We start from the raw sequence: 72,089 nt of genomic DNA, 5'->3' as shown, positions 1-72,089 counted from the left end.
ATACCCACATGATACTAACGTGGCATTGATGTTAAAAATGAAAAATACCACATGGTCATGTTACCATGTCATATTAACATGTCATATAATCATCAATTATAATCTAGCAGTATGCCACGTCATCGTCAATTATAATATTTCAAAATTCTACATCAGCATCATGTGGCATAGATTGATAAGTGACATTTTGATTAAGTTAACTATTACTCATAAGGGCTAATTTGGTTAAAAATAAAAGTATAAAAGTTTATTTGATTCAAAATAAAAATATATGGATTTGATTGAACGTAATAAAAAAATAAAAGTTTATTTAAATTTTTTTAATAATTTAAAGATTTTTTTAAATATTATGCCAAATTTTTATTTAATTATCAAAATAATTCAGAAATAATTTATTTTATCTATTTCACTTACATCGATCAAAAGTCATAACGCTATGTTAAATATTTAATTTGAATAAAAATTATATAAAAATCATCAATCCAACATAGTTGTTTTTTGGTCTATAAGAGTAAAAAGTTAAAAACTTTTATGTATTACACTTTTGTTTTCTTAAGCAAATGAAACAAAATTAAATGAACAACAAAGAAATTAAATCTTGAAGCTCAATTCTATATACCAAGGATAATACCATTAGATCAAATTTACTTTGTTACATATTACAAAAATCGAGACATTATAAAGATCACTTACTGTAACAAATTTTGATTTTAATTACATTTTTTAAAATAACATATTTTTTATATAATAAAATTTACTTAAATTTTCAATTACCTTTTTTTCATATTTAGAAGTAATATTAAAAGTGTAAATCTTTATTTAGTTTATGTAATTTTCATAATTACATTTTATTTATATTATTGTTAAAACAGTTAAATTTATTTTAGTGATTATTTTTAAAATACTCTTATCAAAGAGGATTATTTATCACAATTTTTTTAAAAAAATTTATATAATACAATCAAATTTATTAAAATATTCTAAAAAATATATAAAAGTATCGCTACAAATATTTTATTAGAACATGACCTTTAAGTCTAATATGTTGTAATGATTCTGGTCAAATAAAGATGTAGCGAAATTTTTAATAATTTATTGAGATAGATGAGTAATTCCATGTTGAATTTTAGTATGACAAAAAACCCTAATAAATTGCCAATTGTTTTATTTTTTAAAGAGCAAGACGTGACATGCCCATGACCATGAGACCGGCTGCTGGGCAATGAGACATCAAAGTCTGTGCCTTAAAATAGACTATATAATATATATATATATATGTAGGGAGGAATCAAATGCAATATGCTGCATCAAGAAGTAAAATATAGGACACTAGCATTTCTTTCCACACACAATTCATTACCTCGTGCCTTTTCATTGACCCATCAATGCAATGATTGTCATTATACAATGCACCACTTCAACTATTATTATTTTTTTTTTTTTTTACAAACTTTACTTATATCCCTTATAATTTTAAATTTTTCATATACCATCTTATCTTTATTCTTTCAATTAATATTATTATTGTTTTCAAAAAGAGATTATATCACTAAAATTATGAACATACCCTCAATTTAAAATTTTATTTATTTATTTATTTATTTATACGTAATGATAAAACTCTTTTTTTGGAAACGGAACTTATCTATAAAAAACTAATTAAAAATATTATATAAAAAAAGTTGAAATTACAAAAAATATAAGTCAGAGATTACTTAATTTTTTTTAATTAATTCTTGCTACCTCTCTTCACCAGATTGGTAGGCATTCCCACTTGTAGCTTATTGCCCAAGGGGGGATAAGCATTTAAGAAAAGAAAGATTGCCACTGGACCACTTTGACATTGTCAAAATTTTGTTTTGTCTTTTCCCACTTTGGGTGTGGAATCATGGCCCATTGAAAGGCTCCTCTATACTTTCTTTTTTCCTCCCGTGATAAGCTTGAATGAGCCTTTATTATATTGACCATATTAGGATTCTACATGATAAGCATTAAAGAGTAATCATATAAAATTATTGATTAAGTTAATAATTTAATTTTAAAAAATTAATTATTTTTAAAGTAAAATTAAAAATTGATAATTCGTCACCATCTTCGATCCGCTCCTGACAATAAGTCAAGAATTCAATCTCTTCCTTTTTTTTTTTCTTAAAGTTGTGTGACTTTTCCTTTTGATCCTCTTATAAGTCATCCTTTCACTTGAATGGTTTTTCCAAGTAACGCAATTAGCAAATAAAGAGTTTTAAGTAAAGATTTAAAATGTGCTTTTGTTTAACCTAAAAGCACTAAAATTAACACCTTTTTTCTTATACGTAAATAGTTAAATGTTTATTAGATAAAGTAAAACCACAGTAACTTAGGCTTATCAAACATATATAATTTCATGGATTATATGCCAACGTATTTTTCATGTTACTAATTAATCAAATAACTCAATCGACAAGTTAATTAGCCGAAAAAAAGAAAAAGAAAAAGGGAAACATACCCCTACCAACAAGCTTTTTCATGATTGTGAAATTTTAACTAGTTCTTTATTCCTTGCTCAACTCTTGAAGCAAACCAAAAGATTTCACTAGATGAGGCAAAATAGAGCAATTTAGAATAGGTAGTATATTTTTCAAATGATTTAAGATAAGTTTGATTTTGGGGTAGGGTGAAGAAACAATAAAATTTGAGCAAAAATAAATAAATAAAATAAACTTTTTCACCATAATCTATCACATTAGAGCCTTTCTTATGAGCAAATTAATTGTAGTTTTTTCAATCACACATATTTTCTTCAACTCCAATGTCAAACTAGGTCCTAGTAAGTCTAATCTTTTAAATTTTCATAATATTGTCCATCTTATTATATTTTTTTTTTAGATTTGGAAATGAATAGAGTGCAAGAGGTAAATCTTATGAATCTCATAAATTTCACCTTCCTTTTTTACTCAAACCCTAAATTGAAATTATAAGTTCTAATTGAAAATCATAATTATTTTTGGTTAAATTTGAAAATGTAGTTTATTTTTATATGTCCAAAAACTACAATTTTCTCATTATTAAAATTAAAAGATAAATACAAAAGCCTCCTTACCCCATTTTTATATCCATTTTTTATTAAGGTGTCTCAAAATAAAGTTATTTTCTATTCTAAATCACTTAATAGATCATATTAATTAGTATTTTTACATTAAAAATCATTAAATATAAATATCACAAAAATTTAAAATTTAAAATGCACTAAACTCAATTTTTTTTCCCAAACTTTATTTTTCTATGACAAAATAATTTGAATCGCAGTAGATAATGGCAGCAAGACCACTCAATCACTTACAATATATTGTTGTGTATTTTTATCAAGCTTTGAACTAAAGAATTAGGACTGAGGGAGGGAGTAATAAAAAAAAAACTTAGGAGAATGCATTTAAACCAATTAAATAGATTTGGTACTCATACCAAATTTTTTAATTCTCCTCAATTCAAAGATTGGACAAGGCTAATGGTTGGGGTAAAAAGCTATGGACTGCTATTGGTTTTACCTTCAAAAGCAAAAACAAAAGATTAGACTTGTTTTTTAGTCAAATTTTGTTTGTCTTTAGCAATTGGAAGCTCTTTGAGCCTTGCAAAAGTTTAGAACATCAAACAAAACCCATTTAGTATTGGATTAATCAGTATTTGATATTTTAATCCTCCAAATTTTTTTATCATATATTACCATGATTTATATAATTAACAAAGGCAAATGCCTTCTTAGTCTATCCTTCTTGAGACTCCTTTTGTTTCAACTAAGCAAAATTCTTTCGTTATCTGTATTTGTTTGGACATTACGATCGGAATTGTGTTTGATCATAATCATTAAGTTTGATAGTTAAGATCATACAAATAAGATGATAATTGTGATTCAAAATTTTTATTTTGATGAATTTATTTTCAATCTTAGAAAAAATAAAAATCTATAATCCTAAAACTAAAATCAAGCAAAAGTAAGGAATATTAATTCTCTATTTTGCTAATCTTATTTAGTTATATACTTTTCTATTTTGTATTTATGTTATTTTTAATTAATAAAATGCAGTACTTATTAAAATGCTAATAAACAAGTTAATTTTAAATTAAAAATTAAATGATTAATTTTACGAGTGTGAAATATAAATTATTTATAAAGTACTAATTACGAAAAAAAATTCATATATGTTAATAAAAATTATAAGTGTCATTTTTAAAAAAATTAAAATTATTTTATTAAATTATTTGAAGAGGAGCCATTAGCCATTCATTAAAAAAAATTCTTTTATAAAAGGAAAAAAAACAGTGCGCATGCATGCATCAGACGGATGAGATATGCCATCAGGGGAATAAAGAAATAAAGGGAGATTGAAGATTGATGTGTCTCAGAATCCAAATCTCCGTCAGATTCTATTTGGCTGCAAATCCCAACAAACATATAATCATCCTAAAAATAATAATCAATCAAATCAGACGGCTAATACCGACTGATCTCACATGACATCATTCCCACTTGCTCACACCCTATCCTCCCTTCCTCTCACTCTTCCTCTCTTCTCTTTTCTATGAATACTCAACCCAATCCCCTTCCTTATCTCTCTTCTCCTCTCCCAAGAATCTCAACCCAGATTTGCTCTTTCCTCTATTGCTCTCAATTTCAACCAAAATCCTCTCTCCCTTTAAATCCTCCTTTGGAGGAGCTTAGGTTTGTCTGAAAGACCCTGATCTGTTTTTTTGTTTTCTGTTTGGTTGTGGTTTTTTCTTTTTCTTTTATTAGATCTCATTTTTTTTTTGTTGTTTTTCTGGACAGGCCGTGTTGGTGTTCTGATCTTTGATTTGTCGGAGAAAATAAAAAAAATAAATAAAAATGAACGCCAACGGCATGGGAAGGTTTGAGGAGAGAGGGTATAATTCAGTGGTTTGCCCTAAGCCTCGTCGGCTAGGCCTTTTCAATTCCTCAGCTCATGATCATATCAGAACCTTTAGATGGCCTACCAAGTAAGTACCCTTCTCCAATATCTCTGTTTTTTTTTTTAATTTTAATATTTCTGGAGTATAAATTTTCTTATTTAATTCTTATTTTGGAAATTTTCAGTAGCTGTTATCAGACTGAAATGGTTGATTCAAAAGATGGGACAGAACTTCTTGATATAATTCTCACCAAGGTAAATTCGATTTTCTCCCAAGGTTTATTATGGGTTCTCATGTGTCTTTTTGTTGGATTTATACCTTTTTCTGTTTTTGTTTTTTTATTAGTTTTAAACAGCCAAAATACTACTATGGAGTATAACTTTCATTTCACTTGGAAGAAGACAAGTTTTTATTTTTTTTTTTGAATATGGCTTTGTTTATTTAATTTTACTCTATGATTTCTCCTTTAGTTTTAATCATTCTCAGCATTTTTTTTCAGTCAAGGTTGTTTTAATGGAAGATAATTGTGAATTTAAGTCGGGTTTTTGTAATTTGACTACAGGGAGGCTATGGGGCTGAGAAACCCAGTAACCAGGTGGCGTCATCGCCACCATTTTTCTGCGGATCACCACCGAGCAGGGCTTCAAATCCTGTAGTACAAGATGCCCAATTCAACAAGGAGAAGCAGCTTCCTCCTCTATCATCCCCAGCGCCACCATCACCGTCCTCACGCATAGCAGGCGGAGGATGCGTGAGGATGAAATTCGGGCATAAACCAGCTGCTGTCCGGATTGAGGGTTTCGATTCCCTCAGCAGAGACCGCCGCAATTGCAGCATCTCTGCCGTGGCCTAACGCAATCAAGACCCTTAATTTGGCAAAAATAAAAAATAAAAAAAGGAATTATCAACCACTGGTAGCCGCAGAGCAAAAGGGGATTTTCATTTTGTAAGAAAATTTTGATATGAGAAAAAAAGTCAGGGAGATAAATTGAATTACAAGCAGTAGTGTGCTAGTGTTGTAAATACAGATCCAATGATGTCAATGGGTGTTCTTTGTTGTTCTTGAAGAGTTGGGTTTTGGATTTTCCTTGCAGAACTCTCAGAATGTGTACATTTTAATGAAAGGGTGAAGACTGATGAGAGGGTAGCTGTATGTTAATTTTTGAAGAAATAAAATTGTGAAGGAGAGAGGAGAGAAGAGGGAGCAAGCAACAGAGCATTTCTTTCTTTCTTTCTTTCTTTCTTTCTTCTCTTGTTAGGTTCTTCTTAGTTGTTGTTGATAAATGAGAGAAGGTTGTTATGTGATAGTTTTTGCTGTTTTGATTACTGTGATCCTTCAGTTGTAATTGTAATTTGAAGGAAAAGGAGGACTAATCCTATGAAAAGTTTCTGTTCATTGTTGGGTTACTTTCAATGTCTTTATCTCTAATCCTATTTATTAAAGTCTGCTTTGAGAATAAGAGGAAGCACGTGGTGTTTGGAATACCAATTCAGCGGTGCATTGCATGGTGTGTTGTTGAGGTGGCGTGATTATCCTTAAGCAAAGCTGGAAAGGGATGGGGATGGGGATGGATGGAAAGAGAGAGAGAGAGAGGAAAAAGAGAAAAGAATACGAAAGGCTGAAAACAAGGATTTGACAAGTAAAGCGTAGAATTAACAAAGGATTTGATGATGCGGGGAGTTGAAGAAAACAAGGGGCAAGAGGCAAATGGAAATTGGGTGGGGTTGCCTGGTTGGCCTTGTTGGGTGGGGTCTAGGCCTGAGGCTTTAGGCTTTAGGTTTGGTTAGTAGTTGGAAGGTGATAATGCTCAGGAATAGAGTGGGGATGACCCTCTTTTCCGTTGGGCGTGCTGTCAGAACGTGACAGCGACTTCTGCATCTGCCTGTATCTCTTTCTCTCTCTTCCCATCTGTGCGTGTGTATGCAGCGTTTGGCTTTACTTTGCACCAGTTTTTTTTAAATAAATAATTTTTTTTAAAAATATTTAAATATTGTAAATATTTTTTATTACATTTAATAAACTTTTTATATTTTTATTCAAAATAAAATAATTTTTTATAATTAATAATTATTAATTAAAATAATATTTATTATTTTATATTATATAATATTAATTATATTATTCATTATAATTAATAAAAATATGACATATTAATATAATATAATGAAATAATAATATTATAGTATTATTTTTTATTATAAGAAATTAACATTCAATTCAATTACATGGATATAAAAAGATAGACATCATTTTCATCATCATTTAAGTTAAGCAGGTAATTATAAAAATTAATTTTATTTAAAATAAAAAATAAAAATTAATTTAACATAATTAAAAATAAAATTTTATTTACATCTTTTTAAATACTTCGAAAACACCTTTTAAAGTATTATGTTTATTTTTAATTAGGTTTGGATTCTTTAATTTTCCTTCAGGAGATGCCCTTGTTTTTTCTGCTTTAGTTTCTCTCCTCGGGAAAATGAAATCCTATGTGGGGACACTTCCCACTTGCTTGTCGGATTTTGCCTACCTAACCCAAGGCATCCGCGTCAACGTGTCTTTGGTTTTTTTTTTTTTTACGTAAAAATAAAAATCTAATTATTTTTTTAAAGAAAAGAAAGCTTTTATTACCTAACCAAACAAGGTAAAATGTTCTCATTGATAGAGAAACCTTCCTTGGCCATATAATCAGCAACTCCACTGCCTTTCCTATAAACATGACGAACTTTGACATTCCTTTGCTATTGAAGGAGTCTGTCAATAACCTGAATTAAATCTGAGTTAAAACATAGATGATTCAATTGAGATGTAATAGCCTGAAATGCTAATTTGTTATCAACTTGAAGATCTGTTTGTCAAAAGCCTAACTCCCATGCATAGCTTAATCCACGATAAACTCCCTAAAGTTCAGCTCGATCAGCAATTCATTTCTTGAGTTTGACTGCAAAAGCTCTCTTCCACTGTCTAGCCGAGTTCCTTAGCACTCCTCCAGCCGTTACTTGTTCAGAAGAATTTCGATAAGCACCATCAGTGTTTAAAGCAATGTACCCTAAAGAAAGAGCAGCCCAACCAATTACTATCTCCTCACGATCATTAGAAGTAGCTCTTTCATTTCCAGGAGAAATTAAACAATTGCTATTTATTACAGTGACCAGACTATGAATCAAAGTCACTCGCCTTTCTGTAGCAATGATTTTGCCTTCGAAGATATAAGAATTCCTCCATTTCCAGAGGAATCAGCAAGTAACCCCAAAAATCTAATTATATTCGTATTAAATTCTGTAAGATGAGAGTTAATATAACGATTTTGAATGTATTATGTAAATATATTACTTTGTATACTAATTTTAAAAATACAAGTACTCCTTAACAATGTTGAAATATGACTAATCATAATCTTATTCATAATCCAATTCTAACTAATTAATTAAATAATGTATGTCATATAGGTGTATATATATATGACTAATCTTAATCTTATTCATGATCTAGCTCTAACTAACAATATTATAATAATACAAATAAGATATTGTAGTCAGACTAGATAATAGTATTGTATAATAACTTTAACGGATTAATTTGTGTAAATTAACTTAATAAACAAATTCGACACTCTTTTATGTTTAAAATATGAGTATTCTTTTTTCCTCATTCATGGTTCTTTTTCCCACAGGGTTTTGCCATGGATAGGTTTTTAACGAAGTTTTCCCTTTATGCATTTGGGTATTGTTGTTGGAATGAGCCCTGCAACCAATTAAGATTGGTTAAGACTTAGTTTTAGACATGCAACTATATTATTCACAAAAATTGGTTAGAGGTTTTTATTCATTAATAAGACATTAATTATAATGGTTATAAGTCTATTAGATAAAGTCCATGGGATTAATATGTCTTGTAAGGGAATTGCAATAGGTTACAATTATGAGATCTCTATGCATCAAAGTATAATTTCTAAATATTCTTGGTCGATGTATTAATGAGATTGGATATCAATGATGCTTAGAGACTAGTGCATTCTATGTTCCTTCATTTAGAAGTGGGACAGAGCAACAGTCGGTTGCAACCGAGCAATTGATCAGAATCGACGTTGGCTGTTACAATCGACTTGATTATTCGATGCTGATTATGCAATCGGTTGCAGCTAAAAGTTGCTCAACCACTATGGATCGATCACCGGGGACAATTCCTCCCCAATCGAACCGATCAAAAAATCGAACCTCAACCTCTTCCTTCCCTTCCACTCCTAATTGCTCTTTTTCTCATTAATCCTCACTCCTCCCTCATGACTGAATTGAAAGTTTGAAACCCTGTATTAAAAACCTTCACATACCCCTTTCTCATTAATTTTTCCTTCACTTGCTGTGTCCCACTTGCCATTGCTCTTGCACTTGTTGGCGTCTTCTTTATCCCCCATTTATCTTCAAGGTTTGGTTTGGTTTGTAAATTTTGATCTTGGTGTTAGCTGTTACGCCTTCTTCATTACCCATATGCTATTTTACTGTTATGTTTTTGGGTCATTTGCTGTTGTGCTTTTGGGTCATTTGATTAATATGTTTGTTGTGTTTATTTTTTAGTTGAGTTGTGGTCTTTGTGGATATGGGTGGGTGTTGGTTTGTCGGGTTTTTGGTTTGTTGTAGTTTATTTTCAGTGTTAGAATTCTAAAGTTTCCACAGAGACATAGTCCACTCAAATGGGAATATGATTTTTTCATTTGAACATTTGTCATTTTGGATATGATTATATTTATCATTTTGGATAAATTCAACTTATCTGTTGTTTGATAATTTGTCTTGCTTAATTTGGGATATGATGAAATTGGATTAATAATGATTTTGGAAGTGTTCGAGATTGTGGTGAACTCTTTCCTCCTTCATGTCGTTGAATATTTTACCTAATAACACAATTAAAAAACTAAACAAAATAATGTCTGCTTAAGCTTAAGAAAATAATTTTTACTAAAAATTAATTATGTAATTCTTATTTAAAAAGAAATCATATGGATTGGACTACTTATTTAAACAACATGGGCTTGATTTCAATTTAAAATATAGGTTTGACACAAATTTAAGCCCAAATCAACATAAATTTTTCATGGTTTTATTAGCTTTGGGCCATATAAGCCCAAGCCCAACATGAATTTCCAACTAACTGAATCGGTTTCGATTGATTGATTTTTCTTTATGATCAGTAGGCTTCGATCGGTTATAAAGGACCGCCAAAACCAACGATTTTTGTTTCTCTCAGAATCGAAACTGACCGCTGTACACCCCTATTAAGAAGTAAGCAACCGATCTCATAAGTTGAAGTATAGAGATATTTGAAACTAAAATATAAGTACTTGTTCATGAACAAGTTCATTGAACATGACCCAACATGAGAAATGCATTTGCTATCTCAATTTAGTATCTATGCAAATATTTCTCATGTGTTAGTCGTGTAAATACTCCTTAAACTTGAGACACCAAGTTATCTTATATGTGAAGTGCTATATATTTGATTATATCCCTACGATCCTACCAAAGATGCCAAAATAAGATATGGTTGGTTGTAACATGAAGCATGTAAAGGCAAATAAGTGGTCAAGAAATGAATTATCACCCCAAGTGATTTAAGAGACGTGTCCTAACAGTTTTAGGTTGATATTAACTTGTTGAAGTCTTTGGCCAAGGTAAGTTGAAGATTATGAAAAAAGTTTCATAAGTCTCTATAAAGCTAATGATCTAACTTTAAGAATGAATATAAAAACCAATAAGAGTAAACATTGTATCATACTTTTATTATTTCCAAGATATATGATGAGGAAATGAATTACATTGATAGGCTGTGAACTAAAAGATTGTTAAAAAACCTTTTGACTCTCCTAACAATTGGGTAACCATGATGCAGTGCTAGATGCAAATCTTGATTTATGGAATTGAATTAATTAATTTAATAAATATTATAATTCAATTCTATTGGTAACATGTTAGGAACCTAATGGGTCACACACAATAAGTTGCATTATGAATTAAATTGGGAGTGTGATGATTTAAGTTAGACTTAAATTATACACTAGGGTTTTAATCTCTAAAGACTTAATTAAAATAGTTTAATTAAGTGTAAGGTCAAAATTATAATTAGTTATAATATTAAAGCCTTAATTGCAAACAAATAAAATAAAAAAAATTGATTTTAATCTACAATGACTTAATTTAAAAGGTTTAATTTCGAAACCTGCAGCTTCCAAAAAAAATTTAAAAAGGTTTAATTAAGTGTTGAATCAATATTATAAAGGATTATGATATTAAGGTTTTATTTGCAATTTAAGAAATTAATTAACTTGAATATAAATATTATTTTTTAGCTACTCTTCGCTAGACAGAAAAAAAATACACAAGTTAGGTTTTTGAGTTGTCAAAAAACTAACAAGAAAAACCTAAACACATCATCTCTTGAGAAGTTTTAGAAAAATAGTTTTCCAACTTTGTGATTTGATTAATAGGAGTGTGATTGTGTGAAGAGGACAAGTGATTGTCTACCTTGCTAGCACAAAGGCATAGTTGAGAAACCTATATCCTTATGAAGAATCAAGTGCAATTGCGTGTGTAATTGTTGGAGGCCAAGCATTTGAGTGGCTGGAGTTCTTTGCTCTTTTTGTGGTGTTTACAGTTTAAAAAAGGAAGAGGTAGCATCGTGTTAACCACATCACTTTGCAAAGGTAATTTTATTTTTCTAATTACTCCTCTTTTCTTGTTTTGTTTGTTTTAAAATCACCAAAAAGATCCATGGGTGATGACATGGGATTTTGTTTATTTATTTTTTCGTTGCATAGAACATAATTACAATATATGATCTTTTTCGTGTTGTGTAATATCCAACAATTGTGACGTGGGTTGGCATGAGAGAGCTTACAAGGTATGATGTTGTGATCTCATAATGTAATTATCTATTAGTAATTCAATGAATTATTTTTCTTCAAAAAAAAATTCCTTTTGCATTCAATTTTGTGAATATGATATTTCAACACATTTAATAACCACATCACTTTCCATAATAATGTTATCAAGAATTTTTAAAAGATAGGAAGTTCATTAAGTTATCCAACATAATATCCTGTCATGTGTTAAAATGATTCACTTAACAATGTAAATTTTGACTATGTTTTAAAAAGTAAAATTTTGCTTTAAATATTTATCGTTTAGGTTTAACTTAATTGGTTTGACAGATTATTATTTTATACATAAATGATAAGAGTTTTTAAATTGCACAAACAAGTTAGAATGTTGTCACTTATTCATTTAATTATTATAAAAATTATTAATTTCTTAAACATATTCTAATGAAACATATATCAAGTTTCGATTATCTTGTGAATGCTGTTTCTTGCACAATATTTTCTACCTAGTCTTTTTTTTAAAGTTTAAAATATATTAAAATGATCTTAAAAAGTGATTTTTTAGGCACTCATTTAAATTATGACATATCATATTTTTTTAAAAAAAATCTCAATTATCAACCTACAATCTTCAACACTGAATTAATTTTTATAAACACTCCTAATCCTTAAATTTCTTTCCTACAATTTTTTTTAATGATACAGCCATAAATATTTTTGAGTTTTAGTTGAATATAATCCCCTTTTCAGATGATCTTAAGGATGTACTTTCTATATTAACTTGGTGCATTCGGGATTTTAATTTCAAAGTACTTTTCACAAAGATCGAACTCTGATCGACAATAAAAGGTAATTCTCTTCTTTCTACAAATTAACAAAAAAAAAAACTTATAATTTAATATTAGAGGGTGTATGATATTCACTGCAAAAAATCTTTGTATTTCCAACGAAAAATATTCCGTTGGAAATTTTCGTTGGAAATTTGCAACGGATTTGCAACGGAGTATAGTTAAAATTTTTAATTGATTGTTCCGACGGATTTTCAACAAACTTATACTGGAAATTTTTCAACGAAATTTTCCATTGGAAAATTAAATTTCCAACGAATTTTTAACGAAATTTTTCGTTGAAAATTTGACTTGTACAATATTTTCAACGGATTTCCAACGAAAATTTTCGTTGGAAATTTCCAATAGAATATTTCGTTGAAAATCGTTTGAACTGTAAACTAAAAAAAAAATGTGTAATATTTACAGTTTCCAACGAAAAATTCCGTTGGAACATATAAAGAGTCAATGATATATTAAAAATGTAACTTTCTAATGGAGTTTTCAACGGATTTTTTTGTTGAAAATAGCCTTTTTAGTGCATCAACGTGTTAATGATATTTGTAACTTTCCAACGGAATTTTCCGTTGGAAAATTACGTTGAAAATAATAATAATGTTAAAAAATTATATAATTTAAATTTCTTAAAAATTTAATTTTTTTTTAAATTTAGATATCTCTTTAAGCAAATACATAGTTATTGAAGTAAAATTTTGGGCTCTGTTTAAATATGTTTTCCTTTGAGTAATTTTGTATAATTTTTTTAACTTTAATGAATCATACAATATTGATTAATACTACCAAATTAGGGTAATGTTATATTATTCCAAAATTGAAAACAAAATTCTATGTAAAATTTTATATTTTATAAAAAACCATGATAAGATATAAAAATCATATTAAAAAGTATATATTACTTTATTTACGTTTTAATTGTAATTAGCTAATATATGTAAATTAAGATTGAAGTTTTATAATAAACTTATTAATATTTGTGCTTAAAAAATATCATTTTATTATATCTATGTATTCATGCAATTCTAACCAAGAGCTATAGAAAATAAATAAATATATATATATATATATAAACAATTATGATTTAAGAAAAAAATCGATAAATAATTGTATTAAAATTAAAGTACAAGTTATATTTTTAAATTGAAATATCTTTATAACTGAATATATATATATATATAAATATATATGAGATATATTAAATAAGGGTCTACATATATATATGTGAGGATATAATTTGTGTAAGATTATAGTAAATTTCATTTAGATGATTAATGTAATAGGATCCAAATCATACATATATATATATGCACGCACTTTATAGTTACTATAACTTGTAATGTCTTTTAACACACACACTTTCTAGTATATATTATGTTACTATAACTTGTAATTACTATTATATAAATGAGTTACTAAATAATATATACACCTTTGTTTATATAAATTTACAATATATGAAGTTAATTATCTAAAAAAAAGTTGTGAGATTATAATAGTTTTGAAACTGAACTATTTTTTTAAATTTCATGTAACTAAGAGCAAATTCATATAATTAATAAAATTATAATTATTAATTAAATTGTAATATCTTTTAATATCTATACTTTATATACATTGGGTTAATTTAAAAAGAATATAATTACGGCTTCGTATATACACTATAGTACTTATAATACATATACTTTATAATATAACACTTGTAATGTCTTTTAACACATACATTTTATATTATATATTATGTTTATTTATAAAAAATATAATTACTATTGTATTATAAAGTAATTACTAAATAATATATATACTTTTGTTTATATAAATTTATAATATATAAACTTAATAATTTAAAAAGAAGTTGTGAGATTAGAATAGTTTTTTAACTTAGCAATTTTTTTAAATTTCATGTAAATAAGGACAAATTAATTCATATAATCAATAAATTTATGATTATTAATTAAATTATAAGGTCTTTTGATAACTATGTTTTATATAAATTTGATTTATTTAAAAAAACATAAATACTATTTTTTAGATACACTATAAACATTTTAATATATATTTATTTTTTATTTGATATTAATATTATGAAAATGATAATTTTAATACTTATAAAATTTATATAGCAAAATATGTTTTTAGCACATTAATCCAAATGTTAAATATTTATGTAATAGTCTTTTATGTTAAAAAAATTAAAAAAGGAATAAAAATTAAAAACCCATCCCACCCCCACACCCCGACCCCGATCCCTCTTTTTACTTTTTTTTCTTCTTTTCTAATCGGTTGCCACTCCTTCCCTCCTTCAGCCGACTCTTTCATCTGTTGTTCTTCCCTGACCCGCAGCTCTCTCTCTCAAGGCCTTCCTTTTCCAGCCGACGACACAAGGCCGAAGCCCCATCTCTCTCTAGAACCGACAGCATAGGAACCCAGATCTGGTCAACTTTCGCTTCTTCCTTTTCCAGTCGGCGACACAAGCTCGAAGCCCCAACTCTCTCTAGAATCGGCGGCACAACAACCCAGATCTTCTCTCTCTCGCTTCTTCCTTTTATAGCCGACGACACAAGGCCGAAGCCCCAGCTCTCTCAAGAACCGACGGCACAGCAACCCAGATCTTCTCTCTCTCGCTTTTTCCTTTCGTCGGCGGCAAGCCCGATGCCCCAACACTCTCTCTAAAACTGGCAGCACAAACCCCAAACTCCCTTAACTCCCACCGACGGTTGGCAGCCCTTCACCTAAAGCTTTCTTTCTCTATGTATATATTTTTTTTATTCTTTTTTTTTGTATTATTTGGTATTTTTTGGTTTGTGGATTGAGGTTTCTGGTTGCTAGACTAGGGAATTGATTTTGGCTTTGTGTGTTTTTGGGTTGCTATGGATTATTAGGAATTTTGAATGATTGAGTTTTTGGCCCCCGGATCCCTTGTGCTACACTTGTACAATATTTTTGGTTGTGGTCTCTACAAGGCTTCGTTCCACTACTCTGCCAGACCCGAATTTTATGCGTCTGGCATTGTAGTGGTGATACTGGTACTGGTCAGTATTTTTTTATTGATTTTTTTATTAGTTAAGTATTATTGTTATTAAATTTTTTTAACATAAAAAATATGGTGTTTACAGCTAGCTGCCAGCCTACCACGCCAAGCTCGGATTTTTCATCGATTGATCTGCCTTTTCTCTCCAACAGCCCAGCCACAGCCAAGGTCTGTTGATTGCATGGGTGTCTCCCCAAGCTCCACGCCCTTGTTCTTCCCTAGTTGCCCACCTACCACGCCACGCTCGACTCCTTCATTGGTTCATCTGAATTTTCTCCCCAGCCGCCCAGCCACAGCCACTCCCTGCTGGCTGCCTCTGTGTCGCCCCACGCCATTGTTATTCCCCAGCTGAGATTTTGGTATAGGATTTTGTTAAACTAGGTTCATTCTTAATAATTGTTATGCAAACACTATTTGATGCTTCAATTAGGGCTGTATGTTTCTGAAAAATGATACCCTAAGAATTAATGGAACATGCCAATGTTGATGTTGTCATTAGTTTACGAGAGAGTTTTTCATTATCCCAGATTGCAATTACGAGAGAATTTGGTGATAATGTTGTTGTTTGGTTCCCCATATATTTATTTTTAGTTATTTAATTTTAAGTTTAAGATATTTGTTTTTGATTATTAAAATTTTAATTTTAATTTTTTTGTGAAAAAAAAATTAATGTGTAGTTAATTTTATGAAATACGTAGATAAATATTATTGTATATGTATACAGATTCGGGAATACATTGAGAAATTGTATAAAGAAGATTTTAATAATTTTTTAATATAATCAGATTTTTAAACGGGTTAGGGTAATTATAAGGTAGTAAAAATGTAATAGGGTTAGGGTTAGGGTATTAATTTTAAAATTATTCGGCTAGTTAATAGGGTTAGGGTAGTTGAGTTTTTACAGGGTTAGGGTTCGGGTTTAGGAAATTATAAGGTACATGAGTCGTTGACATTCCTAGCCCTTGGGGTTAATTTTGTATATCTTGTTTATTTGATGTTTATCAAGATTTGTTTATCAATTGATGCACCCTATGTATTTTTAATGATGTTATTGTGTTTTAATTATTTGATTTACGGTTACAAGCCTAAACGTTTCATTGCTTTAACTTCAGTCAAAGGCTAAGGTCAGCTCTTGAAGCATTAAACCTGTGTTCGGTCTGCTTCAAAACGAGATTGGGTTTTGGTCTAATTTTCGAGGTGAGTAAGATAAACACACATGCAATTAAATGTTGGTATTTGAGAACTGACCACCCCTGTTAAACTTCAATTTTATAAATAATGATACTAGCATTTCCAACGAATAATAGTACATATATTTTGACCTGTCCACAATACTCATGTTGTTCAATCTGATGCTATCCTAATAAATATAATTGTTAATAAATTCAGGCAATTGAGCTGAAACGAGATGTTATCTTTTTGAAAGTTTTCAACCGTACTCATAAGCGCTCAGGGGGTCATGGTGATTTTATTGATAACAAGTCCAAGCCTACGAGTGTAAGTAAAAATTCATTAATTTTGACTATTTCTTCTAAGTTGATGTTCTACTTCAATATTAATCATTAATGATGGTTTTTATGTAGGAAATGTATAATTTTGTACTATCGCAGAAGTATGGCGATGAGTCATCTTCTCAGCCGCAATTCGATCCATATGCTTGGATTGAAGCAATTAGAGGGAAGGAGACTACACGCACTCACGTGTATGGGTTTGGCACTCGTGTCCCTGTGACAGCTTTACTAACTGGAACACAATCCAATGTAGGAACATCTGAGTCTGCTTGTGGCCCTATCAACTCAAACTTTAACAGTCCCGCAAATGCATTAGAAGAAAAAGTGGAAAATCTTGCATAAAACTTAAATAAGATACGTGAGGAAATACGTGGGGAAATATGTGAAGAAATGAGAAATGTGATGGCGGAAGGCATGAGTGAATTTATGGCACGTATGAAAACCATGTTCATGAGTAATGAGCGTTCAACCATTGGCGATGCGGGACCTTCAAGACTTGACAAGTAAGAAAAAAAATTCCCTCACATGATGTATAATTTTCAGAGCAAACACTTGGATACTTTTTAAGGATGTTATGTTTAATATTCATATGTATCAAACTATATTATATATTGTGTGTTAAGGATAACTTATAATTAGATGTTAGGACTTGAATCTCAATTTTGTAATGTGTTTTTATTTTATATATTTTACAGTTGAATACGGAATTAAATTTAGTATCGGAAACAAAAATGGTAATTTTTTCTGAAAATTTATTATAAAAATAATATGTCAAAATATTACCAACGGAAATTTCGTTGGAAATTTCCAACAGAATTTCTTTCCAATGGAATTTCCATTGGAAATCTATTGAAAATTTCCAACGGATTTATAAAAGAAAGGGCAAAAATTCAAATTTTCAACGGATTTCCAATGGAATTTTTGTTGAAAATTTCCAACGGAATGTTTCCTGAGAAATTTTCAATGGATTTTCAACGGAAAGTATTACCCACAAGGCTTATACCAACGAAATTTTCAACGGACTTTTCCTTTGGAAATAAACATTTTTAACGGAAAAAGGCCTATTTCTAACGGAAATTTCCATTAGAAATAGCCAAATTTTTTTTAGTGATTATTAGAGATCTTTTAAAGAAATATCACGTGACATATTTTAGTAGATGTTTAAAAAATTTCTTTTTTAATCATCTTAATATAATTTAAACTCTTTTTATTATCAACCAAGAAATTAAGTTCAATTTAGCTCTAATAAAATACTTTTATCTCGAGAAATATAATTTTGTGGTGATTTTGATCATTTTTATGGAGTCATAAAAGTCATCTCCATGTGATATGAAAAAGATGCAATCCATGCTTTTCAACCCACTATTTTTGGTAAGACTAAGTGATCAAAAATGAAAAAGATGTAAAGCCCAAATGTCAAACCCCGTTCTATAAAATAATTATGACGTCATTTACATGCTCAATAGAATGTTTGCATATTTAGAAAATTTGAGGAATCATTAAAAGACGATATTGCCCATAATGGTACCATTGAGTCGATTAAGCCTCGAACTAGTTCAAATAAGAATTTTAAGGTGAAATTAAGAGTTTCACATTTCAGGGATGACTCAAAATGGTAATTCGGAGTTCAAGGATCAATTCGGAGTCAAACCGAAATTTTTACTATCCAAGGGCAAAATGGTCATTTGTCACTTGGGGACAAAATGAAAATTTTTAGAAAAGATTTTTTTTGGTCCCATTTGACTTATTGGAGTATGATTTGAGTATTGGAGTATGATTGGAATTTTAATTCCGGTATAATTTGGAGTATAGGGGTGAAATGGTAATTTTATCACCCCGAGGGCAAATCGATAAATTTTCACCTCGACATTTGTCCAGACCAAGGGATTTTATTCATCATGGAAATGGATAAACATGAGAAATGTGTGGTGGAGAATTAAAGAATTAAAAGTCAAATATTTAAAATTTGAACCAATAAGGAAATGCCATGTGTCATGTTTTTATTATTTTATTATTTCTTTATAAAAAGGCAAAAAAAATCAGCCCATTTCTCCCATAGTGATCAGCGAAACCAGAAGAGAAGAGAAATCAAGGAAGAACAAACCCTAGGTGGGAAAAATCAAAGAGAAAGTGTTGGAATTCAAGGATTTAATCAAGCAAAGGTAAAATTTCTTTGATTTTGCTAGTGATTTACCTTACCCACGCATTTTTCCTTAATTTCCAAGGTTAAATTACATGTTTTCATGATGAATTTATGGCTGGTCAAAATGGGTATGGAGAGAGAATGATCTTGGATTGGTTTGATTTTTAGGTATGTTAGTGTTTTTAGGTGATTAATGATGTGTAGCATGAAAACAAGTGAAGAAAACCACCAAAGGTTTGGAACCCATCAATAGCCGAATTCTCTAAGTGAATAAAGAGGAAGAATGGGATGTTATTCTAGGTGATTTGATTAAGAAATAATAGTTTTTGGTGTAGGAATTAATGAATTATGGAGAGAAAATTAAGTAAGAAAAATCACGGAGTTAGTGTACCATTATTGGCCAAATTTCTAGGGGAATATTGGCTGATGATCTTGATGTTTATTTGAGGAATTATGATGAATAATGATGAATGATGAGCCTAGAAAAATAATGAGAATTTTCGGAGCAAAAATATGAATTTTTACCCACTAAGGGTATTTTCGTAATTTGTTATCAAGATTGATAAATTGAATCTCATTCACAGTCACTAAGGTAATTTAAGTATAATTGGAGTGTAGAAAGTGAGAAGAATTGATTTGGAGTTAAATTGGAGATAATAGGCCGAATTAGGTCAACACCGTATTTAAACGGTAGTCGGATAAGTTGCATGTCATATCATGCATATACACCGAGCCTGAATTGATTTTATAATGGTTAAGCATTAATGTGGTGAATTATGTATTGTACATTGTGGATAGGTGGTGAGCAAATTACACTAGTAAAAGTACAGAGGTTGTGCTTGAAGACTAGGGTTTGGAGTATATTGACTCCTAATACTGTGAGTGGACAATTTATCGTCTTAAATATCTAGAGTAATTATACTTGTTTGATGCTTTTATTGAATGGTGAGTTTAAATTATAAAATATTATGTTTTTCAATTCAAATGTTTTTTTTTAATAAAAATAAGATTTATACTAGTTTTGAAATCAAATATTGTTTTGGGAAAATTGAGTATATGGAGACTGTGTTGAATTTATGATTTTATATGTTATTGAAATTGGGGCTTATGACACTATAGTAGCATGATGGCTAAATTTTTGAGGTTGGCATGAAATATATGAACAATTTTGGATTGGTCTCGGTAGACTGGATTAAATTTTATTCGACATACTATGCTGCTGGAAATTTTATGGGTCTAGTGGTATATTAAACGGTTACTGCAGTGGTGGGGGTTTTCGTGGACTGCCTATGAGAGGGGTACGGTAACCCAATTATATACTTACCTCCGGGGGGAGATGTTGGGTGAAGTATCTCCTGAGGTATGATTTGAGTGCACCTCACGTTCGAGCCACCACGTGAGAGTGAGACTCAGCCAACGCCAAGGAACGACTGTGTGTCAGATGTGAAAACATGTTTATGGGTATGGGTCATTGAACAGCCTTGGCGGTCTCAGTGGGATACCTTGACGAAGGTACCCGCGAGAATGATTCTGGCAGGGGCCAAGTTTAAGAAATTTATAAGCCGAAAAATTTTGAGAAGAAGAAATTGTTTAGTATAGATTGAAACGCATTTTGCGTTATGAACATTATTGATATATAACGTTTTTATATTGTCTCCATCTACTCGGCTTTAGATGCTTTTGATGGTAATTGTTTACTCACTGGGATTATGTAATCATAATCTCACCCCTCTTCCTATCCATTTTTCAAGCTGAGGACAGTTTGTTGATAGTTGATTAAGACGAGAATTAATCTCGGAGTTGCATCCTAGAAAGTAAGGGTTCATAGCCCTACATCTTCTTAGTCAGTTGGGGGCCCACGTGTCACTGTAAAAGTAATTTTATTCTTCAGTTATTTGATTTAAAGTATGTATGAATATATTTAGCTTTTACACCATGTTTTTGGCGAGTTTCGGTATTTTCAAAGAAAAATGATGAAAATGCCCTTGTGAGGCAGAAAGTAATATTTTATTGTTTTAATTTGGAAATGTCTTATGATTTTTTTTGAAATGTGAGATTTAATAACTGTCGCTCACTAAGAAGATGCGGAAGCTGATGCTAAGCCTTGCAGGGTTTCGATTGACATTCGGGGTAATAAGTGTCTATCGGGACGTCGCGGCGGTTGTCACGGGCTTGATGGGAGTTTCGGGTCGTGACACCAAAGGTCCAAATTAGTTCATAAAAAAGTCTAACATTGACATGCAATATGAAAAATGAAAAAGAAATGACTTGGTTTCTGAGGGACAAGGCTGGATCCTTGCCCTGTTTTCTCAGCCCCAAACCCATCCCCATTGCACTAAATTAAAGACCTAGACTAAACTTTGTAAGATTTGAACAAATTAAGTACAACTGCGATTACAGTAATTAGCTATGAATATGGCATTACTTTGAAGAAAGGGAGAAAAAGGAAAACAATAATGATACACTCAACAACCTTACAAGTAATGTAGTCCTCATAGTTTCCATCCCTTTCCAATGGGAATCCAGTAAAAGGAAATGAAATCGACATCACAAGCAGAAAAACAAGAAACTACAACAAAACTTAAACTGTCCTGGAAACAACTGAACCTAATACAAGAACATAATGTAAATGTCACCAAATTGTACTCCCCAAGGGCCATGTGCTGTGGGTGGGTGGGGGGGGTGGGGGGGTGTGGTGGGATTTGTGAAAAGCTTAGAAAACAGGAGGCTTGTAGGTAATGAAACTGATGCATTGCACTTGGCGCTTGTTGTCGAATCCAATGATCCTAATGAAAGCTTTTGAGTAGGCTTTGATGGCCTCGTCAAGCTCCTTCAACACCTGAGATGCGTCGGTGCACCCGAACATGGGCAGCTCCCACATGGTCCAGTAGCGCCCGTCGTAGTATCCAGTTGACCTGTGGTTCTCACGGTACACGAACCCATGCTGCAAAGTCCAACCACATTGGCATTCAGCAATCAGTTTTATGTATACTTTGGTAATAATCTAATGATTAATTAACTAGCTTATCTGGACTCATCATCCAGTTTTCAATACGAGTATGTGTTCAACACAAGTAAGAGAATCGAATCTATTTTTTAATAGAAAATATATATATTTAGCATTGAATCAAATATTAAAATACGTTAAGATAAAGTGAAAATTTCATGTAATATCGAATACATTCTTCACCATAGAGAGTATCTATTTTATATTTTTAGCTTTGAAATGCAGGGAAATTATAATTTAAAGGGGAAAAGAACTGAGAGGGGTTTGAAGAATACCTCTAACTCGAATTCCAGACAAGGAATCCATTTGGAGCGAAGAAGGTACTCTACTTCCTTTAGCAATTGTTCCCTTGAGAGATCTGGGAGGTATGAGAGAGTCTCGAACTTCTTCTTTCCAAGAGGAGGCAATGCCTATATTGTCACACATTTCACACCATCAATGAACTAAACAAGCTAGCCTCATCATGAAAAAGAAATACTACTTTTCTTAAAGAGAAGGAAATGCACGTATTGAATATATATCTAAGGGGGAAAAAGGTCAGCATTCCAACATTACATATCCATGGATCAAATGTGTCATTAGTTAATATAGTTAACATTACTTAAACATTCATAAAACAGAAAACACACACACGCACACAAAAACCCCCATTTCATTAGTAAATTTGGTGTCTGGAAAATGGGATTTGAGGATGGGAGATGAGTAGATGACTGTTTCCCATTTGCATATATGACCCAAGATCCAATTGGTCTCAATCAAAATAAGAATATGATTCCTGCCTCAATGTTTATTAACCAAAAATTTAGTAGTTAAGCAACTCTGCCCTTAGTGCTGGCGAGAGAGGTGATATCAGCATTGGTCTTGCTGGTCACTGGGAAAGTTGATGTGGACCTGAGGCGAGTGAATGGTGCCACCATGCTAGCCTGGGCTTGGGTGGCTCGGTTGATGCTGCCAACACTAGCTGTTGAGACCATGGAGGAAGCCATTTCTTTTTCTTCATACTTAATTTTTTTTTCCTTTCAAGTCTCGAAGGCAACACAAATTTCTCAATGAGGAATTATTTGGTCCATCTTCTCACCCCTTTTATAAACATTCAATGCCAAGATCAATTTTTTTTTTTGGTGTGTTTACATCCTATGGTTGGATTTTGATCTTGTAAGTTGTTCGGTGTTTATAGGTCGTTGGATCCAACTTGTGACATTAAAAATATAATTGGCTCTAATGTAACGTTTGGTATGAGAGAAGTGAGAGCACATTCTCTGCAATGTATCTAACTAAATTATATTGCAATGTTTGTTTTACAATAAACTACTGCAATGTAATATTGTAATATAATTACATTACAACCAATAGATGTAATGTGATTACAGCCCAAAATTAATGCAATCAGATTGCATTACACTCTGTAATGTTTTTAAAGATATTTTTGTCTTTCAATTTTGTTACTTTGTTAAAAATATTTTATAATATTATAATTTTCTTTTTTTATATAGATTTCGAGAATGTCTTTTTATTATTCTCAATAGTCATGGTGACTATTAATAAAATTTATATTGTCTTTTAAAAGAAAAAGAAATTAAAATAAAATATATCATATAGAAAATTATATTAAGAAAAAAATAAAATATATAAAATTATAATAAAAAATAAAAAAATATATGATATTAAAAATATGTTTAAAAAGACGATATTATATAAAAATTAACAATAAAAAATACAAGTATATTAAACTTTCATTTTAATAAACAGGATAATTCTGGCAATTGATATTATAAATCAAACGTTGCAATGTTAGTTTTTTTATATTTTAATAATTACTGCGTATATATTAAAGGGGTATTTTAAAAAATAGTCTTTAAAGATAAGATGTTTTTAAAAATAGCACTCTTTATAAGTTTAACTATTTTTAGCCAAGTTGGACAAAATTACCCTTAATGAAGTTGCACTCTATGATGTTACACGTCATGTACAAAAACCTGTGACAAGCTATGGTTAGTGTATTACACGCTATGTACAAAAATATGTGACACTCCATGTATAAAAACCTATGACAAGCTATGATTAACTTTGCCGTAACGTGCGGGTCCGGGAACCCGACTGCCAGACGCAAGTAAAAACTCTAAAAAATTAAGAGTCGCCACCAATCTTTTTTACTAGGTGCGATTGACTACCTATTGACTCGATTCTAATCGATGAAGCCTTAAATTAATTTTAAGCCCACCGAAAAGAATCTTAAACTGGTCTACGTTTTTCTAGATCTAAGTTCGGGAGTACGGTTGCGTCCGGGGAAGGATTAGCACCCCCGGGACGCCCGTTCCATGAACGGTACCATTCTTAGATTATCTTATTAGGCTTTAATTTTTTTAAGCTCACTATATTTTCTTAGTTATTATTCTCTTATTTTATCTCATATTTAACCTAAAATGGAATGCAAATGTGGGGAAAGATGAGATGCATGGCGTGAGATAAAATGTCGGACGAATAACCTTTTATCAAGGATGTTCTCCCAAATCTGCCCATCATACTGGTGGGATCTGGGGCATTCTCTCATCTAGGGATTTATTCTAGAAATTCACCTTCGCAAATTCAACGAATAAATCTCGTCATCGGGGTCATCATACGTTTTCTTTTAAAATAATATTTTTATGAATAATGAACCTAATTCGAGCGAAAGCCTTTTAATAAAGATGTTTTCCGAGCCCTCCCATCATACTGGTGGGACCCGGGGATACCTTTTCACCTAGGGAACTTTTCGAAAAATACCCGCCTTCGCAAGATCTTCGGGAGATCCCATCATCAGGGTTTAAACTCGAAAACAGTAATATTTATATGCAATGATATGCAACATATATATATGTTATGCTAATACAATTATCTATTTTTTTATTTATTATTATTTAATTATTATTTTTATTTTATTATATTTTTTATTATCATGTTTTCTATTTCATTTCTTATTATTATTTTTTCATACTTTACATTTTTTATTCTAAGTTTTTATATTTTTCTTTTATAATTAGATAAATTGTTTATAATTCCATGTTATTTTAGTGAACAAAATTTTATTTTTCTTTTACATAACATTTTATTAATCTATAGTTTATACCATTAGATATTTAACGATTAATTTTTAAATTATTTATTGTTTTGGATTTTCCTTATTAATAGTTTTTTATTATTTGTCTATTTATTTAATGTCATGGATATTGCATTTTCACAAATTAATTATTTACTATATATTTGAATTATTGTTCTTGTTTTTATTATTTTTATTATTATTTTTTAAAATGATTTTTGTGTAGTTAAGTTTTATTTATAAAAGTTTCGAGATCTTAAAATCGAGGCTTTCCCATCGTACTAGTGGAGCCTTAATTTGGATTCCGAACCTAAGGAAAATTAGCCCGGGATTACGACTTTTCGCGTCCCGATCGATCATCCCATCATCGGTATTAAATTAAACAATTATTTTATTAATAATTCTTTATCTTATCCTATTTTCATTCTATCTCCATTTATACCCATCTCCATTTTATATATGGGACATATCTTTTCACCCAATTGATATTTTCATATTTTTATTTTATTACATTTTAATTCTAATTCTTCCTAATTTATTTTCATTCCTATTGTCTCTACATAAATTTACATAACTATGTATCTCATAAAGATGTTCCACATTTCATCCTTTCCCATACCTATATTTTTTCTAAACAATATTCTAAATCAAAATATACAATCCTCTTATATGCATATATTATTAATCTAAATAAATTAATTCCTAACATTAAATGTTTACTTTTCCTATATTTACTAAACTAAATCTATTAATTTTCAGTGACTAAGTGTTTGTTTATTTCTCTATGTATATTATGTGTTTGGATCTGTTTTTATAATTAAATAACTATTTTATCTGATTTTATTATTATTATATAGAATATATGTACTCTTATATTTTACCATCATTTTTTGGTATCATTGGATGTAGTATTTTTACCTATTTTCTATATTATTATTATTTTTTTATATATGTTTTTTTAATTTCTATTTTTCTCTTGACACTTAATCATTTAATCATTTTCATTTTTTATATGTATCTTTTCTTTTATTCTACCTAATAACCTACTAAAAATAATTTGTCTTCCTACCTAACATTGGGCCCAGCACAATCACAAAGACCAAATCAGAAAAGCCAAAGATTTACCTTTTATGGGCTAAAAGCGACCCAAGACAGCTGGGCCCACTCCAACTGATATGCTTCCCAAAGCGCACCGTCTGGTCCCTAGTCCAGCAGCACCCCAAATGCCTAAAACGACGTCGTTTCACTCTAACCCTAACTATAAAATCCTTCTTTTCTTTCCTCTCTCCTTATTTTTCCTTTTTTTGTTTCTCTCTCTACCCGTCGGATTCTCTCCTCTCTCTCTAAAAATCTCACCTTTCTCTCTCACACTAATCTTTCTTCATCGGCGGTTAAGGGAGCTTCCTGCTATCGTCGACGCAGGGACCCCGATGGCCTGATCTGACTCTTCTTCTCTCTCTAGCAGTCGACCGGTCTCCCTTGACCCGATCGGTCCTCCCTCTTTCACTCTCTCTCTCTCTCTCTCTCTCTGGCGGCCAATTGGTCTCCCTTGGCCCGATCGGTCCTCCCTCTTTCACTCTCTTTGGCCAGCCCACCGGTCTCCCTTGGTCACCCTAGAACCTAGGCCGTCTTCTAACCGACGGCAGCAAGACCTTTCTCTCCAACCGGTTACCAAACCAAGCCCCAACTCTAGCTGCACACATATTTTTTTTTTGGGTATTGTTTGATATTTTTTGATTTTTTTGTGGATTTTTTCTGGCTGTTAGAGAACTAGGATTTTTGGTTGCTGCTTGTTGCTATGGTTTTTTGCAGGTTGTTGGGGATTTTTTTATTTGTTTTTTTTATTGCCCCCCCCCCCCTGATTGCTACAGTGCTTTATACACTTAGCTTTTTAGCCGAGTGTAGTGCCTCCACTACCTTGCCAGACGCGAATTTTTCACGTCTGGTAGGGTGAGGGAGGTGCCTAGCAGGGTGCGTCCTGTGTGGACGCACCCTGCCAGTCATACCTTCTCCCCTTTTCTCTTTCTCTTTTATTTTTTATTTTTTATTTTTTTATTATTTTTTTGTTTGTTGTTTATCTTTTGTTTACTATTATTTTTTTATTTTTTTATCATATATTTATTTATTTTTTAAACACCAAAAATATGGTGTCTACAAACTTGTTACACGCCATGTACAAAAACCTATGACAAGTCATGGTTAGCGTGTTACACGTTATGTACAAAAATATATGACATGCCATGTACAAAAACCTATGACAAGCCGTGGTTAGCGTGTTACACGCTATGTACAAAAACATATGACAAGCCAAGTACAAAATCCTGTAACAAGCTATGGTTAGCTTGTTACACGTAATGTACAAAAACTTGTGACAAGCCATGGTTAGGTTGTTACACGTCATGTTGAAAAAAAATACTGTTGTTACATGCCATGTAAAAAAACATGTTACACGCCATGGTTAAAAAAGGTTGTTACACGCCATGTTGAAAAAAAAAATATTGTTATTACACGTCATGTTAAAAAAATATTATTGTTACACGACATATTCAAAAACATTTTGTTATACTTTAATATCTAAAATGTTGTTGTTGTTACTTACGAACCAAAACTTCAAATCCTCTCAACTTTTTTTTTTGTTTTTCTGACAATTTGGCACAGATTAAAGTGTTTCTAACATGTTTTCATAAATCAAAATATAAATGTTTTTTTATCTAAAACACCTACTTTGACTAAAAAAAAAATTTTCTTTGAAAACCTAGATTTATAAATTTCAAAATTTTGAGTTTATTGGTATCTAGGTCCCGAATTAATTCAATTAAAAGCTATTTTATACATTTTTGATTATTTTTACAGTTTTATTTTTATCCAAAATACCTAAAAATCGAATTTTCCAAACAGTCACCCACCCACCCAAGCACGTCAAAACCATTGCTTGGTGTCTTAAAAGCGTAAGAAAGAGAAATTTGAAAACGCGGGAGAGAGAAATCGAAAGCATAACAGATGAATGCCGAACAGAGAAATCGATAAAATTTGATAGACTAGGATGGTGAGAGAGAAATCCGAAGCACAGATGAAAAGTAATGGGGAGAAATTGTGATGAATGGTTTAATTTATTTGAAATAGTTTAAAGGGTATTTTCGTCAAGTCATGACTAAATATAGGTAAAAACAGTTAAACTTATTTTGATGGTTACTTTTAAAATGTCTTTATAAAGAAAGGTCATCTCCCACAATTTCCTCTATATTAAATATTGCAATGTTATCTTTTCTGTAATTACATTACTTGTAATCATATTATTTTTAATCACATTGCATTGTAGAATATCAAACATTACTTAAGTATGTTGAACCTTATCTTTTACCAACCCTCTCGAGGTGCCATGTGGACAAAGGGTCCCATCATCTTATCTAAAACGAAAATGCTTATACTTAATTAACTATGAAAATATATGTGTTTTTTTATAAATAGATTATTAATGAGATTCGACATAGAGAGAAATTAACTTGTGATTGATTATTTAAATAAAATTTTTTGTATTTAACAAAAATCAAAACTTTATTCTTTAAATAAAAAAATTATACATCAATTACTAAATGAAATGTTCAAGCATATCTAATTATAGTTTTACTTGTTAATCACGTGTAGTTTCATGGATTCGAGGGGAAGGTAAATGCGTACTGGGGCTCCTCATCACTTGAATTAACTAAGATATAGAACATTGAACTTTAAATAATGGGAATTCCTTCAATTTTATTAGTGTATAATTTTTTTTATAATCATATTTGTTAAGTAATTTTTAAATTTTAAAAATTGATTTACAAACATGTAAATTGTAAAATTTCACGGATGAAATTATTAATTTATTTATAATTATATATCTATAGCACAAATACCGTATTTCATACTTGTATTGTATGGTCATGAATATTTATATCCAACAAAGTTATAATATAATTATTTATCTTCCAAGTTATATCTAATTTTATAAGTTTATAGATGGAAAACTTATTTTTCATAAGGAAGGCTGGAAACAAAAAAGAAAAAAATAGAGGTGGGTTGTCACGATCCGAAACTCCCATCGAGTCCGTGACAACCGCCGCGACGTCTCGATAACCACTCATTACCCCGAATGCCGATCGAAACTCCGCAAGGCTTAGCATCAACTTCCGCATCTCCCCGATGAGCGACAGTTATTAAATCTCGCATTTCAAGAAATCATAATGTCAAACCCTATTCTATAAAATAATTACGACGTCATTTACATGCTCAATAGAATGTTTGCAGATTTAGAAAGTTAGAGAAATCATTAAAAGATGATATTATCCCTAATGGTACCATTGAGTCGATTAAACCTCGAACTAGTTCAAATAGGAATTTTAAGGTGAAATTAAGAGTTTCACAGTTCATGGATGACTCAAAATGGTAATTTTGCCATCCCGAGGGAAAATCGGTAAATTTTCACCCCCGACACTTGTCAAGACCAAGGGATTTTATTCATCATGGAAATGGATAAACATGAGAAATGTGTGGTGGAGAATTAAAGAATTAAAAGTCAAATATTTAAAATTTGAGCCAATAAGGAAATGCCATGTGTCATGTTTTTATTATTTTATTATTTCTTTATAAAAAGGCAAAAAAAATCAGCCCATTTCTCCCATAGTGATCAGCCAAACCAGAAGAGAAGAGAAACCAAGGAAGAACAAACCCTAGGTGGGAAAAATCAAAGAAAAAGTGTTGGAATTCAAGGATTTGATCAAGCAAAGGTAAAATTTCTTTGATTTTGCTAGTGATTTACCTTACCCATGCATTTTTCCTTAATTTTCATGGTTAAATTACATGTTTTCATGATGAAATTATGGCTAGTCAAAATGGGTATGGAGAGATAAAGATGTTGGAATTGTTTGATTTTGAGTTATGTTGGTGTTTAAAGTTAGTTAAACATGTTTAGAAACAAAACAACAAGAAAAGAATCCATTTTCCCCATGAACCTTCAATGGCCAAAAGTTTCAAGAAGAAAAGTGAAGATAAATTTGCCTAATTGTGTGTTAATTAGTTGTTCTTAGCGAATTGAGGGATTGGAAAAGAAATGGAGAAAGTTGGAGTGAAATTGGACGCATTGGCCAATTTATTGGATGAAAAATCGACTTAGGTTAATACCGGGTCTAGATGGCTACCTGTGCATTTTTCATTTCATATCATTCATATATATCGAGCCTGAAATAGCTTATGACTGTTAGACACAATTTAATTGAAATATGTGCCATGATTATGGCTAGGTGGTGAGCCATTAGATACGGGTAAAGGACTGTACCCGCGAACTGAAAATAGGAGTATATTGACTCCTAGAACAGTGAGTAAACTTACTATCGTTTTAATTATCTAGAGTAGATTTATTTAATTGTGTGATTTTATGAAAAATTTGTTTAATTGGAAAATTATTGTGTTTTATGGGAAAATGAGATTTTATAAAATAATTTTATAAATTTTTTGCAAATTTAATAATGATTTCAAAAATAGAGTAATTGGATACCTATCCTATGATTGTGTTGTTTATCTATAATTTTACATTAAATGGCTTATGATAAATATGGGTATGACTAGTTATTTTTATGATTTCAAGAATATGTGAACTGCTTTGATTTGCCTTGAATGTGTTAAGTGAGTCATGTCATTCTATTGTGATTTTATTGGTTTGTGGATTATAAAGTGGGCACTGCAGTGACGGGGGTTCCGTGAGCCAGCCTAATTAGAGGAGCACGGTTCCTAATTATTGAGCTTACCTCGATTGGAGAGGCGCGTAGGATAACTCCCAAGGTAGGATTTGAGTACACTTCACGCTGGCCACCACGTGAAACTGGGACTCAGCCAACGTCGAGGAACGGTTGTGTTGTCAAAGCTGAAATGTGTTTGTGTGTGTGACAATAAACAGCCTTGGCAGTCTCGGTATGATGCCTTCGCGGGGTATCCCCGAGAATGGATTTTTGGCAAGGGCCAAGTTTTTGAAAAGTGAATAAGCCATGTTGAGTAATTGGATGAAATCCAATTATTTATATGGGTTGGGATGAATTATTTAATTGTCTCCTATTACTCGGCTTTAGATTATTTTGATGATGTCTGTCTACTCACTGGGATTTTATAATCTCACCCCTTCTTCCTATCCATTTTTCAGGCTCAGGACAATTTGTTGATAGTTGATTAAGACGAGAATTAATCTCGGAGTTGCATCTTAGAAAGTAAGGGTTCGTAACCCTACATTTTCTTAGTCAGTTGGGGGCTCATGTGTCACTGTAAAAGTAATTTTATTCTTCAGTTATTTAATTTAAAATATGTATAAATATATTTAGCTTTTACACTATGTTTTTGGCGAGTTTCGGTATTTTCAAAGAAAAATGACAAAAATGCCCCTGTGAACAAGAAAGTAATATTTTATTGTTTTGATTTGGAAATGACTTATGATTTTTTTTTTTGAAATGTGAGATTTAATAACTGTCGCTCACTGGGGAGATGCAGAAGCTGATTCTAAGCCTTACGGGGTTTCGATCGACATTCGGGGTAATAAGTACCTATCGGGACATCACGACTGTTGTCACGGGCTCGATGGGAGTTCCAAGTCGTGACACATAAGTTGTTTCCAACTCAAAATAATAAAATATTATTTTCTAGCTCACATGGGCATTTTCGTCATTTTTTTTTAAATTTCAAAATCCGTAAAAATGTAATATGTAAGTGGAAACACATATTTCATGATTTAAATTAAATTTTGAAGTCTAAAACATTCATTTAAAGTAAAATTATAGGTATTTTAATATAATAAAAACATTAAATAAAATATTCTATTTTCTTAAAACACAATATTTTCAAAGTCTTCCTAAAGTAACTTTTGTAACATAAGAGTAAAATAAATTTATTCATATAGTAATAAAGATAATTAAAGCATGAAATTTCGTTTACAGTGACACGTGGGCCCCCAACTAACCAAGAAGGTGTAGAGCTACGAACCCTTACTTCCTATGATGCAACTCCGAGATTAATTCTCGTCTTAATCAACTATCAACAAACTGTCCTGAGCTTGAAAAATGGATAGGAAGAGGGGTGAGATTAAATAATCGAGTAGATTGAGACAATATAAAAACATTATATCTCAATAATGTTCATAACGCAAAATTTGTTTCAATCTATACCAAACAATTTATTTTCATCAAAATTTCTCGGCTTATGAATTTCTTAAACTTGGCCCCTGCCAGAATCATTCTTGAGGGTACCTTCGTCAAGGTATCCCATTGAGACCGCCAAGGCTGTTCAATGACCCATACCCATAAACATGTTTTCACATCTAACACACAGCCGTTCATTGGCGTTAGCTGAGTCTCACTCTCACGTGGTGGCCCGAACGTGAGGTGCACTCAAATCATACCTCAAGAGATACTTCACCCAACATCTCCCCCCGGAGGTAAGCGTATAATTGAGTTATCATGCCCCTCTCATAGGTAGTCCACGGAAACCCCCACCACTGCAGTGACCGTTTAATATACCACCAAACCCATAAAAATTCTAGTAGCATAATATGGCGAATAAAATGTAATTCAGTCTACCGAGACTAATCCAAAACTGTTCATATATTTCATACCAACCCAAAAAAATTTAGCCATCATGCTACCATAGTGTCATAAGCCACAATTTCAATAACATATAAAATTATAAATTTCAACACAGTCTCCATATACTCAATTTTTCCAAAACAATATTAGTTTTTAAAACCAGTATAAATCTCATTTTTATTAAAAAATATTTTAATTGGAAAACATAATATTTTATAATTTAAACACACCATTCAATAAAAGCATCAAACAAGTATAATTACTCTAGATATTTAAGACGATAAATTGTCCACTCACAGTTCTAGGAGTCGATGTACTCCTAATCCCAGTCTTCAAGCACAATCTCTGTATTTTTACCAGTGTAATTTGCTCACCACCTATCCACAATGTACAATACATAATTCACCACATCAATGCTTGACCATTATAAAATCAATTCAGGCTCGGTATATATGCATGATATGACATGCAACTTATCCGACTACCACTTAAATGCGGTGCTGACCTAATTCGGTCTATTACCCGATTAAATTACTAATGCGTCCAATTTAATCTCAAATTAATTTTTTTCAGTTTCTATACCTCAATTGCACCCAAATTGACTTAATATTTCTCAGTGTGGTGCAAATTATCAGTCTCAATAGTAAATTACGAAAATACCCCTAATGGGTAAAAATTCGTATTTTTGCTCCGAAAATTCTCATTATTTTTCTAGACTCATAATTCATCATTATTCATCATAATTCCTCAAACAAACATCAAGATCATCAGTCAATATTCCCCTAGAAAATTCGGCCAATAATGGTAATGGAGGAAAATAAATTCTTTTCTTGTTGTTTTGTTTCTAAATATGCTAAACTAACTTAAAACACTAACATAACTTAAAATCAAATTAATCTAACAAGCTTCTCTCTCCTAACCCATTTTTTTTAGTATTAAATTCATCCTCAAATCACATGATTCAACCATAGAAAATGATGGGAAATGCATGAAAATGATAAATCTTAAGCTAAGCTTGAAAAATCATACCTTTAAACACTTGATTCCTTGAAAAATCACACTTTTTCTTTGAATTTTCTCACTCTAGGGTTTGTTCTTATTTCTCTCTCTCTCCTGCTGGTTTTGGCTGACCATCCCAATGAAGAATTCTGGAATTTTCAAGCCTTTTAATAGGCTTAATAAAATATTATTATTTTATTTACCTTTTGAATATTTTTTTTTTTTAGCCATCTTTTTGACTTTTTTTTCTACCACTCAATCCTCTTCACTTATCCATGTCTTCCATGAAATTTCTAGACTTTTCCAAAGTTTTGGTGGAGTAAATTTTTAAAAATTACACTTTTACCCCTATAAAGTGAAAAATTACATTTTTACCTCAAAAACTGAAAAATTGCCCATAGACATATTTTTCATCCCTTATACTCATACCATTCTCCAATTTGTCAAATGTGATCTAAATTCTCTCAAAATCTCAAATTTTATCCACAGGTGGAAAAATTACAATTTTGCCCCTAGATAGTGAAAATTCCGGTTTGACTCCGAATTGATCCTCGAACTCCTAATTACCATTTTGAGTTATCCCTAAATTGTGAAACTCTTAATTTCACCTTAAAATTTCTATTTGAACTAGTTCGAGGCTTAATCGACTTAATGGTACCATTAGGGGCAATATCATCTTTTAACGATTTTTCGAACTTCCTAAATATACAAACATTCTATCAAGCATGTGAATGAAATTATAATTATTTTACAAAGCAGGGTTTGACATGGGTATTTAATGGCCAGTAGCTGTCCATTGGGCATTTGCATCACAAAACAAATCACACAATTTGTTGTTATCCGGGAAAAAACATAATAAAACTACATGGGACCAAGCCCCCAAAAGACATGTCTCCAACTTCATTTTCCCAGGGAAATTTTGTGCTTAGAATTTTCAGATACATTTAAGACAACTTTTTATATACTTCTAAAAAGTCCTTTGATGATTTTATGGTCATACACTTGTCGTGCTATACATTTTCGATATATGATCAAATGTGATATAGTTATTGATACGAATCGTTTTTTATTAATATTGCCTGTCGTACTATATTGATAACTATAAAATATTTATATTTCATTATTTTATTTTTTTAAGCATTCCCATGTTAATGTAAGCTTTTTCAAACACATCCTTTATGAACATTTTTCTTGGTTTTCTGGATTTTAACTGTCTTAATCCAACAAACACTAAGGAACTTTGAAATTTCATTTGAATATTCCCCATTCTTTTTTCAAACTACTGAAAATGCAAAGAAAATGAGAAAAAAAAAATCTCAGCCTCTAAAAGCTCTAAGCCAAATTGTCTTGGACTTCAAAGGTCCCTCTTCCTTTTTGATTTGAAGGAAGATGACATGAAGCTCCCAACCATAGCACCTGTGCTAGAAATTTCCTAAAATGAATGGCTGCAATTCATAGATTTAATTCTATTGAAAGCATTCAAGCCACTAAAAGACTAACCTTTATGGCACCTTAACATAAGGCCATAACCGGCCACTGCTACCATGACCTCTTCTCCATATGTCCATATCTTCACTCCTCCCTTCAACACTAAACAACCAAAATGCAAACAAACAGTAGAAACAAAAACTTGAATGTAGTCATCTTAAGGGATTTCACTTGCTCGTCTGCAGGCATCATCATCAACTATATTGAAAATGAGACTTGATTGTATAGAAAACCATTCTTTCTGAAGATTGCAGAAGGTTTGAGAGGCAGAATGAATTAGCAAGGAGATACTGGACTAAATTGAGAAAAGAACACTAGGATATGTATACAAATTTGTACATATGTATGTACATACTCCAATCAACCAATAGCATCGATACAGTTTTGATCCAAGGGGAAAGAAGAGTGTACTAAAAAGTATCAAAATTTGTAACAAAATTCCAATTAAGGCAGAACTGCCTACAACCTATGTGAGGAGAACGAATTCAGAAACTTATCAGAGTTGAGATAATATCTGCAAAGTTGTGATGACATCTAATGTATAAGTCAAAAAACCATTGATGAGTATCAGACTATAAACAAGAATTGTGAACAACTGCAACTTCTGTTATCTTATTTACTGCCATCTTCTCGGAGAAGGCTTGAGCGAAGTGGAGCTTACACTCTTTTTAATGCCTGAAAGGAGCAATAGAAGAGAATTTTAGTAGGATACCATTTGAAGAGGTCTACTAATTTTCATCCACCTTAAAGAATAGCAATTATAAAGATGGAAGAGCTCTGAGTTTATATACTTGTTGAAACCCTCGAAGAGTCTGTTCTTGATGCAGTTAGCCCTTGTGCGAGTTTTTGTTGAAGTCGAGTCCTTGTTGCTACTTTAGTCCTGCACAAAATTCACTTTAATGGGCTGAAGTTTAAAACAAGCCAAAGAATATGTTGGAATGGAGCAGCTGAACCCCTCTCCCCACTAACCTTCTTCCTTTTTGCATTTTTCTTGTTTAGCTTTGGTTATATTTTGGTGTTCTGACCTTAAAAATGAAATGCAAAAACAAAAAACTATTCAAAAGAATTTGTGCATGAAAGGTTACCTACATCTGTTCATATGATAAGTTTTAAGTAACGCAGAACAAATGTTCCCCACATCATATGACTTTATAAGAAGGGTAGCTGATTAGAAGAAAGAATATGATCACTTATGGAATCTGCCGAAGAAATCGAATTGCAGCTAAACAATTGTCGCCATCACAAAATATATAACTTGGATAACTCGAAAATACCAATAATTTGAAAAGAAAATCTTAGTAATCAAACATATATGGACCTGTCTCTGTGTGTGTGTTGGAAAGGGGGATATACACTAGGAAAATAAAGACTTTGATTGTTTATATGTTCATCGTTTGACATAGAATTGCTTCCTGCTTGTAAGTTTTGGATATAATAACTACAAATCTCCTAATTAATCCAGCTATTTATCTATACTTTGCTAGGGTAGCAAATCAAATAAACATTTTTATGCATATTTCTTCCCTAATTTATGTATAATTTACTATGTGCAATTTTAGATAGGTGCTTAAAGCTGTAAGAACATAAGCAATACTTACTTTCCCAAACTCATGCCTTCAGGGGAAAGACTGTATTCAGCTGAGTCATCAGTTTCTGTTCCCATAGAAAGACTACCATCAGATATTTCAGTAAACTTTTCGTCATCCGTGGACTGCTGGTAATCAGCTTCAAAATGCTTATCACTGTGAACAGTTGTCATGATCAGAAGCTGCTTTCTCAGTATGTCCTAAGCCTTCCCACCTGACAGTTTTGGCTTCATGAGAAGAACCACCTATAGAATGGAGGAAGAACCATACCTCAATGAGCTTGTTCCATGCTGCTCACCATTGATGCTAGGGTATCCATTTTTTAGATCTTTAAGTAATTGCAACCGCTCAATCTCCTCATCCTTTTTGGCTATTGTGTCCTTGAGACATGCCATCTGCAGGGCCAGTTAAACTTAGAAGACAATAACATGAATTGAGTAATAGTCCAGTATCCTACTGCCCTCTTTCTGGGTGGAGAATACATGTCATACCTAGACCCAGAATATACGGACAAAAGAGGGTTCAACTAGAAAAGCATATCAATCTCAGGAACATTCTTCTAAATCTATCTATAAAAGAAAATGAAATAAGTAGATATCTATCCATAATCTTCGAATACAAGTATATTATTAGTCAAGAGCATTGTTCAGGAGCCAAAAAGAGGATTCAAGTGGATAACACGTGATTCCTGCAAAAAAATAATTCTAAACCTCTAAATGAAAATGAAATAAGATCTATATCCAGAATCTTCAAATAAGAATATTATTAGGCAAAAGCATGGTTTCCGGAGAAGTATTTTGAAAGCTTTGTTGAGGTAATATATAGTCTATATACAAAAGAAAGTTATATAAAATATAATCAGCATGCATTCATAGATCTAACAGTATTGCATCATTCACTAACTGATCTGTCACTCTGGCCTCTTCCTTGTCATTGGCCCTCATCTTCTCCAGCCAAAGCCCAATGTCTCTGACCCCCTAATATATGTCAGAATAGTTTCTGAAATTCCACGAGGATTTAAGAAACTAGTGTTATTTTTAATTAACTTTTTTCTAAGCATACCAATCATAACTGATGTAGTAAACTCTGCTGGTATATTAAGAAAAAAACAACACTTATTCTAAGCAGGATAAAATTTAAAGATCTTCATCATCGTCATGCTACTTCTGATAAACCAATTCAAGACAACCACAAAAAGTTTCTTTAGTATAATAGTTTTTGCTTTTCTTGGCAGATCCATGGAAAATATATCTAGAGACTCTACAGCTCGCTGAAATTCTTATTAGCAGTCGTAGGAGATATTGGTTCACATACCTATTGATCTTCAGAACAAACTACAAAAGTTTGTTCCCTAACATATTAAAAATAGTAACTCCATATGAGAAAAAATGCAACATCAAAAAAAAAAAAAAAACAAAGGAACTGACCTGCTCCATTAGTTCCCTAACATCCTTCCCCTCTTTGCTACTTCGTGCAGCACCTAGCTCAACTCCAGAGACCCGTTCAGCAAACTTCAAAGTACTCATACTTTCAGAAAAGGAAGTGGCATCAGGATTGAGCTGCACAAACATAAGGGTCTTTGCTTGACCACCTGGAGTGTATAAAACCATATAGATGAAGATCTAGTGAATGTGTTTACGAAGCAATACATTTCAGATAAACAACAACATCAGTGTCCTCCAAGCAAATAAAACAAAATTTTCATACTCTAAAACCTGAAGGTGATTTCTGATGGTTCAGGAATAAGATGAAATAAGTACCAAGAGAGCTCTGAAGTACTTGAGTGAGCTTGCTATTTCTGTACGGCACATGAGGACTCTTTTGTGCAAGAGCAAAAATTACATCTCCAAGGGAAGACAATGATTTGTTTATATGCTGTGCTTCCTTAAGCCTATCTCCAGTTACCTCAGATCTATCGACTCTTTCACTTCCTGCTAGATCTACCAAATGAAGATTACCATATAAAGTAGTGCCAACCTTCAAATCCTTCCCGCGAACATGAATTGTCACAATGCTGTAGCCACAAATCTAAATCATAAGTCACCACGGAAAACTAAAGATATGATTTCAAATATAAGATATGCGAACCTGTGAGAGCGACTACTTCTTTCATTTAGAGCAGTAGCACCAACAGCTCTATTCTTGAGTCCAATATTCATTAAATCCAATACATCAGAGGTTGATATAACAGGGAGCATGGTAGCATCAGGTACAGCTAACCCATTAGGTTGAGAGATAGTTGTAATCCCAAGCTTGTGCAGATTAAGGAAAACAAAGATTACTATACCAAAATAATGAATATTTTATTTAAACATTTATTGAAATACACTTGGAAACGGAATACATTCAAAAGCCAACAATTTATATATACAATTGAAACAGGTTGACCAACTGCCATCATTGAAGCACATCTATCTCGTTTAAAAAAGGATATTTCTTTTGAGAACCACCACTTGATAATAAATCGCGCACTTGTTCATTATATATTTCGACCATTTGAACCCCAACTTCATAGAGAATGGTGCTTCTTCTATTTTGAGAGATTTTGAAGAGACAATTCAAAGCACGATAATTAACACCCCATTCCTCTTCAGTTGCTCCATTAGGACCAGTCTGGAAATGTTAAAAATAATGTTGAATGGGATTGTTCAAAAATATTTAAGCAACTTCATGAAGCTTAAGAATACAGGGATTCATACCATTGTGTAGGTTTTCCCTGAACCTGTTTGGCCATAAGCAAATATACATACATTGTACCCATCAACTACTGATTGCACAAATGGTTGAATATCTTGAAATACCTCCCCTGCCATTGTTTTAAAGAATGTTACCAGTTAGACATAATGCTTTCTCATTGAAAACATATTCAAGTTCATATTGCAAGGAGTATCAATCAACTAACAAAGAACTATTCAACCAACAATAATTATTTGACAATGATAGAGATAAAAACCTTGAGTAGCAGCTGGACCAAAGACCTTATTAAACTTGAATGATCTTTGGCCATCTTTCCCTGGCTTGGAGGGATTTGCAATAACTAACTGGCCATTTTCACCAATATTTTCTATGATTGTCTGTTTTCCAGTTTGTCCAGGCAGAAATGGCCTTATTCGACAATAAACTCTAATGTTTCCTGTAAAAAAAAAAAATCAAAAAGTGATAAACAAAATGACAGAACCCAACAGAGAGAAGCTACTAATGGGCACCTTTCAGGTCCTGAAGCTCATTAAAAAGCTTTCGGTTTTCAGCAAGAACTGCATGATAGTTCTCGGCCGCATCTGCTAATGCTTTAAGCTTTACTTCTGAACAAGAAAAGATTTTCTTATGAGAACTTTTACAAAACAAAACAAGCTGACAAAACTTTCATACAACAAACCCACCTAAGTAATTAAATTCCTCAGAATAGCTCTTCTGTGTTTTCAAAATTTCTTGCTTGATGGAGTGAGAAGTGACCCTTAGCTCCTGAATACTTTCACAAATTAGTAAAATGAATGATGTTTTGAAGAACAAAATACAGAGCTAAAAAAGACCCAAAAAAAAAAGCTATACATACCTTCATTGCGCCAAACTGAAAATCCATAAAGCTTTGGTAGATGTTCTCTTTCATGTTCCATCTTTGGCATTTTGACTCGGAAATTACTTCGAGCTCTTTCACCCTATTGTTTGAATCAGCAAGGAGACACTCAAGCTCTTTTATCCTCATCTGAAGTCCTGCTTTGGCACCCTTAACCCCTGCTTCCACTTCAAAGCAGTGCTGCTCATGCATCTTTTTGGCAATTTCTAACTCTTGCTTCAGTGCTGAGATTTCAAGATTGTGTTTATCATTTTCTTTCATTAACTGTTTTATCTCCTGCTCCTCAACTTTCCGTTTTTCTTGCACTTTGGAGTTCTCAGTCTGCAAGAAAGGCAAAACATCCCATGAGAGAAAAGCCAAAGTGTAGAAGGTATCTGTATTATATGAGATTAATTTCATTGGCAAGTGAAAGGTGCACTCCCTTTCCACTCTCACACCTAGCAAACAGCTTGCAACTTTTTTTTTTTTTTGAAAAAATTATATTTACTTTGTAAAGCCAACTGATAAAGAGTGTCCATAACAAGAAATAGCAGGCAGGAAAGATCCTCCACATACTGGGTACAGTGGAGATTATGATTGGTAAATTCATTAAATTCCTTCAAAATAATACTAATTAGAGATTTCCAATAAGTACTGGATAAAGAATGCGTAAAACAACAGCTAAATAATGATGCCTGTGAGAGAATCGAACACAAGCAGTTCAAGACTGTTGAACAGCAAGAAATGTTCTGTTTTCTTCGAACCTTTATTTGCTGAAGCTGGTTCGTGACATACTGCAACAAAAAAGTTCATTAAACACGTATCCGTCAGCATCTACACTAAATTGGGAAATGCCTTTTAATTATTCTTTTCTCTTTTTTAGCTTTATTATTTTCTGCACCTTAGTCTCTTCACCAGCTCCAGATGCAAGGGCCTCAAGTACTCTGATTCTTGACTGGTACTTCTCCTCGCGAGCCTTGAAAAGGTTGTTTTGCTGCAGGCCACAAACTACATTAAATCAGTAGAGAGAAACTGAGAAGAAAGTATAGAAAGCAAGAGATTTGGAATAGTATTTACAGTTCTTAGGTGCTCTGCTTGAGTTGATATACGCCGTTCAATCTCCTGCACAACTTTTCTCAGTAGACATGCCACACGCTGAGCAACAAAGGTAATGTCTTTATGTTCTTGTACCAAAATATCCATATAATTGCATATGCACACAAATGCATATATGTAAACAAAAGCTACTTGCAATGACACACACATGCACATAAAAATACTTAAATTTTACGCCCATATTTCATCATATACCATACATGAGGAATTTCACCAATCTTTCTTTCAACACTTTCATCCAGAATTCCATTCACAACACTTAAAAGTGACTGAGTAGGGGCATTCTGCATACAGGAAATATGAAAATGCATTAAACATACACCATATGATAAATAACAAGTTTTTTGCGTATTAAAAATGTAGACGGCTAACCAAAAGAAATGTAAAAACATAATAAATGTTAAAAAGTTACATCTAAACTGTTTGATTTCATCATCTCTGAAATTTTTGTTGCAGGGAGATCTGCATACAGCCCTTGTTTCAACTGAAACACCTCATGGAACTTCTGTCCAACATGATGCAGTCCTGCAGCTGATGGTTCTGCAGAAGGCGCAAAAAGTACAAAACATAAACTAGAAATAAGATTTAAAACTACAAGAAAAACCAAAATAATATCTGTGTTAACTAAATATGAAATAAATGGATATATATACAGTTTCAATAGATCAGAAGTCAACTCAGCACCTGTTAGGTGTATGCTTTCTGCTAGCAGTACATTTTATAAGGCAGGTGTGACATTGTTAGTATATTCTTGTGCTTAAGCAATATATAGCCAGTTAACCAGAACTGTCTCTAATCTATACATTCATTACTTCACTGCTGCCATAGTATTTTTACCATTGAAACCACTTGAAACTTGTAAACTATCACAGATGCAACATTAACAAGCACACATATGCACATGCAGAGAGAGAGAGAGAGAGAGAGAGAGAGAACTACCTGACATTAAAGGAGTGTGCAAGGCCCGTTGTAATTTTGACTCTGAGGAAGCCTTCAACCTTTTTTCTCCAGATAATGGTGTGAGAGGCCCTCGGGATGATGCATCCCCATGAATGTTTCCAGGTTTAGTAATAGTACTAGTGGTGGACAAGTTACATCCAGATGGCATAAATTGTGCTTTTAGTCTTAGAAGGCAGTCAACAACAGCCTTCATAGATCCCTGAAGGATATAGGGGGAAGGAGGCAGAGAGAGGGAGGGCGGGAGGAAGATCATAGAATAACATTAAAATTCTGCCAGGTTAATAAACAAGGAAGCAGATAACCAAAAATAATAAATGAAAAGGGTAATGTCAAGAATACACACGAAAAGCAGTGCATGTAAATACCTGTGTAGCACCAATATAAGCTTTGATTACATAGGTTAAACTTATTCATTCAACTCTTTCAATTAAATGGATTCATGAATTTAGAATTTGATATTTCCATATGGCTAAGCAATCAAAAGTTCATTTAAATAGTAGTTATAGAAAAAGTTCATTTGAATAATGGATACCTTTTCTAGGTCTGATACCTCAAATCTGGGTATTCCTAGCTCATCCACTGCTGTCAGAAACCTTGTAACATTTTCTGACCGCAGCACTGAAGAATTTTCAGGACAACCTTCCTAGAGAAAAAATGCAAATTAATCCACAACATAAAAAATCAACAAACTCATAATAAGATGTGATCAAAAGAACCTAAAAAAAAGAAATGAGTTGAACAACCTCATTTACAGAACCAGGTCTAACCCTGTTCAATATTTTACATAGAACGGCGCCATCAACCAAGTTAGCTCTCAATTCTTCATCTGAAGCTTTTATTGGCAAACTTAGATTGGGAAGAATACTATTCAACCATTCGACCAATACTGCCCGTTGCTTGGCTGCAAAGGATGAAAAAGACAAAAGCAAAACCACTCACTCAAACAAATTAAAAAAAAAATGTGCAAAAGAACCAAAGACACAGAATATCTGCTTCCTGTACATTCAGTCTCAGAATTACTGTTTGCCATTGCTTCAAAAACATTGACATGCAGTTACATTTGAGATGTCAAGTCTTCCAGAGTGTTTTGCATGGTGATTCAGCCTTAAATTCCTGATCAGATGCTAAAAAACAGTTCTTTAGAGCTCAATTGTGAACTTTTGGTTCCTCCTGTGTATCATTTATAAAGTAGACCTGAAAAACAATTAACTTTAATTAATGTGCATGTTTGCTATTAGAACAAATGAGACAGAGCCTAACTCAGTGTTCTTAGAAAAAGAACGAGGGTAGAGAAACCAAGTCAACAAAGTCATTAATAGCCAGAATTTTATAGAATTTTGCAAATTAACCAAAATGTTACCATGCATAAGTGATGTCTTGAGCAAACTGTGATGTAACTGCACACTAACTAAACAATGATGCTTTTGTGAACCTTGTCTTCTGCAAGAAATCGTGCATGATCCTTGACTAAATTAATCAAATAAACCAGATTTCCTCAAGACTGTGGCTACTGAGCTGTTGTCACAAGAGGAGGTATGTGTTAACTGCTATAACAGTAAAATTTGGAAACTATATTCTTAATAGATTTGCAAAGCAACTTATCAAAGCAGTTGTTAAACTTACCAACTTCCAACACCCCTAAACTTTACTGTCGAAGTTGCTGCAACTTTGGGCTGTCAAAGCTTTCCCTGTCAAAGTTTGGTTAAGGTCCTAAGAATTCAGAAAGGAAATTATAAGACCATAACACACAGGGAAACCACCTTAGGGTGTAAACTCAGATGACTACTAAAGACTATCTGGTGCAGACAAACATTGCTAGGTTCATGGAATCGATATGATAATATCAAGAGAATTTTAGAAGAAACCAGAAGAGGATCGATAAGCATACACTAAAGCAATGACAATTTATAAACATGAAATTTTTATCCACAAGCATAAGATTCTCCCATCATTTTGCTCGTTTTCCAATATGAACACATAATTCTAGTTCTAGCTTTACAAAATACCAAACTTGTTTCTCTTGCAGACTGATAATCAGGTGTGGAAAAGCTACCAAGTCAGCCTATTGATACTTCCAGAATATACGTACTATTGACTAACTGGAGATGTTCCATGTTCTTCCTGACCTTAAAATTTGGCAGAAGTACAAAAGACACTCTTATAAAAAGCTTCATCTGAAACCAGACAAGTTCTTACATTAATATATAAGGTCTTAGATGAGTGTGATTCTCTCTTCAGAGGGAGTTGTTGGGTGGTTGGTCGCCCATTTCAACTTCCTCAACCCTTTCTGTTTGCAATTTTACAGTGTCCTTTTGGACCTTTCAGCTATAATCTTAATTCAGCTCCATAAACCATAAATGATACAGCAATAGCAAAAAGTTCGATAGTTAAACCACCCTAGTGATACCATAAATGTGTCCACAACCACCAAGGTTAACAAAACATAAAGTCAAGCTTTTCTATCCTTCTAGTCCTAGGAGACCTATTGTGAAAAATTTCTTGTTTACTTTGGGTTGTACTCTTGCATTACTTCTGTGAAATTTCTTGAACAACTTGATCCATATCAAGGTTTTCATATGCATACACAAATCTACATTGCACACAGGCAAACAGACATGCATAGCTATTTAACTCAATAACAATGGCAACCAACAGATTTAAATGCAGAACTCATAGATTTCTGTGATGGAGCCAGGGATGACTTGAAGACAAATTTGTGTTCATTAAAAGAAACTGTAAAGCAAACCAAACCATACCAAATTCAAAAGACCAAAAAAACTTTAAGACCCTTTATAGATTATATCTTTCAGAAAAACAAATTGCAGCCATCTCAGAAATGTGTCAATGAGAGTGATATACAGAGAATAAAAGAAGCTAACAATTCCTTAAAAGAAAAAGCAGCCATTGATAATTTTACAACCTTGCTAAAATCTGGGTATATCTTGCAATCACAAAAGAAGAGCTAAAACACACACACACACACACACACACACAAAGAAACAATACCCATTAGAGAACTCAGCTAGAATATATGATAAAACAGTGAATGGAAGTCCAGATTTTCAGGTTAATGAAAAAATATGGATTGAATTTATCAATGCTCACATGCTACAATCATATATATACAAAACTAAATATCACACCATCCACAAACTAAGGCTTTGATCATCATCAACATTGTCAAAAACATTAATGAACATGAAAACTAGATCATAGAAACATTACCATGAAATTGTTGAGACAAGTCCAACCTAAGAAGACAAAGAGATAAAAAGGAATGTAGAGCTGTGCACGTTGATCAAAGGTTCAATGAAGCTTTGTTAAATGTATAAGTGTCATGTCAATGGAAGAGATACATTAAATTTTTTTTTTTAATTAAGTTTCTAAATTATTTGAAATTAGTGGGAATTTGAATCATTTCTTGATTGTTTGGTATTCCGTTTACCATTGGGCTTCTAAGGGACAATGGTGGGAGAAAGGAGCCGGTAAAGTAGGAAACTAACTGTCTTTTCGTCGCAACTCTCGTTCCATTGGGTGTTTGCCACGTGTCCAGGATCCGACATTGATGCTCCATCTTTTGTGCTTTCTTACTTTGGATGGTTAGTAAAAAACTAGGAAAAGGGTCTTCCTCTTACGCCCAACAAATAAGCAGCTTTCAAATAATTTCTCTTCTGATAATGTCATCTTAGTGCTAAGCAATTCTCGGACGAGAAAACATTCTACGACAGTCAACATAATTTTTATATTTATAAATATTTCATATTTATAAAAAAATTTACTTTCAAATAAAAGAAAAAATTTTAAAAATATTTGAAAAATCTTTTCCACTTGAGCCTTTACCAAGCCTTAGCTAACTTCGTGAAAAGACCAAGCTAACCACCACTAGCCAAATCCACAAACTTCGCTCAAAGATGATTGAGTTTCAATAAGATTATTTTATTTAAAATAAATATATTCGAATTCAGTTTTAAAAATCGAGGAATACATATATTTATTATTAAATTAAATGTTTTTGACATTTTTTAAATTAATGTTTTAAAACACAAATTAATCTGAATTTGACTCGAAAGTAGTATATAATTAAAAATTTTAATTTTAATTTCAATTTCAATACATATATATATATATGATTAAAACATAAATATAAAGATATTTTTATTATTTGAACAATAATAAATATAAATTATGAGTAAGTTGGGTTTGACCCACATTTTCCTTTGAAAAGGTTATGCTTTGGTCCTAGCCCATCCAGACCCACAGGTAACATGGTCTTTGAAGAGAATCATAGATTTCTAAACTTGATAATTTTGAATACGACATGAAAAGATACGGGTTAAATAGGTTTTAAATTTAGTCTTAACGTGTGTCGTGTCTAATTATATCTAACAGGTTAAGACACAAAAATTTTTGTGTCTTAACGTGTTAGATACGACAAACACATTTAAAACACGTTTAAACATATTTACTTAATCGTGTTATCGTGTTTAAATGTGTATACATGACACATTTATTAACTTATTAAAAATTAATAATAAAATTATATTCTTTAAAGTCGATTAATTAACATTTATTAAAAATACATATATATAATTATAGATTTTAAATTTAAATAATAAAATTATATTTAATTGTAAATATTTTTATTTAATCGTGTTAATCGTGTTAAACGTGTTATTAATCGTGTCGTGTCGTGTTACATGTGTATTAAACGTGTACGTGTTTTAAATTTAAGATACGAATAGTAAATGTGTCGTGTTCATGTTTAGTCTTAACGTGTTTCGTGTCTAATCGTGTCTGACACATTTACGACACGTTAACACGAATTGCCAGGTCTATAGATTTCTCAGTGATAAAACATATTTTGCCAAAACTCTTCACTCAAAGAAAAAAAGTAATATAAGTGTTTAATAAATTCGTTCAAGTGACAATCTAACATATTTATTCACTAAAACCCTTACTATTCTAACATTTAAAAAGTCGATACAAAATATTAGAATGATCGCTTTAAAAAATCTTAAATAATGCCATCATCACGGGAAATAAAATACAAATTGTACTGTTTTCATTCATCTAGGTTTTTCCCTCTACGTTTTTCTTAGTAAGGTTTTTAATGAGATAAAATTTTAAAATCATATTCTTGAAAAGAATTATATACTCTTTTTCCTTCACTCGAATTTTTTTCAATGAGGTTTTTTACAAGTAAGGTTTTAATTATTAATATAATAGACATTCAAGGGGATAATGTTATGAATATATGTGTCAATATCTATTATATTAAAACCCAAAAGTTCAGATCAAGTCAAACAACGCAATAGACTAGACACAAAAAGTTTAATCTAATTTGAATTCTTGTATTTGATTTTATATATTTAGATTTGGATATCAATTAGATTTGATAAAGATTAGAATTTAATCAAACCAAATCAAATCCTTTAAGCATTATCTTTATCTTCATGAGATATATTATTAATATAATAGACATTCAAGGGAAGAGTGTTATAAATATATATGTCAATATCTATTATATTATGACCCAAAAGTTCAGATCAAGTCAAACAATGCAACAGACCAGACACAAGAAGTTTAATCTAATTTGAATTCTTGTATTTGATTTTATATATATATATATATAAATTTGGATATAGATTAGATTGGATGAAGATTAGAATTTAATCCAACCAAATCAAATCATTTAAGCATTATCTTTATCTTAATGTGATATATTCTTAATATAATAGACATTCAAGAAGAGAGTGTTATGAATATATGTGTCAATATCTATTATATTATGACCCAAAAGTTCAGATCAAGTCAAACAACGCAACAAGTCAGACACAATAAGTTTAATCTAATTTGAATTCTTGTATTTGATTATGTATATATAGATTTAGATATAAATTATATTGGATGAAGATTAGAATTTAATCAAACCAAATCAAATCCTTTAAACATTATCTTTATCTTATAAATTCTATCTACACAAGGGGTTATTAGTTTATAAATAGGTCCATCACTTTATTTGTAAATACACTATTAAATAAGACCTTCTTACTTCTTCTAAATATTTTTTCTCATAATTATTCTTTCAAGTTATATTTCATAACAAAAACTTAATTTTTATCACATTAAAAAATAGAAATTTTTGTAAATTTTTGAAAAAAAAAATCTATAAATTTAGAAAAACATAAAATAATTTTTTAATACTTAGAAATTCTAAAAAATTTAAAAATAATCAAAAATAATTTTTAATTATTAAAAAAATTCTAGAACGATAAAAACTATAAATAATTTTTATTTTTATAAAAGATTACAAAATCCATAAAATAAAAAAATATATTTAGAATTTTTCAAAAATAGAAGATATTATTTTTTATGCTTATAATTTTTTAAAATTATAAAAATTATTTTCACTATGTGATTTTTAATGAACTTATAAAAATAAAAATATTTCTTTTTTACTTTCAATTTTTTTCAAAAATTTTCTTTGTTTATTTTTTTTATTTTTTTCTATAAATAATTATTCCCAATTTTAATGTTCTAGGATTATTTCAAAATAATAATAATAACAATAAAGTATAAAATTTTTAAAATTGCTAACAAATAAAAAATTATTTTTTAATTAATATTAACATGGATTTGCTCGATGCTTGGTTATTTGCTGGAAAATTTATTTAAGAGATGATATCGAAAAAACATACAAGTATATTAAATTACATTTTAATATATTATGAATAATTCTGAAAATTAACATTACATTTCTAATAAAGTGCTTGTAAACTAAATGTTACAAGGTTATCTTCCCAGTATTTTAATCACACTTTCCTTAATATACCAAATGTTGTAATATTATCATACCAACAATCACATTTCTTTTAATCATATTAGTTGCAATTAGATTTCCTACAATGTAATTGTATTGTAAGGCACTAAACGCAACCTAAACAATCAACTTACTTTTATTATTGTTTTTATAATTGGTGCCTAAGTTTAGCATCTAAGTAAGTCCAAGAACTACATGGAAGACATAATAAGGAAGCATAACAAAATAAATATTTTTATTTATTGTATTTATAAATTATTTTTTTCATTTTAGATAATTTTTAAATATTACATAAATAATATTTGTAACATGATAGTATCAGATAAGGATTAATTCTCAAATTAAAGAGTAGGTACAAACACTGAATGGGATAAAGTCCAATCTTATTTCTAAATTGTCATATTTTTAAAAAAATTATTATAAATATCAATAAGATTTATCCAATCTATAAATAACAATTCTAATTGCATTTAATTACTTTCATTAATAAGCAACAAATTTTGCTTGATAACTCTATCAATTTCGTCGACAAAGATACGTGTTCAATGAGACTTTTTAATTTTTCCCTTATATTGTTGGATTCAATTCATAATATTACTTGTGGGACAAAAAAGTTAGTGAACACAAGCTTTCGAATTTCAGTCAAACTCATAATTGGGTAAAATAGTATTTTATAGGAGTTATTTTATTAGGGTACAAATCTCATTCTTCCCAATTTAATTGTGATAAGAATTCTAATAGCATTTAATTACTAATTTTAATAGTTTTAATATTAGATTAATGTTACAAATTTTGAATTATTTTATATTTTAAATTACATTAATATTTTTATATAAATATAATTAAGAAAAAAAATACTTACATGCAACACAGTTAACAATAAATACTAGTGTATTTAAAGTTTTCAACAATGTTGTTCATTTGGGTGAGATATTGCAAGTATATTAATTTATCACTTTATCTGAAACAATACTAATTAAAATAAAAGCATTGAGGTAAGGTGTGAATCATGCATTAATAATTGAATCAAATATTTTATATATAAATATTAAAATTTAAGATTTTTAAGTTAAAATCATGGAACGAAGTATTTAAATAATTATCTCTAATCAAAATTTTTATATGTCGAAAAATAATATTAAAATTAAAAGTAATATTGTTTTAAAGAACAAATAACATAAATTAATGAACAAAAAGATTAACCCTAAATCCAAATTCTACACCAATTAACATTTAATTAATAGAAGAATCCACTTTTTACCACGTTGGACATTAGAAGTGAGATTGTCAAAGGGACAGACAGACGGATGTAGAAGAGACTTTAGCCTGTACGAGAAGTTTTAAAGCCTTAAAACCAGAGGCTTTGGTAACTAAGGGCGCCCACAGATACGACCCTTCGGCTTCTGCCCTTTCGCCATTCGCCCATCAAATACCGCTGTACGGATTCCGCAAAACCGGGAATTGACGAAATCAAGAACCGCGTTTTATTTTAGCTTTTGTTTTTACATGGTTCGCACGCGCTGTTTCTCGTCCCGTTCCGGTAGATCAGTGTTTTTGATTTTTAATTTTATCATATAAATATAAGATATTAACAATAATTTAAGTAAATACGAAATTAATTAATCATGTGAAGAACTTAATTACTAATATAGATACGTTCAATATACGGGTGATATGATACTACATGATTAACATATTCACTAAATTATATAAATTTTATGCAATACAATACGATTGATACGATTAAAATTTATAATTTATGAGATAAAATATCTTAATCCCTTAAATTTTGAACATAATTTTACACGAATCTATTAGTATTTGAAATGAATAATTTGTTTCAAAAAAATATCTTTCACTAGATATATAAGTTCTACCATTAAATTTCGTTAATTTGATGATATGATAATATTTTTAGAATGATTTTATTTTTTATAAATTTTGAAAATTATTACTATATACAATATAATTTTTTTCATTTTTACAATTTCTTTCTCTCTCTATCCAAGCATTCTCTCTCCTTCTCTCACTAGATTTTCTCCACTAGACGGTGGAGCTGAATAGCAATGACAACTGCAGAAAGCATGATAAGCGTGAATGAGATGTTCCTCGATTGGATCTAGTCGGGGGAGCATAAAATTTTGCTATAAGGTGACTAGGGAGTGACATCGATCGGCTTAAGAGAAAGAAAAAAGGTGAAGAAATAATAAGAGTATTTCAAATATTTTATGTTTGTTTGTTAATGTCGCGTTTGGGCAAACTATTTATTTTAAATAATAATAGATTTATATGAAATTATGATTAAAACTTAAAAAGTCATAGTATATTATCTTAATTTACAACATGTTTACACAATTAACATAACATGATTAAATTAAAATATATACAAATAAATTAAAATTTCATTATTCAAATTTATAATAAAAAATTATAAAAATTATAATATTTATAAAATATAATAAAATTTAATGTTAATAAATTTTAATTATATTAATATTTATATATCAATAAATAAATCTTAATTTTTTTAAAAAAGAGATCTTATCCATGTATTAAATATGTAAGACACGTGAATGCGTGATATGAATACACGATATAATTGATAGTGTAAATTAAGTGAGTTTGACACAATTTATACATTAAATACGATTTGAATAAATCAAAATTCGCTTAAATTCGTGTCATGTTCATGTCATATTGTCCCTCTGCGTACAAAATTGTCAAGCAGACGTGAGAGAACTTTTAAATTGGATTTTTTTCCCCTTTGTTTTGGGGCGTGGGGAAGATGGCGTGTGGGGGTTGGCTGTAAGGGGGGTTGTAGGTGTTTGTGTCACGATGTGGCGACTCGTCAGCACGGCAAGAATCTGAACACGTTGCTCGCCTGTCGTTCCTCTTGCATGCCTCAGCTTCCTCGGATCTTAATCTTAGATTTGGCCTTTATTGACAGCTTCTGCTATTTCCCAATTTTTTTTTCCTCAGATAATGCTTTCCTAAACAATACAAGAAAATTAATTACGTTTAAAACTTTTTATTTTTATAAAAGGAATGATAGCCAATTATTCGAATAACGCTTTCAATTTTTTTGAATAATTATTTTTCATTTTTCTATTATTATAATTTAAAACAAATTATTATTTTATTATATAATAAAAATGATTAAAAGAGTTGTAAAAAGTAAAAAAAGGAATGGGCAAATATGGAAACAGAAAAATGAAAGGACAAATGAAGAATCACCAAGGACAAATGGGCAATTAGTTGGCAGTTCCCCAAGGAACTGTAAAACCCACGAAAGGAGTCAATCACCTGTTTCCTTGGAAACCACTGCACCACTCCCACCCGCCACTTTTTTCAAACAAAAACCCCACGTCCGTCTCCCCACTCACCCATCTTAAATATCCCCTTCATTTCTTTCCTTCCCAAGTTTCAAACCATATACAATTCTACAACAATCCTCCGCTTCCAACGTCAACCGCCTCATAATTCCAAAACCCCCTAAAAACCCGTCCTCAAAATCAAACCAGAAAGGAAAATCAATTAATCTTTCACTCTCTGGTTACTCATGCGGATGAGTTGCAACGGTTGTCGAGTCCTTCGGAAAGGGTGCACTGAGAGTTGCAGTATAAGACCTTGCCTCCAATGGATCGCCACCGCCCAATCCCAAGCCAATGCCACCCTTTTCCTTGCTAAATTCTACGGCCGTGCTGGCCTTATTAACCTCATTAACGCTGGCCCCGAAAATCTCCGTCCTGGTATTTACTAATCTTTGCTTTACTTCCTACCCAAATACAGATTTTTCTTTTACTTTACGTTTTCATCAATAACGTGGCTCGTTTTTTGTTTTTTTTTTTTGGGGGTTTACAGGGATTTTTAAATCATTGCTTTACGAAGCATGCGGCCGGATAGTGAACCCGGTTCACGGTTCGGTCGGGTTGATGTGGTCCGGGAGCTGGCATCTCTGCGAAGCAGCCGTAGACGCTGTTCTTAGGGGCTCACCGATTAATAAAGTCTCGTCTGAGTTGTCGGACCCGAGCCCACATCTCAAATCCTCTTGCGACATTCGGCACGTGTCAAAAGAGAAGAACTCCGATGATGGGCTTCGCAAGATCAAGTCTCGGGGACGGTTCAAGCGGTCGGCTTGGAAACCGAAGGCGAAGGTGGAGAAGGAGGTTTGTCATGAGTCGGTGAGCCATGAATCGGGCTTGAGTCAGAGGCGTAGTCCGGGAGGGGATGGTGCGGAAGGTGACACCGTGTCGGTGGAGACCGTGGAGGTTTCGTTGGCAAAGGCTGATGAGTTGGCCGACGGGAGTGATTTGGAGTTGGACCTGACTTTAGGGTTCGAGCCGAGCCCAAGGAAGAGAGCGAACAGTATCAACGGCTGTGATGATGCCACGTGCGGAGTGCAACTGGATCTTGGGCAAGGTTCATGTTAGGTTATTTGTAGGACAGCGTTTGAGTTTTTCTTTCCTTTTTTGGTATAGCTTAAAAGAGATGAGAAAACTTGGTCCCAATTTTAATGTTTCATTTCTTGGTAAATAGTGGCTTTTCCAAAGTGCTAAAGAGAAAGAACATTGTACACAAATTAAGGTTATGAGGGGTTCCATTCCCTTTTTTTTTTCGAAGTAAATTATTACAATATTTTTAAGATATCAATGAACAGTGCGTCCGTTTTGAAATATCTTAAATCGAATCTGATTATTTAATAGAGTACTCGAACTCGCATGAAATTTTTGACAAATTTTATTAAAAATTTAATTGTTTTTGATGAGATATTAATTTTTAGTACTTGTTGGCGCGGAAAATTTTGATAAACATTGATAAAGTGTTTCTTTTACTATTCAAAGAGGTTTGTTGGTATTGGAACACTTGGCAAGTGTGTGTATTTACTATGTAAAAAGCCTATTCCTATTTGTATTATCTGAAAATCAGTTTATATATATATATATATATATATTCTCAATTAAGAGAATTAATGCATGCATTTCTTCCTCAATAGAGTACATTGAATCTTATTTTTCTTTGAAAAATACAGTACATTGAATCTTATTTTTCTTAGAAAAATGCTAGGGTTGGTGAGTGGGTGGCTTCCACTTTGAGCATTGACCAGTCTTCCCTTCATAATATCTTACCTGCCAGTTAAGTTTGATTGGAACGTTGTTCTTTTGGCCAAACTCCAAATAACTGGCATGGCTTATGGTTTTGCCTAATGCCCATAGGCAAGCATAAACCCAACTTGTTTTAAACAAGCATTGCAATGGCCCCTCGTAGGAAGGAAAATTCTACATAATTGCAATGCCCAGATTCACTTGCTTCAAAGAGCCCATAGTTATTCAGGATAAAACAAGAAATATAAACTAAAAATGCTGCCAGTTTCCCTCGGATCCATCGATTAACGGATTAATTTAAGGTAAATTCCACTTACATGTTTTATAATTTTAATTTTGCTCACGTGATCTTTTATACTTTTTTTTTTCTTAATTAGCACTCTATTAAAAATACCGTTAGTTTTCCACACATCCACAGATTTTCGACGGATTAATTTATTTAAATAATTATGGGCATAGGATATGGTTGGTTTGTTTATCTTCTTGTATAGGTAATTGTTTGTGGTACTATGTTGTTAAAGTAATCCAAACTTGACCTAGTTGCTCTTATCAGTCTTTTAATAAAATTAAGGTAAAAGGTTTGAATTTTCTTTCTCTCTTTTGACCCATAATTAATTTGCAAGGAAAAAAAAAATGGTCATTGGTTTTAGTCTTTAATGACTAGAAGGTTGGAGTTTTTTTTATTGTTACATATGGAGAGGAAGGATGAGACAGTGGACAGTGATCTAATTTTGGACCTTAATCTTTTGGTGACCACTAGGGTAAACTTTATAATATTTGTTTCTTTGGTTCGAGAAAAAAATATTTGAATTCAACTTTTTAAATTGATGATACATACATTTACCATTAAGTTAAAAGCAATTAAAACTTCAAAAGTTTTCGGTATTTCAAATTTAAGAAATTAATAAGAGAATGAAAATTTAGAAAATAAAAAAGGAAAAACTTGTTTATCTATAATATTATATAAAGGGAATTGTTGAGTTTGGTATTGTGTACAACTCATGAATCAAGTGACACAAAGGTAGTATGAAAAATTATCTAAATAAATTTAATATCAAAACAAAATATATGAAATTATATACATTTAAGACATTTCATTATTCTATAAATATATATTATATATATTAAAATATCCCACTCCTTCCTTTAAAAACTACACATTCCTAAACTTGACCTAGTTGCTTTTATCATTCTTTTAATAAAATTAGGGTAAAAGGTTTGAATTTCCGTTTTCTCTTTAGACCCTGAATTATGTGCAAGGAAAATAAAAATCATTATTTTTATTCTTTAATTATTACTAGAAGGTTAGAGTCTTTTTTTTTCTCAGCACGTATAAAGGAAGCTCAAGAGAGTGGAGAGTGATGTAATTTTATACCTTAATATTTTTTGTGACCACTAGGGTAAATTTCATAATTTTTGTTGTTTGGTAAAAAAAAAAAGATTTGAACTCAATTTTTTAAACAGATGATACATACACTTATTATCAAACTAAACTAAAAATAGTTAAAAAAATTTAAGTGTTTTATATTTTGAATTTAAGTAAAAAGAAAAAAAATTATTTATATGTACTATTATAAAGAAAAAAGATTTGAATTCAACTTTTTAATCAAATGATAAATGCACATTGTGAATCAAGCTTTGGTAGATGGCTTTTTCCCATTCGATTTTTCTAAAGCCTATATCAATATAATTTCAAAGAAAGAAAATTCATTGATAATGATGGATTTTAGATCTATTAGATTACTTAATACTTTGTATAAAATTCTTACGAAGCTTTTAGTAAATAGATTAAGGCCTCTTTTATAGGAGATGGTAGGACCATTTCAGAGCAATTTCCTCACAAGTAGAAGTACTAGTGATAATGTTCTGATTACTCAAGAAGTTGTGCATTCTCTTATGAAACGGAAAGTAAGGAAAATGGGTATGATTATGAGGATTAACTTACACAAAGCCTATGATAGTGTGGATTGAGAATTTCTAACGCAAGTTTTGATTGATTTTAATTTTCTCTTACAATTGATTATTTTAATTATGTTTTGTGTTACTTCGAATTTGTTGTCTTTAAATTGGAATAGTGAATCTCTTTTGTATTTCTCTACACAATAGGTTTTAAGACAAAATGATCCTTTGTCCCTATATCTGTTTATTTTGTGTATGAAAAAAATTGTCTTACATGATACAAGAGTAGGTTTATAAGAAGAAAAGAAGACAATCAAAACATCTCGGTTGAACTCGATACTTTGACATTTATTTTATACGAATGACTTACTTTTTTTTACTCAAGCAAATACAGGGCAAATGTAGGTTGTTATAAAGTACGAGTTTGCAGCAGCATCCGATTCGGTCTCAAACTTTATCCACAATAAAAGCATATAACTATTTAGATGCTCTCTTGTGAACAATAAAAACACCTAAGTATTTACCCAAGTCCTCTATAACTGGGATTCCATAAGCGATGCCTAGGGAATTAGCAACATACAAGAGACATTAGGAGAAACAAGGAGTTTAGATTTTGGAAAAAGAATGTGTTATCGAAGACGAGTAGAAGAATTCTAATACAATTTGTTATGAATGCCATTCCAATTTACTTAATACAGACAGCCTTACTCCCTATGGCTACTTATTAGTAGTTGGATAAGATTGCTCAAAATTTTTTATGGGTCAGTAAATATGATAGCTCCCACAATCATCTGATCAGTTGGGATAAGGTGTGCTTATCGAAGGCTTATGGTGGTTTGGGTTTATGTTCAACAAGGCACTCAAACTTGTCTTTGCTTGCAAAAATTGGTTAACGCTTGGAAAATAACTTAAGTTCCTTATCTTGTGAAATTTTCCAAGATAAGTATCTCCATAATTTTGATTTCAAGTTTGTACCTATTTGTGCTTATGCTTTTTCTATTTGGAGAAGTATTTTGAAGTATAGAATTTTTTTGAATTTGGGTAAAAAATGAGTTATAGGAGATGGTAAAAATGTTAGCTTTTGGAATGATCGGTGGGTGGGTGATGGCCCTTTTATTCGATATGCTCTTGGTGCTGTTAATAATGAGTTGTTCTCTAAAAAGGTTATTGATTTTATTAGTATCCATAAGGAATGGCAATTTGACTCTATTTGGCATATTCTCTCTTTAGGTAAATTATTGGAAATAAGAGCAATTACAATCCCTTTAACAATTCCTCGGGGAGATCAAATAACTTGGTGTGGGAGAGCAATGGAGGCTTCACGTTAACTCCACTTATAAGCTGGTGCACATTCAATAGATTGGAAACTTGAAAGTGGAGGACCTAATGTGGATTTGGCACATACATTGTACAGAGAGGTTTCGATTTTCATGTAGACTTTGTATCATGATAAACTAAATACAAATGAAAATAGAATAAAGAAACAAATGGTGGACGTTGTGACTTGTCCTAGATGCTTACTTGGTGTTGAATCGATTTTACCTTTGTTTAAAGACTACCCTTATGCGAGAAAGGTTTGGAGGTATTGATTGCATTTAGAAATTGACAAGGCAAGTTTCTTTAATTCAGATTTAAAAGAATGGCTGTGAAGAAATTGTTCTAGTAAGTTTAGAATTATTGATAATGTGATGTGGAGTGTTCAATTTTCTATGACTCTATGGGAACTTTGGAAAACCAGGAACAAGTGGGTTTTCCATCAGCTTGATTTATGACCTAGTAATTTATGGAATAGTCTTGACTTCTAGATAGAGAAATTGGATCAGCCATGGAATGAAAGCAGAATAATAGAAATGTTGTCAAACCCTGCTTTGTAAAATAATTATAATATCATTCACATGCTCGATAGAATGTTTGTATATTTAGGAAGTTCGAGAAATCGTTAAAAGACGATATTGCCCCTAATGGTATCATTAAGTCGATTAAGCCTCGAACTAGTTCAAATAGAAATTTTAAGGTGAAATTAAGAGTTTCACAGTTCAAGAATGACTCAAAACGGTAATTAGGAGTTCGAGGATCAATTCGGAGTCAAACCGAAATTTTCACTATCTAGGGGCAAAATTATAATTTTTCCACTCGCGGACAAAATTTGAGATTTTGAGAGAATTTAGATCACATTTGACAAATTGGATAATGGTATGAGTATAAGAGATGAAAAATATGTCTATGGGCAATTTTTCAGTTTTTGGGGTAAAAATGTAATTTTTCACTTTACCGGGGCAAAAGTGTAATTTTTAAAAATTTGTTCCACCAAAACTTTGGAAAAGTCTAGAAATTTCATGGAAGACATGGATAAGTGAAGAGGATTGAGTGGTAGAAAAAGAAAGTCAAAAAGATGGCTAGAAAAAAATAAAATAATAAAATATTCAAAAGGTAAATAAAATAATAATATTTTATTAAGCCTATTAAAAGGCTTGAAAATTCCAGAATTTTTCATTGGGATGGTCAGCCAGAACCAGCAGGAGAGAGAGAGAAATAAGAACAAACCCTAGAGTGAGAAAATTCAAAGAAAAAGTGTGATTTTTCAAGGAATCAAGTGTTTAAAGGTATGATTTTTCAAGCTTAGCTTAAGATTTATCATTTCCATGCATTTCTCATCATTTTTCATCGTTGAATCATGTGATTTGAGGATGAATTCAATTCTGAAAAAATGGGTTAGGAGAGAGAAACTTGTTAGATTAATTTGATTTTAAGTTATGTTAGTGTTTTAAGTTAGTTTAGCATATTTAAGAACAAAACAACAAGAAAAGAATTTATTTTCCTCCATTACCATTATTGGTCGAATTTTCTAGGGGAATATTGGCTGATGATCTTGATGTTTATTTGAGGAATTATGATGAATAATGATGAATTATGAGTCTAGAAAAATAATGAAAATTTTCGAAGCAAAAATACGAATTTTTACCCATTAGGGGTATTTTCGTAATTTACTATCGGGACTGATAATTTGCACCATACTGAGGGACATTAAGTCAATTTGGGTGCAATTGAGGTATAGAAACTGAAAAAAATTAATTTGAGATTAAATTGGACGCGTTAGTAATTTAATCGGGTAATAGACCGAATTAGGTTAACACCGCATTTAAGCGATAGTCGGATAAGTTGCATGTCATATCATGCATATATACCGAGTCTGAATTGATTTTATAATGGTCAAGCATTGATGTGGTGAATTACGTATTGTACATTATGGATAGGTGGTGAGCAAATTACACTGGTAAAAGTACAGAAAATTGTGCTTGAAGACTGGGATTAGGAGTACATCGGCTCCTAGAACTGTGAGTGGACAACTTATCGTCTTAAATATCTAGAGTTATTATACTTATTTGATGCTTTTATTGAATGGTGAGCTTAAATTATTAAATATTATGTTTTCTAATTAAAATATTTTTTTAATAAAAATAAGATTTATACTGATTTTGAAATCAAACATTGTTTTGGGAAAATTGAGTATATGAAGACTGTGTTGAAATTTATGATTTTATATGTTATTGAAATTGTGGCTTATGACACTATGGTAGCATGATGGCTAAATTTTTGGGATTGGCATGAAATATATGAATAGTTTTGGATTGGTCTCGGTAGACTGAATTAAATTTTATTCGCCATATTATGCTACTGAAAATTTTATAGGTCTGGTGGTATATTAAACGGTCACTGCAGTGGTGGGGGTTTCCGTGGACTGCCTATGAAAGGGGCACAGTAACCCAATTATATAGTTACCTCCGGGGGGAGATGTTGGATGAAGTATCTCCTGAGGTAAGATTTGAATGCACCTCACGGTCATTGCAGTGGTGGGGGTTTCCGTGGACTGCCTATGAGAGGGGCACGGTAACTCAATTATATATTTACCTCTAGTGGGAGATGTTGGGTGAAGTATCTCCTGAGGTATGATTTGAGTGCACCTCACGTTCGGGCCACCACGTGAGAGTGAGACTCAGCCAACACCAAGGAACGGTTGTGTGTCAAATGTGAAAACATGTTTATGGGTATGGGTCATTGAACAGCCTTGGCGGTCTCAGTGGGATACCTTGACGAAGGTATCCGCGAGAATGATTATGGTAGGGGCCAAGTTTAAGAAATTCATAAGTCAGAAAATTTTGATGAAAATAAATTGTTTGGTATAGATTGAAACGAAATTTGTGTTATGAACATTATTGAGATATAACGTTTTTATATTATCTCCATCTACTCGGTTTTAGATGTTTTTGATGGTAATTGTTTACTCACTGGGATTATTTAATCTCACCCCTCTTCCTATCCATTTTTCAGGCTCAGGACAGTTTGTTGATAGTTGATTAAGACGAGAATTAATCTCGGAGTTGCATCATAGGAAGTAAGGGTTCGTAGCTCTACACCTTCTTAGTTAGTTGGGGGCCCACGTGTCACTGTAAATGAAATTTCATACTTTAATTATCTTTATTACTATATGAATAAATTTATTTTACTCTGACGCTACAAAAGTTATTTTAAGAAGACTTTGAAAATATTGTGTTTTAAGAAAATAGAATATTTTATTTAATGTTTTTATTATATTCAAATAGCTATAATTTTACTTTAAACGAATGTTTTAGACTTCAAAATTTAATTTAAATCATGAAATTCGTGTTTCCACTTACATATTACATTTTTACGGATTTCAAAATTTAAAAAAAAAATGATGAAAATGCCCCAGTGAGCTAGAAAATAATATTTTTATTGTTTTGAGTTGGAAACAACTTATGATTTCTTGAAATGCTAGATTTAATAACTGTCGCTCACCGGGGAGATGCGAAAGTTGATGTTAAGATTTGCGGGGTTTCGATCGGCATTCGGGGTTATAAGTGCTTATCGGGACATCGTGGCGGTTGTCACGGGCCCGATGGGAGTTCCGGGTCGTGACAAATGTGGCTAGATGGGTCAAGTGGAAGCCACCAAAACCAAATGGTTTTATTCTTAATATTGATGGTGCCTGCAAATCAAGCTTAAGGTGCGCATTTATAGGCTGTTTGATTCAGGATTCTAATGGAAAATGGGTTTGTGATTTTGTCCTAAACATTTGTGCTACAGATAGCTTGGTAGCGAAACTTTAAAGCATTTCAGAAGGTTTATTGCTAGCTAAGAACTTGAAATTGAACCAATTGCAGCAGTAATAGTCCATTTCTTAAATGAGGGTGTTGTGACATCTCATCCATATTCTACTTTATTTCAAGATTACGTTACTTTGACCCAAGAAGGCTGGGAAAGAGATATTCGTCCTATCTTTAGGGAATGAAACATGTGTACATACTTCCTTGCTAATGTGGCTCAATACTGTTCGTTGGGAAAGTTTTCTTTAAGTAATCCTCTGATAGATTTATGTCCATTACTTATTAAGGATATGTTAGGCTTTCTTAGTCTAAGATTTTAAATCTGATCTTTTTGATTCTTATGTACCAAAAAAATTATGTAGAGGGAATTGTTGAGTTTGGTACTCACGAATCAAGTGACACAAACACAGTTTGAAAAATTATCTAAACAAATTATTGGATACTACTCAACACTAATAGAGCTCATTGAACTTGATGTTATTAATCTACTACAAAAGGTGTCGTTTGTGACCACTTTAGGAATTGGAAATGTTGTTTCTTAATCAAACTAGAAAATTGTTCTGCATATAGAGCAAAATTACAAGGTGTTTATTAGAGTTTTTTGATGGCATAGGATTAGACTTGGCAATTTTGAATATGACACAAGAAGACACGGGGTTTAAACAGATTTGTGTTTGGCCTTAACGTATTTTGTATCTTAAAGTGTTAAACATGTTTAACATGTTTAAAACATGTTTAAACACAATTAATTAAACATGTTTTCGTGTCCACACGTATATTAGTGACACATTTATTAATAACTTGTTAAAGTTAACATTTTAAAACTATTTTACTCTTGTTTAAATAATTTTAAACAAATATTTTAAAAGATTTTCTTAATTTCATAAATATAATAAAGTAATAATATCCAAAACACTAATTGTTATGTTGATTTTTCTTTTCATTTAGATGAGCCGCACAAGCACACTCAACAACACAACAAAAGGTATGCTCAACTTTCTTTTTCTTCTGGTTCTTTTCCTATTCCATTTTCTCAATACTTTCATTGATTATTCAAAAAATTTTATCGATTATTTCACTGTTTCTTCTCTTCTTCTTTCTATTCGATGATTTCCCAAGAAATTAAAAATCCAAAAATCTTAACCTAAAGGCATTTTCCTCCAATTAGGTGGTGCTGTGGTAATGTTTAACAGGTTTGTTTTCTTCTCAAAATTTTATCAAATGTTAATGATTTAAATTTTAAATGTCTCCTACTAGTTGTGGTTTTTTTTTAGTTGAGTATTTAACTTAATGAGAATTATATGTATCTGTTATCTAAAAAATTAGATTCAGATTTTAATTTCATTCTCTATTAAAAAGAAAAACATTTTATTGGAAACAAAAGAAGAATGGAATTATAAAAAAAAATAGAGGTTTTTGATTTTCTTGGTTCTGGAATCAGAGGAGATTTAGGGGAATATTAATTTGATTGGTTAGTGATGCACAATGCAATCCAATTTGCTAGTTAATTTTAAATTAACGTAAAAACATGTAGAACATTGTTACTATTATGTTGTTCTGCAAAGATGAAAAGTGAAAACTTTTATTTATTTTTGGCTTATTGTTATGTGCCTTTTTTCTTTCCATGAGCAAATTGTTTATCAGCTTATGTATATTTTTTTAGTGCTGCATATTTTTGTTTACTGATTTTATTTTTGCTACTGATGTTTGTAGATGGAATCTAGCAATGTTGATATTTCTCTTGAATCGAATGCTCATTTTGTGAAGAAAACTACTGATGATTGTGTAGAGATGAAAACACAAAAAAAGGTGGTTAACTTCAAAAGTTTAGACTTTTTTGAACGTTTGCCGAAAAGAACTCAATTAATGGAAAACCACAAACGAAGTGCAAGCTCTGTGGTTATTTTTTGAATTGTGAAAGCAAGAATGGGACAAATAATATGAAATGTCATAATGAAAAATGTGTTAGGAGAGAGACACATGATATAGGTTTAATGATTTTTTCTAAAAAAACATGGTTCAATGTTAATGAGGAATTCAAAGTTTGATCTAGAAAAGTTTTGTGAATTAGTAGTAGTGCCAATTGTGATAAATAATTTGCCTTTATCATTTACGGAGTAAACTAGCATTAAGACTTTATTGACTTATTTGTGGGAAGATGTTGTTTTGTTCTCTAAGAACACTATCAAAGTTGATATACTTAAGATGCATAAAAAAGAAGAATGTAAGATAAAATGCTTACAACATGAAACACTTGGTAGGATTTATTTGACTTCTGATTTGTGGACTTTTCCCACTATTGATGGGTATATATGTCTTACTGTTCATTTTGTTGACAAAAATTAGGTTTTACAAAAAAAATTCTTGAGTTTTTCCTTTATGCCACCTCCACACAATGGTGTTGCTTTGAGTGAAAAGGTTCATGCATTGGTAGTTGAATGGGGAATCGAAAGTAAATCATTTTCTATGACATTGGACAATGCTTCTGCAAATGATACTCTATTGAGAAGTTGAAAGTGCATTTGAACATGGTAAAACCACTTTTAAGAGGTGAAAAGTTTCTTCATATAAAATGTTGTGCTCATATTGTTAATTTAATTATACAAGATGGTTTGAAAGAAGTTGATAATGCTGTCAAAAAAGTGAGGAAAAGTATTAAGCATATGAAAAGTTCTTAAGGGAGAAAACAAAAGTTTTTAAAGTGTGTGAACATAATGCATTTAAATGCAAAAAAAGGCTTAAACAAGATATTCCAACTTGGTGGAACTCCACATTTCTCATGGTTGAAAGTGCACTTTATTTTCACTTGGTTTTTTCTCATTGTAAAATTAGTGAGTCAAATTTTAAGACTTATCCATCTAGAGATGACTGGGATAGAATTGAGAAACTTAGCAAGTTCTTGAGTGCCTTCTATGAGATTACTTGTGTGTTTTTTGGAACAAAGCATCCCACAACCTACTTATAGTTTCCTTCGGTATTCATGGCACGCATGCCCTTGCAAAAACATATGAATGGGGATGATGTGTATATGAAAAATATGTCTATGCAAATATTTCCTAAGTTTGACAAGTATTGGTCCGAATTTAGTGTGATTTTAGCAATAGTTGCGATATCTGATCCTCGATACAAGATTTGATTTGTGAAATGGAGTTACACAAACCTTTATGGGAGAAATTCAACTGAATTTAAAAAGATTAAAGATCATTTATTTGCTTTTTATAATGAATATGCTGCCAAGGTTATGATGCTCCAACATCATCTTTAAATTACACTTTTTATGACTTACCTTTTAGGAGAAAGTTGCAAATGGGAAAAACAGAGTTCTTAAAGGTTTTTATTTTTTTTAGTTTTGAAGTATTATTTTTTATTAAAATTTAATATTTTTTTGCTATTTTTTATTTGATTATTTTTTAATTGTTTTGTTTTTATTAAGGAGTTTGAGTATTTTCAAAATGAGTCTAGCATTACCAACAACAAATCTCAACTAGAGCAATATTTGGATGAACAAAAAATTGATGTGACAATAGAATTAGATATTTTACAATATTGGAAGACAAATCAGTTTCGTTATCCTAAGGATGTTGCCATAGCTCGTGATATCTTGGCCATTCTTGTATCCACAGTGTCTTCCGAATCTATTTTTAGTGTTAGTGGTAGAGTTCTTGATCAATATTGGAGCTCGCTTAAACTATGTTAGCCTTAAGTTACATCATGTTTTGATTTGACAAAAATCACTTGTTATCTTGAACTTAATGTCAAGCATTTGAAATTGTCTTAAATATTTTTTTAATCTCCTAAGATTACATAATTGTTTGAAAAATCATGCATCATTAGAGACATTTTATAAGCTTTCAAACAATACATATTTAGCTAAGAAAATAAGAGCAAGCTTGTCTTGAAATGTTATTGGAATGCAGGAACAAGGCAAGGAAAAAATATCTGAAGAAAAGTACCAAAAAGCTAAAGAAACCTCAAGACACAAGTTAAAAGTTGTTCTTAGAAAAGCTCAAGTTGATCCAAAGGCAGAAAAAAGTGCAAAACTTGAAGAGTATGAAGCCATAGTCGACCTTGGAGTGTCTATAGTCGACCTTGTTCTAGAAAGTTGAAGAAAACAAAGTTTTAAACAGACATAGTCAACCTTGACAAGTCAAAAGCATGAAATAATTGACTTTACAAAGACAATCGACTATAGAGGAGGTATAGTCAACTATAGCAGTTAGATTTTCAAAAAACACCCTCTTAGAAGTTGGATCAAGTAGAAGAAGGTTATACTCAACTATAGACCCCTAAATTGATAAATTTGAAGAACATAATCAACCTTAAGAGCGTTGCAGTCGACCTTTAAGCTTCATCAATGGTTAGATATATTCAAACTTGTGTCTAACGGCTCCAAACTTGACACCAGCTATAAATAGCTGCATTTGAGTTGTTTAGAAGCAAGAGAAGACCTAAACCAAAGCCTTAAACCCTAGAGAAATCTCCAAAAGCTTATATTCGCTCTTTAGCTTCATTTGAGTCTTTCACCAAGTGTACAAAAGTTGAATACTTACTTCATTGAGCTAATATTTATTCTCTGACTACACTCATGCTTAAAGTCTTAGCACCTAACTTTTGTAAAGGCATTTTCTTGCTGAAATTTGTACCCCATTATAAAAGTTCTAGCTTAACTTTGAAAAGCTATTTGTAGGTGCTTACGGTTGAGCCCGTAAAAATAATTATTGGTGGGTTATCGCTTGATCTCGTTAGAAAGCAAAAATTCTTTTGTGGATTATGTAAGGGTTATTGCTTGATCCCATAAAAAGTTGGTGTAAGAATTTTCGCTTGATTTCGTTAAAAAGCAAGAATTTTTTTAGTGAATTAAAAATTCCTTGGTTGCTAGGGGAATGGATATATATATCGAAAAAACTGAACCATAACATCTTTGTATCTCTTTTTAATTTTCCACATTATTATTCATTACTTGCATTTGCCTTAGTAAAATAGTTTTGTATTGATTTATTTTTTTACACTTAGGAAAATATTTTTACTTTGTCATTCATAATTGTTATTTAACTTAAGAAAATATCTTATTTTACTATATTATTTTTATGCGTAGTGATTTATTGTTGAAAACTTGTTGTTGTACTAAAATATATTTTTGGGTGAAAAAGTTTTAGTTTTTATACTTAATTTTGCAAAAAAAAATTTTAAATACCAATTCACCCCCTTTTTGGTATTTTACTCTTTAAGACTTCTATATTAACAAATTAGATGTTCCGAAGGAAATTTTATGTTCTAAAGATTGGCTATTTGGGGAAATTGTAATACATTCTCATTCTTTGATATTCTTTTTTATTATTTTTCTTGTGTTTAAATGCATAATTAGAATAAGTTTGATTTATTTATATGCTTCTAATAAACATTTTTTATATTGTAGAATCTGTAGAAACAGAGTTGAATAATCTTACCACAGATGTCATGACTTTATATATTAGTAGGGTAGAAATAACATAACAGAATGCTTTATGCCTAATGTCAAAGATTAACATTGAAAGATAATGCCTTAAATTTTATTTTAAATTATATTAATTTTTTTATTTTGATCTAATTTATTAATATATTGTTTCCATTTCATCATTAGGTTTTGGGAGATCGAAATGATGTGACATTGACAAGTAAATTTTCAATTTTGATTTAATGTTAGGAATTGTTCATGGTTTAGCATTTAGAATTGTTCATGGTTGATATGTATTTAATTATGGTTGAAAATAATAGATGATTTTAGATATTATTAGTATTTAAAGGTTAGATGTTAATGTATGTTATTTATGCTAAATTTTATTATATTTGATACTATTATTATTTTGTTATAATTATTTTTATAATTACTGATTTAAATTTGAATGATAAAATTAAATACTTGTAATTTAATCATGTAATTTAATTGTGTAAATGTGTAAAATGTGTTAATCGCTATTCATGTTTACAATCGTGTCATGTCTAGAAAAAAATTCTAACACGATTAATAAATGTGTTAGTCGTGTTGTTTCGTGTTATGTAGTTAATAATGATGTCCGTGTATATGTTTTAGATTTTGATACGAATAATTATTCGTGTCGTGTTCGTGTTTACTCAAATAATCATTAATACCTTATATTGACACGATACGATTAAATACGCGAACAGGAATTGCCACCCTTATATAGGAAAAGGGATGTCGTAAGGTGATTTTAACTATGAACAACAAAACTGCTATACAAGTGATTTAAATGAAAACAAATTAATCAAATATTAATTCAAATTTGACTTTAACTATTAAAAATCTCTTAAAAGAAAAAAATGATAAGTTAGTATCATTCATATGTATCGCGAATCTAATCATTTGATCGATTTTCTTGCGAACATTGATTTTCAATATCCTATTACTACGACGTTTCATAGAGATCCTCTTAGAGATTGTGCTTCAATTTTATATAGTGATGTTATAAGAATTTCATTTCCACGTATTGTTTTGATAAAAATGTACTATTTTTAGTTCTTTCTAAAAAAGAATTGGATTTCTTATCTCGGGCCTTAAACTAAATCAAAATCAGATTTAGGCCGATGGACAACAAAACACAAGACCCAACTTCCAAAGCCCAAAATCGCCACACGACTAAAACGGACCACAGCGCAAAGAAGAGCAGAGTGAGGAAAAGAGAGGCAGAGTGGAAAATGGGGAGGAAGAAGGGAGTCCCAGAGTTCGATGAAACGGCGCCGGATGACTTCGACCCGGCCAATCCCTACAAGGACCCGGTGGCGATGCTGGAAATGAGGGAGCATATAGTTCGAGAGAAATGGATCGACATAGAGAAGGCGAAGATCCTCCGAGACAAGGTGAGGTGGTGTTACCGCATCGAAGGAGTCAACCATCTCCAGAAGTGCCGCCACCTCGTTCGCCAGTACCTCGACGCCACCCGCGGCATCGGTTGGGGCAAGGAAGGCCGCCACCCTTCCCTCCACGGTCTTAATCCTTTTTTTTTTCCTCTTTATACTTTTTTTATATAAACTTTTTACTTTAAGCTCCTTTGGTGGTTACTTTTATTGCTTGCTTTTTGTTCCTTGGAAGGAAATCTGGAATTTGAAAAAGGCGTAATTTTTTTGGACTAAGTGAACGTATGATTTTACAATTGGTAATGGGTTATGATTTAACTAGTTCATTAGTTTTCAATCGAATAGAAATCGTTTCTTTTACTTTGTAGCATTTTTGAGGAAGCAAAAAACAAAGCAAGTAGTAAAAGCAACGAAACATGGGGCATTGTTTGCAGATTAGTCACATGTTGTTTGCCGAACAAATAGCTGAACTGTTTTAATTCTGTCTTGATGATTTGGGGTTTTAGGTCCGAAAGTTGAGGAGGTTGAGTCGGACTGAGAGGCTGCATTCACTTATGTAAGGTATTCTCAGGCCTTTTATTCATTGAACTATCTACTGAACAATTTTTTAGTTCAATGAAATCATTTCCTGCCTTTTTTTTGTTGTTGTTTGTGTGTGGAACTGTTTGGTTGAATCTAATAAATTTGTTAAAAAAAGCATAAAACAAGTTAACTGAGTCAGGTAGCCGTAATTATGCCTGTGATATGAAGTTATGGAAAGTTTTTGGAAGTCAATATGGTGGACAAACATATGAGATTGTGCAAAAAAGGTAGAAAAAGAATAGTTTAAGCTTATTTGATGGCAAAAACTCTATGGAAATCACTGAAATTTAGCTCTTTGCATCGACTTTTTTGTTGGTTATGTTGGTGAGAGTTGGGAACAATGGTATGTTTTTGGATTTGCACTGAGAAGGAAAGAACTGCGACTGGATTATATGGAAAAGCTACTTAATTTGTAGATTTATTGATAAGTTTGCTCTGGTGATAAGCTTTTTCAGCATGAATATTCAAAAGAGATGAAGAGGGCTATTACGAATGACGAAACTACAGCTATAAAGCTGTTCACCCACTTAAACATAATTGCTGAGTTTTATTTAATTATTTATTTTGGGGTGGATTAGGGGGTTTAAGGGTTCCTGCAATTAACTTGTGCAATCAGTTGGGTGCCAAATGATTAGGAACTTTTTATCATCTTGCAAGGAGACAAAGCATTACTAAGCCTAAGATTGTAAGGCCAGTGAACCATATAAGCTCAGAAACCTGCTATGTCTTTTATTACTTTTCAAGGTCACTGAGTTCCTAATTATGATGGAGTCTTTGTGGAACACCACATGGGTGTAATAACTGTGGCATCCACTTGGAATGGTTTAATCAGTATGGTTTAAGCATTAGGAGCACAAATTTGTCTGGTGGGTTTGACCGAAGCACTGAGTAACTTGGAATTCACTTTCAAGAAAATTTTGGCGGAGTGGTGTATATATAATGTGTAATGTGATGCTTTATGTGTTATTTTTGGATGAATTTTAATTATTAGGTGAATACAGCGTTTTTCTTGGCATGCCTTTTTCTCATGCTGCAGTATTGTTTGATGAGATAAAGGTGAAAAGATAGAGTAGCACCTTAGACTTCATGAGGTTTCCATTGATTAGAATTCAGTTAGGTTACAAGGAATGTGGTTACTCTAAAATTGAGAATAGAAATGGGAGAGTGCAAATTGAAGGCAAAGAGATTCATAAAGTTGAAATTATCTGCTTGAAGGACAGTTTCATTCATGTATCGGGGTAGTTTGGATAAAATGAACTATCGCAACTGAGTGTTGTCATTGTAGAAGTTACCATCTTAAATGGAAAATATAATAGGCTGGCTGTTAGAGAAAATACTACTATGACTTAAATGTTGGGGAATTTTGAAACTAGATTTTATATTAAGAACAGGAGTGAAATTGAAAGATGATCTTAAGACTGTTATCTAGTAATTCTAAGAGGATATGTTAGACTTAGAAAAGTAAATGCTTTTTTTTTTCCCACAAAAAGGTGGAGTTGGTGTCATATGCAAATTAGACTTGTGCATCTGCCAATTCGGAGAAAATTGTTGAGTTGAAGCAGTATTAAAATTAAAAAATTAAAGCAAGAATCATAATTTCAACGTGGTTGCAGAATCTTTCATTTTTGAATTATGTAGATATGGGCTGGGAATGAAAAAAAAATACATTTTGTTGTGTTTGACCTAAACTTCATATTGATGATTTCAGTTAAGTTGTATAATCTTGTTGTGTGTGTGAAGATATACAATTGAACACAAAAGGTATAGGTTGGTGCATCAAAATACATCATTTATGTGTTGCAATGTAGTTGTTGTGAGGAAGGAGCTTAGGTGATTGCGAAAACTTTTAGTTAGTTTTGAATTTGCAGCTATTTTAATTTGGCGTGTTATTTAGTAGGCTTGAACTTAAAATGAAGTGATAGTTTCTGTTAATGTGTCCGGATTGGAGCTAATATGCCTATAGTTTGAAACTCCAAGAGCTCCCCTTTTGTGATGATGAAAGGAGAAGTATTAGAGAATTATCCTTCATAATTTTGATGTATGTGTTCCAATATGTTTGCTTAATGTTGCTGTTAGATTAATATTTCTTTCCTTTTTTGAGTGCATGCTTTTGGATTAAATTTCTAAGCCTGAAGAATGATTAACTAAGATTTTTCTGAAATATAAACTAAAGGACTAAGAAGGGAAACGGGAAAAAAATCTTACTTTTGTCTATGTTGCTGAAGTCTGAATGTACATTTTCATCTACTTTGGTGCATCTACCTTTTTTTTTTTTTTTTTTTTGCATCTGTTATCACGCTAATTGATAGAGGCTTGATGATTAGCTCCAAATTCAAGGTGGTTTATAAAGTGCATTCTAAGTTAGAAACATCTGTTTCTGTTTTTGTTTACTATTTCTTTTCATTTTGTATATTTCTTTTAAATATATCCCCTTTAAGATCAGCTTCATATGGTATGTAAGATAACTATGCTGCAGAAGAAATTTATAAAAATACCTATGATGCTGGGTACTGACAGAAGGCTTTTTTTTTTTCCTTTTGTTACACGTAAGACGCTGGGTGCTCTTTATAGCTTAAATTTTTAGTTTTTGCTAGTAAAAATTAAGTTCGATATGGTTATCACTTTTACTACTTGCTTTTTGTTATTTACTTGTTTCCTTCAATGTTGCTGTAAAATGAAAACAATTAGTAAAAAGCATAATAATATTTAATTAAAGATTAGCAAATAGCTAAGATGTAAAACTTTTCCAAACATAATTGTTCTATATAAAGTAAATCATGTATTCTGTTATCTTTAAAAATAAATTTTTAAGTTTAAAATTTTGTTTTTATATCTTAATGCATTTTTTGCATTTTGTTTTTGGAAGCAAAAAACATATACAAAAAATAACAATCAAGTAGAGCTTAAGCTTTTATTGTGACCTTTACTTTTGCGTAATGTAATAAGTAAATAGATCTCTCTATTATTTTATTCTGTCCCTTTCATCCAGGATAATGCTCATTGATATATGGTTTCAACTTC

At 31.4% G+C, this 72,089-nt stretch overlaps 4 protein-coding genes and 1 pseudogene across 6 annotated transcripts in view; 3 read left to right on the top strand and 2 right to left on the bottom strand.

Annotated features, from left to right (window-relative positions):
• Nucleotides 1-4,554: 4,554 nt before the first annotated feature.
• LOC18604125 (uncharacterized) lies at nucleotides 4,555-6,309 on the top strand. Its single transcript, XM_007036464.3, has 4 exons — nucleotides 4,555-4,696; nucleotides 4,802-4,989; nucleotides 5,087-5,156; nucleotides 5,465-6,309. The coding sequence occupies exons 2-4, from the start codon at nucleotides 4,859-4,861 to the stop codon at nucleotides 5,753-5,755; spliced, it is 492 nt and encodes a 163-aa protein (XP_007036526.2). The 5' UTR covers nucleotides 4,555-4,696; nucleotides 4,802-4,858; the 3' UTR covers nucleotides 5,756-6,309.
• A 15,708-nt stretch (nucleotides 6,310-22,017) lies between these two features.
• LOC18604124 (ribulose bisphosphate carboxylase small subunit, chloroplastic-like) lies at nucleotides 22,018-23,297 on the bottom strand (annotated as a pseudogene). The gene is made up of 3 exons (XR_016025317.1): nucleotides 23,130-23,297; nucleotides 22,587-22,754; nucleotides 22,018-22,248 (listed from the first exon to the last, which is right to left on the bottom strand). The product of XR_016025317.1 is annotated as a ribulose bisphosphate carboxylase small subunit, chloroplastic-like (transcript).
• A 12,482-nt stretch (nucleotides 23,298-35,779) lies between these two features.
• LOC18604123 (P-loop containing nucleoside triphosphate hydrolases superfamily protein) lies at nucleotides 35,780-46,113 on the bottom strand. The gene is made up of 25 exons (XM_088804996.1): nucleotides 45,913-46,113; nucleotides 44,311-44,397; nucleotides 44,048-44,202; nucleotides 43,690-43,881; nucleotides 43,431-43,588; nucleotides 43,220-43,330; nucleotides 42,667-42,886; nucleotides 42,140-42,267; nucleotides 41,928-42,011; nucleotides 41,689-41,766; nucleotides 41,513-41,605; nucleotides 41,376-41,405; nucleotides 40,612-40,953; nucleotides 40,439-40,520; nucleotides 40,265-40,360; nucleotides 40,012-40,191; nucleotides 39,758-39,864; nucleotides 39,468-39,671; nucleotides 39,147-39,310; nucleotides 38,819-39,072; nucleotides 38,486-38,649; nucleotides 37,329-37,453; nucleotides 37,071-37,214; nucleotides 36,264-36,352; nucleotides 35,780-36,147 (listed from the first exon to the last, which is right to left on the bottom strand). Exons 4-25 carry the CDS (start codon nucleotides 43,715-43,717, stop codon nucleotides 36,089-36,091), a joined length of 2,940 nt encoding a protein of 979 aa, XP_088661122.1. The 5' UTR covers nucleotides 43,718-43,881; nucleotides 44,048-44,202; nucleotides 44,311-44,397; nucleotides 45,913-46,113; the 3' UTR covers nucleotides 35,780-36,088.
• Nucleotides 46,114-52,862: 6,749 nt separating this feature from the next.
• Nucleotides 52,863-54,121, top strand: LOC18604122 (LOB domain-containing protein 40-like). The gene is made up of 2 exons (XM_007036461.3): nucleotides 52,863-53,256; nucleotides 53,369-54,121. Exons 1-2 carry the CDS (start codon nucleotides 53,067-53,069, stop codon nucleotides 53,935-53,937), a joined length of 759 nt encoding a protein of 252 aa, XP_007036523.3. The 5' UTR covers nucleotides 52,863-53,066; the 3' UTR covers nucleotides 53,938-54,121.
• Nucleotides 54,122-68,276: 14,155 nt separating this feature from the next.
• Nucleotides 68,277-72,089, top strand: part of LOC18604120 (NADH dehydrogenase ubiquinone 1 beta subcomplex subunit 10-B-like protein (Complex I subunit NDUFS6)) — a 5,195-nt gene continuing 1,382 nt past the window's right edge. The window contains exons 1-2 of one of the 2 annotated variants that reach the window (XM_007036459.3): nucleotides 68,277-68,616; nucleotides 68,993-69,042. In XM_007036459.3, coding sequence (XP_007036521.2) covers nucleotides 68,328-68,616; nucleotides 68,993-69,024 — 321 coding nt within the window. In that variant the 5' untranslated portion in view covers nucleotides 68,277-68,327 and the 3' untranslated portion in view covers nucleotides 69,025-69,042. Of the gene's footprint in view, nucleotides 68,617-68,992; nucleotides 69,048-72,089 lie in introns of both variants that reach the window. The other variant, XM_018118537.2, reaches the window with a different exon arrangement.

This window comes from Theobroma cacao, chromosome 3, assembly GCF_053813885.1.
Source record: "Theobroma cacao isolate CCN51 chromosome 3, ASM5381388v1, whole genome shotgun sequence".
Classification (NCBI taxonomy): domain Eukaryota; kingdom Viridiplantae; phylum Streptophyta; class Magnoliopsida; order Malvales; family Malvaceae; genus Theobroma; species Theobroma cacao.
Note: the sequence above shows the minus strand (reverse complement) of the source record. Positions and strands in the feature narration are given on the sequence as shown.

Bases quoted from the DNA above. Each gene is read 5' to 3' on its own strand.
- LOC18604125 (XM_007036464.3), top strand. From the start codon at position 4,859: ATGAACGCCAACGGCATGGGAAGGTTTGAGGAGAGAGGGTATAATTCA. The intron at 4,990-5,086 runs GTAAGTACCCTT...GGAAATTTTCAG, and splicing joins ACCTTTAGATGGCCTACCAA to TAGCTGTTATCAGACTGAAA. The intron at 5,157-5,464 runs GTAAATTCGATT...ATTTGACTACAG, and splicing joins TTGATATAATTCTCACCAAG to GGAGGCTATGGGGCTGAGAA.
- LOC18604122 (XM_007036461.3), top strand. From the start codon at position 53,067: ATGCGGATGAGTTGCAACGGTTGTCGAGTCCTTCGGAAAGGGTGCACT. The intron at 53,257-53,368 runs GTATTTACTAAT...GGGGGTTTACAG, and splicing joins CCCCGAAAATCTCCGTCCTG to GGATTTTTAAATCATTGCTT.
- LOC18604123 (XM_088804996.1), bottom strand. From the start codon at position 43,717: ATGGCAAACAGTAATTCTGAGACTGAAT. The intron at 43,331-43,430 runs GTTGTTCAACTC...TTTTTTCTCTAG, and splicing joins GACCTGGTTCTGTAAATGAG to GAAGGTTGTCCTGAAAATTC. The intron at 38,650-38,818 runs GTACTTATTTCA...TATACACTCCAG, and splicing joins AGTACTTCAGAGCTCTCTTG to GTGGTCAAGCAAAGACCCTT.